Here is a 66,635-nt window from a genome sequence, read left to right on the forward strand (position 1 = left end):
CTTCAATTAAAAGCTGCGATGTAAATTTAATCAAAATAAATTATTGAGGATTTTCAAAATGTATAACAAAATGATGTTAAGAATTATTATTTTATTTCTCTTTTTGGATAAGGAACCTATTTATTTAATTCTTTTGACACGTAATATTCCTCTTTCTTGACAATAATCCGGAGAAGGAACCTATTTATTTAATTTTTTTGACACGTGACATTTCTCTTTCTTGATGACAATAATTCTCTCTATTCAATTCAATTCTTTTCTAGTGTGAGAGTTTATTGGTGACAAAATGATACTTTCTTACAGCGGACATAATGATTATAATATTTTCGCTTGATCAATAACAAGATATTAATTACCAAAATATTTAATTACTATTATGGCTCGTCCAAGGATTTCATCTCGTATTCTTCCTTGTGACTGATTAATGTTTTCAAAATTTATAACTGAACAATATTAGGAACAATATTTTATTTCAACTGGAATTGTCGCATCAAAGAACGATAATGATTGTATGGTGCAATGATCATTCAGAGGATTCTTTGAAAGATGAATTATTTTCCAAAGGCAATATTCGAATATATTTATGAGGTGTATTTAATTGAGATATTATTAAATATTTATCTATAATTATTAGTGTATTATATTTAATTTTGATTTTGTGCCAAGTCGGATTCAGATAAAATATTGTAAAGTTGATAAGGGGTGTATCCAATTTTAAAGGATTCAATTATAAAATCCAGGTATATTCAATACGGATATTAAAAAATGCATGTCAACCCCTCCTTTCCCGGTATAAAAAAATTCATTATACTTTTATTCGGAAGAAAAAAAGTTAAGATAATTTGATAAATTATATTTCATAAGAATATCAAAATAGGTACGGAAAAGAATATCGGTAGGGAATAATATTGTAGAATTTCTCCTCAATTTTATAAATTTAGGGAAGCTTTCCTAGTCTACCAAATTTATAAAACAAGAGTACACTGTGGACAGGGCACCATCAACAAAAATTGCACTCCCTGTCATAAAAGTAAGTGTTTATCCTGTATCTTATGAATGTTTAGTCTGTCTTGATTTACTGAACTAACATGAACAAACTAACATAACATCATCAATTTGGACGTGAAAATAATCAATTTTTTTTTTCAGGTTTTGTTCATTGAGATACCAAGTCCAGATTCCAGAATGAGAGGTCCTAAGCTGAATACATCTTTCATCTGCATAACCATCATCTGGTAAGAGGCTCCTATGACCTTGTATTTCATGTACTTCAGATACATGCCTTCAGCTAGTATGTGCAATAATGTTCTAATTATTAGATCATAAGCGATATCGTGTTCAAATGTTTTTCGCTAAAGTTTTTGATTATATGTTTGAACCATATTTCGAAAAATCCCAGTGACTGTCATATGATTTAATTCCTCCCTTTTATGATTCTATTTCTTTGCACATTTTGATCACTAATACATTGTTTCTGTTGAAGGGTATGTTTTATCAGATCAACAATGGGAAATAACAGACTGCAACCATATTCTCGGTCTACGACAACCATAAGGCTGCCTATTGAAACAAATTTCACGCTTCCAGCACCAATTCCAACATGGTCCTCAGGTAAACCAGTTTTCAAATTGACTCCACACAATGAGCTTGCTAAGTTTATTTCATCACATTTTTTATATGCAGGTACAAATTTTTCAAGTGGAATAATTGATCTTGGAGCGTTACAAGTTGCTCAAATCACATCCTTAAACAAAGTTTGGGCTGTCATTGTAGGAGGGCCGGATAACAATGGTGCAACATTTTATGAACCTACTTCAATCCCAGAAGGATTTTTTATGCTTGGTTGCTATGCTCAACCAAATAACCAGCCTTTTTATGGATGGGTTCTTGTGGCTAAGGATGTTTCATTACCTGTGGAGCCACCAGGGCTGGCGTTACCAACTGATTATACGCTTGTTTATGAGACTCCGCCTCAAGGCATTGTGCTAAGTACTGGTGTTTGCTCCATTTGGCTTCCAGTTGCACCAGATGGTTATTCAGCTATGGGTTATGTTGTCACAGCCTCGCGAGAGAAGCCTCCTCTTGATAAAGTCCGGGTGGTTCGATCAGAATTAACAGAGGATATTGAAAAGGACAATTGGATTTGGGGAAGTTCTGCGTTTCTCAATATATATGGTTCAAGACCGGTGGACAGAGGAAGTACGGCCTTGGGGATATCCATGGGAACATTTATTGTTCAAGGGAATGGGAAGCCAATGGATAAATTAGCTTGCTTGTCAAATTTGAACTTTAGTTATCCTAGCATGCCAAATTTAAATCAGGTTCAAGCCCTGATAAAAGCTTATACTCCTGTGGTTTACTTTCATCCTGATGAGCAATACTTTCCCGCGAGTGTAAGGTGGTTCTTCCGAAAAGGAGCCCTGCTTTACACGAGAGGGCAAGAAACTAGTCCAGCCCGGATTGCCCGCAATGGCTGGAACCTCCCTCAAAATGGTTCCAATGATGGTGCCTACTGGATTGATCTTCCATCCGATAAAACAGCAAGTGACAATCTCAAGAAAGGGAATTTGCAAAAAGCTGACTCTTACATTCACATTAAACCTGCTCTTGGTGGTACATTTACTGACATTCAAGTGTGGCTCTTCTACCCTTTTAATGGACCTTCAAAAGTCACGTTTGGTTCGGTGACTATTACATTAGACCACATTGGCGAGCACGTCGGTGATTGGGAACATGTCACGCTGAGAATCAGTAATTTTAATGGCGAGTTAAGAAGCGTATATTTCTCAAAACACAACAAAGGGGATTGGATAAGTTCCTCAGGCCTCGAGTTTGACAGCAATAACAAGCCTGTCGTGTATTCAGCTTTCCACTCGCATGCAGCGTACTCTTCAGCTGGATCATTCATCCATGATTTTGCACAAGAAAAGATGTTTGCCGGACCACAGAATGATACCTCAAAAAGTGGCTCCAGCATGGATACAGGCGCGCGATACTGCCTACTAGGAGCAGACTATTTGGGGGGCTTAGGCATTGTGGAACAACCATGGGTGAATTTCGCTAGAGAATGGGGTCCAAAAAAGAAATCTGATTTGGAAGATATACTGCATAAACTGGAAAAAGTGGTGCCATTTGTACTGTGGAAGAAGCTAGAGGAATTTGTGAGAAGTATTTCTCCAGAGTTATTAGGTGCAGAAGGACCTACTGGTCCAAAATGGAAGGATTTTTGGAGTGGGGATGAGAGGGTTTAGCTTATATTAAATCATGCATAATTGCATACCATTCTTTGGTTAGCTATGTTCTGTAATGTATTCATTGTCATCCAACTGGCTTTCCCTGTACTACTTTCTTGTGGTATAATGGTATCTTGAGCAATGAGTGGTTTTTACTTGTCAAACCCAAATTCTTAGTTCGTACAATTTATAAATTATAATGATGGCTACTGGCAAGTAGAATATTTTTTTTTCTATTATTTGTAACAATTATTTAATGTTACAAAGTATGAAGAAACAACAAGAGCAGGTAGGGCTGACAATTTCGGGTTTTGGGTCGGGGTCGGGTTAATAGTCGCGGGTCAAAAAATTTACCCAACCTGAACCCGACCCGAAATTTTAATGGGTCAGAAATTTTGATGTTACAAAGTATGAAGAAACAACAAGAGCAGGGTAGTATTTGATGTTAAGGTGATGTGCTTAACAACTATTTTAGAGAGGTTTGCTCTCATTTGACAGTAAGCTGAAATAAATCTGTTTTCTCTCCATTGTTTATCTCTGTCACTCTGTGTATGCTTCATTTCTTTCCTTCTGCATTCTTTTTCTTTCAAATCATTTCTGTCATCACCTTATAAGTAATCCATGTAAAGCCACCTTGAAGATGTGAAGTCTGTTGAAATAAGCTTATGAAAATGATAAAAGCTTATTTGTTCTGACAAAACTGCCATGCAATATGACATTTAAGAATCAATACCAAAAAATGTGACTGTTCTGTTCTCCTCTCTGTGATTTCTCTGTCTTACCAAATAGTCAAGCACACACATTTCTACTGTGCATATGTATATCCCTCAAGACAGCGAGCACCGGTGATAAGCATAAGCAATTTACTTAATACATCGAGTAATTACATTCATGATAAATTGAAAACAAATGTTATCGCTAGTAATTAACCTAGTTCAAATAAACGTTGAACCGCAAAAATTTAGGAGTATTCCGAATTCAAACCAATTTGTTTTCTACAAAAGACTGCTTGGGAAACCAAAACTCAGATTTGGTGTCCTAAACTTCAAGATTTAGTCGGTTCTTGACAAAGAAATCTGGACACAACGGCCGCACTGAATAGTCATGTGTGAATATGACCAATAGATCGAACTCATCAATACATATCTCAATATTGAGCAATATTAAGACTAAAAGTTCAGTAGTAAAATCAAGATATTGTAGTTTGTAGCTAGAAATGGTGATGAAGGTGAAGACAAAGACTGATGGTGATAATATAATCTCCGAAGAATCGACTCCAGTAAGTCCATTGGGACAGTACCTCAACAGCTCAGCCTTGTCTCTTTCTCTCTACGCTGTTCTTGAATTTCAGGTCCCCGTCAATGACTTGCCTATCTCTCTTGTCAGCGATAAGTTCCTACCCATCAGCCCTCGCTTCTCTTCTGTTATGGTAAACACTTCATTTTTTAGTCCCTTCCTGTCAGTAAACGGCCTTAATCAGAGGCGGATCCAGAAATTTACTAAGGGCGGGACTTCATTTGTATAAAAAAATTGTATGATCAATAATGTCTGCGTAATTTCCTATAAATATAGCTGAAAAAGACATTTTTGTAAGGTAACTAAATTTAAAAGGGGTTAAATATAAAATATTTTAAATTGTAGTAATTTTTTTTTGTGCGCTTGCAGGTTAGAGACGAGAAGAGTGGTGTAAAGAAATGGAAGCCGGTTGAAGTAAACGTAAACGATCACTACTTTGTCCCGGAGTTTCCAGAAGGATTGTCACCCGAAGAATACGAAGAGTGTCTTTATGAATATATATCCAAGATAGCAATGGAAGAGCTCCCGACAAGCTTGCCCTTATGGCAAATTCACAAGTTTAAGTATCCGACAAGTAGTGGCGTGCAGGGGAGTGTGATATTTAAGCTTCACCATTCACTTGGTGATGGCTATTCTCTTATGGGAGCTCTTCTTTCTTGTTTACAGAGAGCGGATAATCCTTGCCTTCCTTTAACTTTTCCCTCTCGTCAATCTAGCTCAAAAACTAATGCTGAAAACACAAATGTTTCTTTCTTTCGAGCTGCTGCTCAGCTTTCATCCAACCTCGTGACCAGTCTTTTGGATTTTGGTCACGGTATGTTGAAGAGCAGTGTCATGGAAGATGATCTGACCCCGATAAGATCGAATCATGTTAGTGGAGTAGAGTTCAGGCCATTGGCTATAATAAATATGGCCTTTTCTCTTAATCAGATCAAAAAAGTCACTACAAACCTGAAAGTGGTATTTTCCATTAATTGCATATATTCTTCTTATTACTAATCAGTATGTACATTTTCATAAATTTATTTTTACAAGCGCAGACAGTAAATGATGTGATGACCGGTGCAATATTACTCGGAGTTCGGATGTACATGGAAGCCGAGGAGAAAAATTCAGGCAATGCTAACTCAACAGCATTGGCGGTTCTTAACACCAGGGACATAGATGGGTACAAGTCAGTTAGCGAGATGCTTAAACCCAAGGCTAAGATGCCATGGGGCAACCAATGTACATTTCTGCATCTTCCGATGCCCAAATTGAATGATTCACACGATCCTCTTGATTTCATCTTCCAAACGCAAAGAACTGTCAAACGACTCAAGAACAACTATGCTGTTTTTCTGAATTCTCAATTTTTAAATATCTCCCGCAAACTCATAGGTCCTGAGGTATTTAACTATTTAGGCATGCATTATTGTTCTAGCTACTGTTTTGATTCTTGGCTTTCTGTACATCATACAAGCATGTACTGATTTAATTTAATTGTCTAGAGGCTTGTATATTGAATCAATTTGGTGTGGACAGTGGCGGATGCATAGTGGTTAATGGGAGGTCACGTGACCTACCATTGTTTTTAATTTTTTTTTTTTCAAATTTTTTTTATTCATATATATCAGTTGGATACAGCGTACAGAGCATCTTTTATTTATAAATAACAGTGACACACCACACAGGCACACCCTTTTCCTCCATTTCCTCCCTGCTTCAAATACCAAGCCTCTCGGACTGATTTCTTCATTCTAAAATCTTCAAATTCATGATATGATTCATCTCCAAGATTCCCCTCTATTATACTCATGGTTTCAGATTTTTTAAAACTTGCAATTAGAAGAAGAAAAAACAGAGACCTCAAGATGTTCGATAAAATGTCACAGTGAATATTTGTAGGATATAGTTTGATTTTATCAGTTTTTGTTGCGTTATTGATTCCTACTTGGGTTTGATTTGTTGTTGACGGAATGAAAAGGTTAAGTACTCGTGATATCTCAAGCTTCTTTACCAAAAAACCAACTGCAGTGAATGCTTCTCAAGGTCAAGAAAGTGAAGAAAAAGAAATTCCAGAGACAGAAATCAATGTCGGACAGGCAACTCAACCAAGCCACCAGGATTCTTCTCCGTCAGTCACTATACCTCAAGGTCCTCAACTTGATTTTGATATTGTTAGTCTTCCACAAGATCCCGGCAAAAGAAAAAAATTGAGTGATTTTCATCCCAATGAGAGAGATTTAGTGAGGAGAACGTACATACAAAGAGGCCCTTGTCAACCAGAAGATTATGAATTTCCTCAAACACTATTCGGGACTAAGGAGCGTCGGTTTAATGTGAAATGGTTTAATATTTGTGACACACCATTGTCTATATCCTGCATCCGCCACTGGGTGTGGATAAATATGCAGGCAACTTCTAAATTCTTTCACGGCACCATGAAGAACTCGAGCATGTGTATTAGCAATATGATCGGACCGGTAGAGCAGATGGCATTGGCTAAACATCCTGTTCAAGGTCTCTACTTTACAGCTTCGGGACTTCCACAGGTTCATACACATACTTGTTCACTATCTTACTTCGAGCCTTTTTTAATTGGAGTACTAAGAGCAAGTCCAAGAGTGTCTTAGTTGATGCCGTAAATATAATATAAAATATCATGTACTAGTATTTTAGGACATACTTTACCAACTTGAACTCCAACAATGTGCCTTATTTTTACAAGATGTTTAATATTTTATTATTAAAGACTCTCTTTCATCATTAAAGCATAATAAATAGAGAGAATAAGTGAGTGTTGATGAGATTTTATAATAAAATATGTGATAGGGCATGGAGAGAGGTGCCTCAAAAATAGGGCTTGAGGATGTTGTCCTAGTGATATAAGGCATCACTAGGACATTGTTGGAGCAACTTTTTCCATCAAATGCCCTGAATAATAACTTAGGAAATGAGATAGGGCATCTCTTGGACTTCTCTAACGTACTTATAATTACTAATTGTGGTGGGATTGCAGAGTCTGGTGGTGACTCTACTAAGTTATGTGGGAACGTTAAGAGCAACCATTGCAGTGGAAAAAGGGTTCATCGATCCGGACAAGTTGAAGGTTTTTATCCAGAAAGCTTACGACATCATTTTCAAAGCTTCTGTTCCCCCTGACTGTTGAATCTTCCATTTATGTTTCTTAATAGTTATTAGTTTTGATCAGCTGGATTGGCTAAGGTTTTATCATGTGAATTAATTGCGTTTCGATATGTTGATATATCCAGTTATCTAAGAGACATATCAGATGCAAAATCACAAATGTCGTTTATCAATGTCGAATTCTCGTTTATTACTTAATGCCATCAATCTTTGTTATGACGAAAAGTAAATAAGTTCCCGATGGTCTACTGGCCAAAATCGTTGGATTTGAGTTGAGTCTGCTTGTATCTATGAATTTTCATGCTGGGCAGATTGCACAATGAATGAGCAAACACTTTTATACTTTACATAAGTAGTCAACTGCAACTGAAAACAAATTCCTTACCTCCTCTCTAAATCTATACTATGATTCATGAAGGACAGAAGGAGTATTAGATATGAGGTATATTTTTTGTGCTGAGAAGAAGAAACCATGGGTAGGCTCGGCATTTAGTCGATTTGGTTAATAATCCAAAACAAATTAAATCGAACTACGAACCTAACTAGTTTACAAACCGAACCTAACTAGTTATTTACAAATCAAATCGAACCGAAATAATTTCAATTATGTGATTTCTTTAAATAAAAACTGAAATATATTATTAAAAACTGAATCAAATTAAACCTAAAAACTGAGTTAATTAAACAAATTTTTGAAAAAATTAGAACCGAACCAAACTGAGCCGTAATGATAGATTTTCGTTATTAATTCAATATTTCAATTATGGTTAAACCCTAGCTCCAATAATTTACATGCATACTTGGTATCAATATTAACATTGAGGCTTCTTCCTGGCTCATTGCTGGTCAATTAGACTGATGACGCTAACAATTATTTGCAAAAATTTAGGAGTATTCCGAATTCAGCCATTTTGTTTTCTACAAAAGACTGCTTGGGAAACCAAAACTCATATTTGGTGTCCTCAACTTTAAAGTTTAGTCGGTTCTTGACCAAGAAATCAATCATTGAATTATATAAACCTCCTTCTTCCATTCATATTACAAATATAGACAAATGTTTAAGAAATTTGAATATATAGATCGTGTATTAGGTGTACTGCTTTTTTTAATAAGTGAACATGCAGATTAACCATATAATAACACAAGAAAGAACTATCGGATATGCTAAGAAAAATAGAGATGATGATTTGATATATTATATTATAATTCGTCGCAGCATATTATTGATTATCACATTATTATTTATAAATTTAATTTTTGCAAATATGATTACAATTATATGATAATTAGCCATCAACATTAACGAAAATTATTATTTATATTATAGTAGAAGCTTGAATTATTATACATTATACATAAATAAATTATTAAATAACTATAATCAAATAAATACACTATAAAATATTAGAGCAAATTTGTGTATCCCACTAATTGTAAGTTGCCATATACACATAATAAGTGTAATATTTCTCAATATAAAAATTTAACATCTATGTCTGTATTTAAAAATAAAAATTTGAAAAATAAATTATAAAAATATATCTTTTTCCACCCAAAATTATGTAAAAAAGTCTCAGCCACACTTATTCCGGGAATGAAGGAGTTATAATTATTATATAGAAGTATCAATTTTTGAAAATTTATATTTTCTTATATTCCTCTTTTTTGTCTTCTTTTAGAAGAAAGGTCACCTACTCCATGTGGCTCATACCCTCTTTTATATGTTTTACATGTTTCTCACTTGCTTATCTTCTTGCTAAACTGGACATTCTTAATATGTTCTACACGTTTTTCATTTCTGATCTTCTCATCATGAAATTGACCCTCTTTATCTTTATTTTATAGTTGTTTTAACAGAATTTATCCATCATCAAGCCTAGAATAATCACTATGTATGTATGTACAAGCACATAAAGTCTTGCTAAGCTGGTGCTTATATGACCTGCAAAGCACAACTGACCTGCTTCAATAGTTCTTTAATGGAGTTCTTTAATATAGTAGATTTATACTAAGAAAGATCAAGGCCACATGAACGCAACTAGCCATTTACCAGTGTCATTCCTTCCTTATTCCATTCTCTCAAGTGAAGACATTGTCACAAGACTTCAGAACGCTCTGTCACATGAGTATTAAATTTACTTGAGGTGCTTCTGAAGATTTCTTCTTGGTTACTCTCATAACTAATTGTGTCATTAATAGACATTATACATATACGGATACTGGCATAGCGACATACGTATAACGGTATAAGTGCGTACTAGACATGTTTTAATCTTGAGCCGTACCTCTCAGCTACAATCCTCTCTGGCTTTTCATGAGTATTAGCTAGTGAGAATTATTTGTTGCTACATTTTGCAATTAATTCATTCCTCCTTAGTTTCCTTGTCCATTAAAAGGTTTTTCCTATGTAGGAGGCTGTGAAGGACAGTAACTTAAGAGATTAATGCAGGCCTTGTTGCTACTCTGATTCTTACATTCTGTCCTGCACTTCAGATCCCAAGAGTCTCAGAGTACCATTGCTATATTATACTGCAAATTGGGATCAACTCGGAAAGTTCCATAATGTCCATCATCATCAAGTACTACTACTACTACATCTTGTTAGTGATCTCCATACTCGAAAATCATACCATAATGATCTCTTCAGAAACACCATCCACATTCACAACCCTCCCTAAACCATTACTACCGCCAAACAAGTCCACATCGCCTTCCCCGTCTCCTTCTCCTTCTCCTCATCATCACCACCCAAGAAGACACAATAGACATAAGCATTCCTCATCACAAGCCCCTCAGCCCGCCAAACAAGGCCGTCTCTTCTTCCCCCCAGGCCCTTCTCCTTCCCCAGACGCCCTCGAGTTCCCAGCCAACGCCTCCTCCTTCCCACCCCCCGAAAATTCTTCCTCCAAATCCTCAACTAAACTCATTGTCATAATCATCTCCATAGCTCTTTTCTCTGTCGCTGTAATTGCCTATGCCTTGGTCCTGCTAATCCAACACAGACGACGACACCTCCAGCAAAGCCCCAAGATAAAAATGGACAAGTCAGATAGTGTTCGCCTCTATCCCCCTAATGCCCCTGCCTCAGACACCACGTCCCTATCCTATAATTCACCGGAGCTCCGCCCTCTCCCTCCTCTGCCTAAACAAAATCTCTACGACCAACAAACCTACTACAATAGCACTTACGAAGGTAACCACCACGACGAAGAATTCTACTCACCCCTCGGCGTCTCTGGTAGTCCAAATCTTGAAGTTTCAAGCTCCTGCAGTGTCACTGGAGCTGAAAATTTTAGAAGCCATAGCTTAAACTCAGAAATCACATCTTCCAGTCCTGGTTCCATCTCTCAAACAATCTCCCGGTGTCCGTCTATAGCATCCACGTCAGCCTCAAGAACACTTACACAAGAGTCTTGTGTAAATATATCAATTCCTCGAAATGCAAGACAGACCCTCAACTCAGATGAGGTTGAAAGTGTAGAATTTCCGCAAAATCCACCTTCATTGCCAACTCCAAGATTACAGAACCTATGGTTTAAAAGTGAAGGAAAAGGCAATGTGTCGCCACCAGAGCTTGGGATTCCTGCGAAAACCTCGCCCCCTCTAATGCCACCACCAAGATTACGGAAACTGTGGTCTGAAAATGAAGGTATAAGTAATGTGTTGCCAGAGCTTGGGATTCCTGCAAGGCCATTGCCACCAAACCCGCCTTTATTGCCACCACCAAGATTACGAAAGACGTGGTTTGGAAGTGAAGGTACAGGCAATGTGTCGCCAGAGCTTGAGAGAGCTGCAAGCCCCCTCAGTCAATGGAAGATAAATGAAGGTGGAGAGACAAGTGAAAGAAATTTTCAACCCAAGTGGAAGCTTTAGCCCTGGGATGGCTAAAGTAAATTTAAGATTGCAATGCCGTGGGATGAATTAATTCCGGTTATTGTATGGTGATCATGTAATTACAACATGTTCTGAATTTAATGTAAAGAGAATGGAGATCTGAATTGATGATTCTTATAGAGATTGTGATATCTTTATTGTTCAATTGCCAGTGAGTTTATTACTATCAGCATTTGCTTTAGACTGCAAATTTGCACTTGTTTTTACGACCATTCTTTTTGTCGATCTGTTACGGATCAATTAACATATACTACCTTCGTCCTCTGAATTGTATACGCAAGGAGAGGCACGCACTTTAATATTTTTTTAAAGTATAGTTTTATAACTTATTTTTAAATCATGTTTTATAAAAACATTAACTTATTTTTAAATCATGTTTTATAAAAACATTAAAGTGAGTGTCAAACAGTGAACATATAGAATTTACGTACACATAGGGAGTAGTATTTATAGCTTCTTAGAGCATCTCCAATGGGGGGTGCTAAGTAGAGTTGCTTAAAATGCCAAATCATCAAAAGTACTACTATTTTATTTTCTCTCTCTTCATTTGTACTTTTGGCAACTTCTACCTATATATTTGCTCCAATGGTTGGCACCCAAAGTTGCCACACATTTATATAAAAAAATTAAATTAAACATAAGTATAATAAGATAGGGAAGTATATGACTTTAGGATGATATATCAACTTTTATCTATTTTAAGAGGGTGCCAAAAGTTGGCAACTTTACTTGACACTCCTTGTACTCCAATGGAGAGCCAACAAGAGTGCCATGCCATGTCATGCCACATGGCACTTAAGCACTCTTCTTGGCACCCCCATTGGAGATGCTCTTATTATTTGGGCTATAATATTGTTTGGGAGCCCAGTTTTGAGGAGCTAGCTAGCGGGCCTTAATATAGAAGACACTCATCAAATACTCAACCGATTCTAGAAATGATTTAAGTGTCCATTTCGTTGCCTTTGAGTGGATAGGAATGAACAACTTGCTATACACTTATTAACTACAGTCGTTATGTTATCTTGGTTGGACTAATAAATCACAACTCTACAATTTGAGCAGAGAATTATTTAAGTGCGTGTGTGTATATTTTCACGTTCTAGAAGACTAGAACCCAGATAAAAATATTCTCCATCAAGTACATGAAAGTTCCTGGTAGGACAGAAAAAGTGGAGGCTTCAAGCAGAAATGAAGGAGATGAACAGATAACATAGATATATATCCGAATAAATAAGCTTTTAAAATAAGACACAGTCGTGCGGGTTGGTGGCTACTGTAACCACTCCCGGCCAGCTAGTAATTTATCAGTTGTCCAAACTTATATCAGATCCTAGGTATTTTGTCAGTTATAAAACTTAAGCTTTTCAATTTATACTGACTTCATATTATTTAATTTTGTTGACTAGTTATATATTGATGATCTATACGGACCCCGTCCTTCTCATAATATACCAAACGTTTGTATATTATCTTAGCTTAAACACATATATAAGAAACTTCAGCTGGGTGTTCTCTACTTAAACTATTGAAAAAATGGATATTATGTGTATCAATTTATTATTCCCTCTGTCCCATTATACATGTTCTTTCTAAGAAAAAATGTTTGTCCTAAATTACATGGCTCCCTCTTTTTTTTTTTTATAAAAAAGCATCAATTCATTAATTAAAAGCCATACGGCATCTACAAATACAATTGAAATTGGACAGACGCTGAAAAATATCGCTGTTGAATCCTTTCTTCTTGGAGAGGCAATTAAGCGATTTGAATATTTGAATATACACACTTGTTTCCATCTGATTGGCTTTCACCTGAATGACCATAGATGCGATCTCATAATAACCTTCAAAACCTGAATCAAACCCATGAAAATCATACCGATCTATAACTTCGGTCATATATGAAGAACATCAAAACACACCAAATTAAAACAAAACAAACCAACTCTCACAAGAAGGAGAGATTAACAAAATCCAAATAAATTGAGAACTTATTGAATTGATAAATAAGATTTCAAAACAAGAAAATAAAAAAAAGGAATTGGGCTTCCCACCGGTGAAAACTGATGGAAGCCCCCTCAAAAATCTTTGATGGAACCTAGGGTTTTGAGAGAGAGGGAGAGAGGGCGCTGAGGAGACGAAGTGATACATGTCTCCCTCTTATTTCAGCATAAATTTATCTCTATATTTATTGTTACATTTTTGAAACTCGATTTCATTCTCATTTCTCAATACGCTAAATCTCTATATTTATTCTGATTTTTTTAAAACTCAACTTTGTTCTCACTTCTTAACGCGCTAATTAATGATACATGACATAAAATTATATCTAATCATCCTTTTTCTTAATATGAGTAATTTTTTTAAATGAAACATGTATGATGGGACGGAGTATATGCATGATCCTCGAAGCGGCAGGCACTTTCAGAAATGTTAAGATTTTAGCAGACTTGTTGCATGGTTACATGCATACGTGTTACATGTAAATATAAAGTTGTATGATCCCACAGATCTTATATGTGCAATGACTGTTACTCCCTCCGTCCCGGTCAATAGTATACATTGGGGGACGGGGGCGCGGCACGGACTTTAATGCTTCAATATAGTATAGTTCTGTAAATTATTTTTAAAATTTTCTTTTTCTGTATAAAAGTATAACATTTATACTTTTATACAAAAAAAGAAAATCTTAAAAATAAGTTGTAGAACTATGTTTTATAAGTGCCTTAAAAAGCGTGTCGAGCAGTGAAAAAGAAACGTATACAATTGACTGGACAGAGGGAGTACTCCACATATCTGTTGGACCTGCAACCTGATTAGTACGTGCAACTAACAAGTGTCACAACGGGACTTTCGGTTTATATTTTTACAAAGGAGCTTAGTATGCACACATCTAATTTAATTAGGGATATAAAACAAGTGTCGATAGGTAGCTAGGTGGAATATATATTATGTAGTTCATATTTGTATTATTGGTGGTATGATGAGTTGATAATGATAGTTGATTGAGTCTATGTTCTCATTGGAGAGGAATGAGGTTAACCAATCGATTTGGTGGGTAAAATTGGTTGAAGGTGGTTGGACAAGCTAGCTAAAGATTTTACTTTGCATGTTTAGTACGGCTGCACCTTGCTCGATCTTCTGTATTATTATTTGTAGTAATACCCATATTTGTTACATTTTTTATAGGAAAACAGGATATAACTGACCACTTAAAACCGACCGCACCAAAAGCGTAGCCATAAAACCGACCGACGGACACGTGGTCAGTTATACATCGTCAAAGTAACAAAACGACACGTTCTGTGTGACGTGGCAACAAGTAAAACCGGCCGTGAACGCTGGTCGGTTATGAGTATGACATGGCACAGGCATAATCGACCGTCCTTTGTGGTATTCATGGTCGGTTATGTGTTCTATGAAAAAATAATAATAAGTTAATTTAAATAAAACTGATCGTCGTAATTATATACAAATCCAGAAAATCGACTGTCTTCTTGAAGCAACGGTCAGTTATGAGTCGGTCGGTTACACAAACCTGGAAACCGTACTGGGCTAAACCCAACCATGTCATAACCGACCGTGTATGAAGGTTTGACCACGATCGGTTTTAGATCTGGTGAACAGAAAATAAAAAGGACATAACCGACCATTGTCTATGATTGGTTATCCAGTTCAGTTCTGACGTGGGTTGACATCTGTTGCCACGTGGTCACAGGTGTCAAAAAATAGGACCACATTTCTGAGAATCCAAATTCGCATAACCGACCACCTATACGGTCGATTATAACTGTTAAACACGACCAATTTGCATAACCGACCATGATTAGCGGTCGGTTTTAGCTTTATAACCGACCGATTTCTGTTATAACCGACCATATATTGTGGTCGGTTTTGACCTATTTTCCTATAGTGTTACATACTGTTTACTGACTAGCATCTTTTTTTTTTATATAATTACTGACTAGCATCTTGTTTGCGTTGATTAAAGCATTTTCGATATGAACTGAAAAATATCGGTGTATATAATAAATTAGAAGTTGATTTAAAGTTAGAAATAAGTTATAAGCTTACCTATTTTTCGACAATATTTTCAATAATTGGTTAATAAAACTAAATTTATTCATTCAAATAAATAATCTATCAATTTATATCTTTAATAATTCATAACTTATCTATAATATAAAATTAGTGGTAATTTAAATGGCTAACTTTATCACTACAAAGGTTCAGGGGCCGCTCTGCGGTTGAATATATACCCTCTCCATCTCAGCAGGGTTTTTAGGTTACTTTTTGACATGCATTTCGAGACTCTTATAAAATATAGTTTTATAATATTTTTTTTTTAAAATTTTATTATCCTAAATAAAAGTTTGACATTTAAGTTTAAACTTTTATTCACAAACAAAAAAATTAAAAAACGTAAATTATATTTTATAGGAGTTTCAAAATAACTGCAAAGAGTGCACGTAAATAACCTGCCGTCAAGCAGGGAGTAAAGTATTTAATATTTTTATTCGAGTAGGCATTTGCTTAATTTTGCATTTTGTTTGTAGAAATCAATTAGCCACCTGGCGACTGAACTTTACATCTACTCGACAAACTCTCGGCAGACATTCTGAAATCCTAAAACATAACAAATATGTGATGAAGGCGGCAAAAAGAAAGTCCTATCAACCATCTTTGTCAAAGTGTTAGCTGTAATAATCAAGATAAAAACAAAGACTAATTAATTACTAGTAATCTATGTCTGCTTCTTCTTCAAGTTAGATGTTTAGATATACCAGCAAACACAACCATTTTGGTATATACATTGCTTCATTCCTTCCGTACTTACACCGGATCGACCCTCATTTCTTCTCTTGGTTTCTTAGCTCATCCACAGAGAAGGATTAAATGGAGGAGAATCTTCCTCCGGGGTTCAGGTTTCATCCAACAGATGAAGAACTGATCACTTATTATCTAGGTCAGAAGGTGTCTGATTTTGGTTTTACTTCGAGAGCAATTACAGATGTCGACCTCAATAAATCTGAACCATGGGATCTTCCAGGTATAGCTAGCTTAGTTTTCTCCACACTCATACACACACATACATGGTATGTTTTACCATCAATAATACTAGCTCCAACCATTTAATTCATCTTTTGCCAACACTTATATTATTAATTCAGGTGTACTTCATGCAAATTCTTGTGTCATACTTGGTCGAGATGAATGTAAATGAAGGGAATGAAATGAAATTAATTTAAACTATATTACGGCTCGAATCTTCCCGCTTTGTCAAAGAATGCTACAATCTCAATTATTCTTATTTTCTATCCAAATCTCATTTCATAGAAACTGCTTCCAATTTTGAAGTCTTCCCTCGCCTCCTAAAAATTTATTATCCACATTTATCAATACCGACACAATTGGTTGGGATTGTAGTGTCGTCGACATTATATAAACCCGACACTGTTAGGAAATCTACAACAACATTCCTTTTTACGTGTGTTTTTGAATCGACGCATTTAATATTTTGTATCGCTGTGTTAATAGACGCAGTAGGCTCTACAAGGAAATTTACGTAAGTCAAATAGGTTAGAAGATCAGAATTGATCTAATTAACGATGCCGTGGATTTCAATAAACCTGTGCGAAAATATTAAGTTCTTCGATTAATCGATTTGGTTCGGCTATAAAAATTGTAGACAAAGCTTCAATGGGAGAGAAGGAATGGTATTTCTTCAGCTTGAGGGACAGAAAGTACCCGACAGGGCTGCGAACAAATCGCGCTACAGAAGCTGGATACTGGAAGACGACAGGGAAAGACAAGGAGATATATCATGGCAGTTCATCGGTGTTGATTGGGATGAAGAAAACTCTGGTGTTTTACATGGGAAGAGCTCCCAAGGGCGAGAAAACCAACTGGGTGATGCATGAATATCGACTTGAGAACAAGCAGGCTTTTAAACCCGCGAAGGTAACTATTCACAATTATCTATTCTCTCCGCCCCGCAGGTTTTTATGTTAACTATTAGTACGCATTTTGAGGTTCCCATAAAGTATAGTTTCATAATATTTTTTTAATCTTTTATTCCTGAATAAAAGTTTGATGTTCAAAATTATATTCAAATTAAAATTATAATTAAAAAACGTTATTGAACTATAAGATGCTCAAAATGCGGTGCAAACAGTGAACATAAACAACGTTCCGGCACAAAATACGTGCAAACATTGAACATAAACGACGTGCTGGCATGGAGAGAGGGAGTAATAAATAATTCTAACATATATATTGATTATTGAGACTACTTGGAACTAATTATATTTGAATTTTTAATCTATCTTTCAGGAAGAATGGGTGGTGTGTAGGATCTTCCAAAAGACCTCAGCAATGAAGAAACCACAGCAAACAGCATCGTCACCACAATCTTTGGATTCACCAAACTGTGACACTAACGCCATCATAAACGAATTCGGAGACTTTGAGCACTTACCTAACCTAAACAATGTTGCGAATTCGTCGACTCAACATATTAACACCGGCGCCAATAACAACAACGTTCTCTACAACACTGACCTTAACAACATGGCCACTATCACCTCATGGAATGCCGCTTGTGAAGCAGCTAATAGCTTGCTTCCATCACTCTCCTGGCCTTCGAGCCTGTTAAACTCGAACCTATCAGTGAACTCATTGCTTCTCAAGGCATTACAATTGAGGAGTTACCAGCCAAGGGAAATTAGTAGTACAAGTAATAGCATGGACTATGCAGCACTGATGCCACAAGGATTGATGCCTGCTTTCGGAAATGATCATCTTTTCTCTTCCAACTTGGCAGCTTCTACTTCTACTAGTAGGGTAGATAATTCTGTGCAGCAGCAAGAGCCGAATCAGCAGCAGGAGCAACCATTTAATTTGGACTCCATTTGGTGAGCAATTAAGTACTCATGATTATTCGAATTTAGGGTCCTGACTTAACTCTCCTTCCATCCATTGTAATTTAAATGTTGAGTGTAGGCTCATACCACAAAAGTAAGTGTTTTTGTGGTAAAATAACTGTTTGAGCTGCTCAGTTTCCATGTTTATATTAACCATCTATAAATCAATAATTGCTATATTAATTAGTAGAGCTTTTGTTTATTTCTTTCATTTCAATCCATAAACTATGTCTATCGTTAAAACCGGTTCACAAAACATTCTTCTGGTTTATGAACCAGAACTAAAACAAAATCATCTCAGCAACTATATAATATTTCTTAAATTTGGAACATCATCGGAACTTCGGGTTTACTTTTTTATTCGATTCAAGCGGAGTTTATCGGATACGAGAGTTAATCGTTCTTCTTGTGGTTTCGACTGTTAACATAGTTTTTTTATTTTCGTTTGTTTCAGTTTGCTTTTATTTCGATTTGTGATCATTTGTATTTTTTAGGAATTGTTTTCTCTCCTTGGTCGGAGTTTTATTTTTCGCTTCTTAATTGTAAGTGTAAGCGGGGTCTTGATTTGTTGATGAAAGTTTGTATGAAATCACAGTTCTGGTTGATAAGTCAAACGATAGCTCTATCAGGGTATGATGAAGTGGGTACCAGTAATTCACTGAGAATGTATAAAGCGGATACTTGTATTTGTATATACATATTCTTCAAAATATCATTTAACTGTCTTTTTATGAAAATGCAATTTACTGTTTGTTCAACTCGATCATTGATGTAGATGCCGTATGACTTTTTATTATTATTATTAGATTAACATCTTTGTTTCAAAAAAATCATCTAACAAATAAAACTTTGTAATTGTTAATTCATTCAATAAAATTCTACAAATACAATAATTTATTCCTTTTATAAGAATTGAAATATTTTTTAACTCAAAAAATATATATTTATTGTTTATGAATTAATATTATTAATTAGTTTAATTAAATTATGATAAATCACATGAAATTTAATTAGCACGAATAACTAGTTAATTTGCACAATATCCTTAATCTTCAAAAAAATTAGTTTGTATCTATATATAATTATATATATAATAATTAATTTGCATAGATTTTATGTTATTGTTGTGTATATCGTGTTTAAAATGTAGAACTCCCAACTCCTCTACGAAGCTAGACCCCATGTTTCCAACAATTACTCTGTAGTTCGCACATGTAAATCTCCATCAACTAATCATCCGTAAAACTCTCTTCTTCAAACACCCTTTTTATTTTCTCAACAGTTTTGCTCATCTTATCACCATTTCTATAGGCTCGTAAATATAAAAATACCATACCTTCCGCATTAAATAAAAAATTATCAGTATCCACCCATATATATAAATGCATTTCTACCACTCCTAGTTTCATCATTATATATAGTCATTTCATGTCATCAAATCTGATGCTCCAGTACCAAAAGGAAGATACAAAACACAAACTCTAACCCTAGCTCTCCTGCTCTTCACTCATATGCATCTATCTGTGTTAGATTCATATAAGTTTTTAGGCCCGACTGTTTCGAAATCATGAGTCCTGCGGCATTTAGTAACAATCATGCAAAAAAAGAGACTTATGCAAACATGTGCCCATTATCTCCCCTTAAAATCAACAAAGATTCCCATTTCATCAAAAAATCACCTTCTACATCATCAACCTCATCATCAACAATAGCAAACTGCACTCCTGCAGCTCCAAAGCCGCAGCAACGACATCCGGTAATCATTTACACACATTCACCAAAGGTCATCCACACACATCCGCGTGATTTCATGGCATTGGTTCAGAAGCTGACAGGTCTTTCACAGTCCAAGGAGGATCAAGCAGCTGCAAAAAACCCGAAAAGTGAGCCAGGCAACGAAAACAAGGGGGATCACCCTAATAAAGGTATGATGATTAATGATGACAATGAATCAACATCAGTGATTACAGATGAGAATGGGAGCAATTCAATGGGAGATGGACAGGTTAATTCATGTTTTGTGCCTCCAATTTTTGATCCTCCGAATCCTGGTTTTAACAATATCCCGATTTTTACGCCAACGTCTTATGATTTGTTGTGCTCATCTCAGCCTTATTATAACTTTCATCATGATCCCATGTTTCTTATGCCAACAATGAGGAACTCTATCTCATCTTCAACATTGGACGGATTTAAGGACTTTCCAGATTTTCAATAATCGGGTCCATTTACAAAGCATTTTATTCATTTAAAGACTAATAATTTTTTGTATCGACATTCAAATTGTTTGTTTCGAGGGATTTCAGTTCTTTAGGTAAGAGTTTGGAATAATTATGCAAGTTATAGATTATATTTTGAATATAACACTATAAAATACTTTTTGTTTCTTTTGTTGTGCGTGTTTGTGAGTTCCTAACCAGCTCGATGCCTTCACTACTCAAAATTAGCAATATCGGTGATTTATTTAAAAGATAACTTGAAACTGCCAATTTACCTGCATGGTTGCTAATAAATTTTTTTGAAATCTGATTTCTAACAATTCTAGTTTAAGTTTTTCTGCTTTAATTAACTTTTAAGCACTTTTTTTTAAAACAAACTTTTAAGTACTTGGTTTATTGTTAAGTTAATTAGTATACATTTATTTATTTCAAATTGCTTTCGGGCGGAGATGTGAAAGGCTTAAAAATATTTATGTTCCACTTATATATCATCAAGAAAGTAAATTATTACCTAGTTCCTGAACATTTAGACCGTGTTTCCACTACTACAAAAAAGTGCTTAAGAGACGCTGCTTAGATAACGTTTTTATGATGAGTTATGTAAGTTATTTACTTACATAACGTTTTTCTGAACAAACGCTATGTAAGCATTCTGAAAAATACAAATAAAAGAAAAGAAATAAACAAGTATAGCGCTTAATAAATGAACGCTATGTAAGTATCAACTTAGATAGCGTTTACTTAAACGTTATGAAAGATAATGTTTTTTAAGTAACTTTAAAATATTTATAAAAAATTTATTGACACTTCAATAACGTTTTTAGAAGCGCTGTCTAGAATAGTGTATCGTAAGTATCAACCTAGATAGCGTTTATTGAAATGCTATGAAAGATAATGTTTTTTAAGTAATTTTCAAATATTTATTTAAAATTATTGACACTTCAATAACGTTTTTAGAAATGCTGTTTAAGATAGTGGATTATAAGTAATTAAGATTATTTATATTTTTTTACTTAAACTTAAACAACCCATATCAAAATATTATTTTAGTGCATAGAATCAAAATAACTTAATTTAGGATTTATTATTATATAAATTATATTGTACATTTTAGTTAATCTAGTATGTTATGTCGTGATTTACCTCTGTAACTCACAAAACTAACTTAAATTAATACACTCTTATCTTTATTCAAAATATCTTTATTCAAAAGAGAATTAAATATTATATTTTTATTTAAAAAAATTATAAAACTAAAACAATTTAAAACTAACTCTAATATGGAGGTTGGGGTATAGTGTGGGTGTGATCATGAGTCTAACCAAAAGTTAAAAAAATAAATAATATTATTTCTTTTAAATAGAATAATCAAAAAATATATGTCCTATGAATTATATTTTATAATATATAATACCTAAAATTGGATTCAAAAATAAAAATAATATAAATAATATTTGAAACTAAAATAAATTAATAATTTCAATTTTATATATAATATATCCAGCTAAAATTATATTTAGAAACTAAAATAATCATATTTCAAGTAAAACTAATCATAAAAATAAATTCTATTTAATAAAATTTAAAATATCAAAAACTTATATACAACTAAAATATAAATATAAATATTTATATTTATGATATAAATTAATTAATAAATCTATATGTGTATTGGGTCTTAAACTAATTAATAATTATATTTCAACTAATTAAAAGTGTAAGTGTTTTTTTTGAAGGCTGAACATGTACTTCAGCGACACAACAGAGCGCACAACAAAACAGAGCATGCTCATACAGTTTCTTTCGACGTTTCTCTGCATTACTCTCTACTGCCAGCATCATAATTAGGGTTTCTTGGTCTCTCTTATCAAACTAAAGGCACTAAACAGGTATTACTTCTTAAATTAGGTATCCCAATTAGGTATTAAACTACTTTCTCTTTCATAATATTCATTGATATGTGCTCTTATTGTTGTGTCCACTATAATACACTTGCAAAAATATGACTAGAATGTTGGATTGGTAGACGACAATGTGATAAAGTAACTTATTATATCATCCAGGCACATCGGCTGCATATATAGGTTTTGTATTCTATATGTTTTGTATTTATATTGTCGATTTGTGTATGTATTTTATCATGTTGTATAGTCATCTGTTTCTCATTCTACCTCACTGCCTTAGTGTCTGAGTAACATCTCCTTAAGATTTTCTCAACTTTTTACAGTAATTCTCTTAGTCTGCTTCATTTTTATAACTTCAATTAAAGTATTTAGCAAGATGTTTAGTTTGATGACTAGCCCTTCAGAGGTGTTTGGTAATTTTGGAGGCCCTGAAACAATATATATATATATATATATATATATATATATATATATATATATATATATATATATATATATATATATGTTGTTAATACATTGAAAAGATTGTAATCTCTATTTTTGTATATACTATTGTTGTTTACTGGTACAAGAAGGATTCTATTTTTTTTTTATTCTCTTCCCTGCCTTATTTTTGTTTTTCAGGTTATATTTTATTACTATTTTAATGGATCGAAATTGGGTAAAAGCACCTCGGTTGTCACAAGAATATAGGAATGGGGTGAAGGAGTTTTGTAATCATGTAGCTCAGTATGCAAAGGATAGCAGATTCATTTTATGCCCATGTCAGAAATTCTTAAATATTGTAGAAGTTGATGGTGTCGACAAGTTGAATGAACACTTAATGTGCCACGGTATTGAAAGAACTTATACGTGTTGGACATATCATGGTGAAAGGAAAGGAAGAAGTGACCAAAGTAATATGAATTTAAATTATCAATTTATAAATAGAGGGGATGCCAGGGGGGAGGCCGATGAGACTACAAACACTGGTGGCAGTGACTCTAATTCTAGTGATAAAAAAATAACCCTGGAGTATTCAATGAAGAGTTACGTGATCATCCTGATATGCATGACAAACTGAAGGATGATGCTGCGCTACCATTATGGCCTGGGTGTAAGAAGGCTTCTAAATTATCAGTTGTGTTGACTTTGTACAACTTAAAAGTTGGACATCAAGTTTCTGATGCTTTCTTTACGGAGATGCTCACAGCTGTTAGTGAACTCTTGCCAGATGACAACGTCCTCCCGCGTAGAACTTATGAGGCTAAACAGATGCTCAAATCCATTGGATTAGTACATGAACGGATTCATGCTTGTCCTAATGATTGTATTCTATATCGAAAAGAGTATGCAACGTTTGATGAATGTCCAAAATGTGGATTAAAACGTTATAAGACTAACAATTCTCCCGCAAAGGTCATGTGGTACTTTCCTATATTACCCAGACTCAGAAGATTGTATGCTAGTGTTGAAGATGCTAAAAATTTAACGTGGCATCAGGATGGTAGAACTAAAGATGGGATGTTGAGACACCCCGCTGATTCACCTCAATGGAAGACATTCGATGATACATATAAGGATTTTGGGAATGAACCAAGGAATCTTCGTCTAGCACTTTCAACTGATGGAATGAACCCTTATCGTCTTCAAAGTAGTTCTCACAGTACATGGCCTGTGATTTTAATGATCTATAACTTAGCACCGTGGCTTTGTATGAAGCGCAAATATATGATGATGTCTATTTTGATATCAGGTCCTATACAACCTGGTAACGACATTGATGTATACTTGGCACCATTAGTCGAGGACTTGAAGCTATTGTGGGAAGAGGGAATTGAAGTATATGATGCACACAGAAAAGACCAATTTAGATTAAAGGCCATGTTATTCAGAACAATAAGTGATTTTCCCGCTTATGGCAATCTTTCCCGGTATAGTGTGAAATGCTATTATGCATGTCCTTTGTGTGGTGAGGAGACTGATCATATCCGATTGAAACATTGTAAAAAGTGTGTTTATATGGGGCACAGGCGATGGTTGCCCTCAGACCATCCGTATAGAACTATGCCATTAGCATTTAATGGTGAAGTTGAAGAACGAGGTGCTCCTCCTATATTATCAGGTGATGAAGTTTGGAAAGAGCTTGAAAACCTAGACATCCCATTTGGTAAAGAATTTGCGAAGGATATTCCTACTAGGGGCTGGAAGAAGCGTTCAATTTTCTTTGAATTGAGTTATTGGAAGGACCTCTATGTAAGACATTTTATCGATCTCATGCATGTGCAGAGAAATGTTTTTGACAGCCTAATTGGCACCATGCTTGGTGTCCCGGGTAAAACTAAAGATGGTCTTAATGCAAGGATGGATATGATGGAGATGGGAATAAGACCAGAGCTAGCCCCTCAGGAAAAACCTGTCAAAAAACCTTATTTACCTCCTGCAGCTCATACTCTGTCTAAGGATGAGAAGAGAGTATTACTGCAAACACTCCATTCCGTTAAGGTGCCAGAAGGATACTCATCAAATATCAAAAGTCTTGTATCTTTGAGTGACATGAAATTAAAGGGTTTGAAATCACATGATTGTCATGTCATCATGGAGAACTTGCTTCCAATTGCTATACGTTCCATTTTGCCAGAAAAAGTACGGAAAACAATCACAAAGTTGTGTTGGTTCTTTAAATCAATGAGTAGCAAAGTCATTGATCCAAGAAGGTTGTCATATCTCCAACGACAAATTGTTGAGACACTTTGTGAGGTTGAAATGTATTTTTCCCCATCTTTTTTCGACATCATGATTCATTTGACCGTGCACCTCATTTATGAAACAAGAATGTGTGGTCCGGCTCGTATGAGATGGATGTATCCAGTCGAGCGATATTTGAAAATCTTGAAAGAATATGTAATGAACATGTCTCGACCAGAGGGTTGCATTGCAGAACGCTATCTAATTGAAGAAGCAATAGAATTTTGGTCAGAATTTATCCCAAATATGGAAGCAATTGGTTTGCCAAGTGACCGTCATAGTGGTAGGATTGATGGTGAAGGTGTTACTGGAGGTCAACAAATTGAGATCAACAATGCACAATGGCGTTAGGTGCACCTTTGTGTTCTACATAACATTGTTGATGTTGTTCCCTATGCAGAATTGCATAGGAAATCTATTAGTGATGAACATCCGGAGAAAGGGGCTAACTGGATAGAAGTTGAGCACAATCATACATTTATTGATTGGTTCAACAATTATGTCACTAATGAGTTAATGCAAAATAATGAAACGATATCAGATAGAGTAAAATGGTTGTCAAGAGGTCCTGATTCATTTGTGTATTCTTATAAGTGTTATCTCATAAATGGATACATTTTTTACACTAGAGAACACGATGAGACGAGCACAATGCAAAATAGTGGGGTTGCAATCACTGCAACATCGATACACCAATCATCTAGCGATGATAAAGATCCTGTTTTAGCCGATACCACATACTTTGGCAGGATTCAGAATATTTTGGAACTTGATTATGTTGGATTTAGGGTCCCCGTATTTGATGGTAATTGGGTTAATAATACTGGTGGTGTCCATGTTGAAGAGTCCGGGTTCATACGGGTTGATCTTTCCAAGGTTGGGTACAAAGATGATTCTTTCATAATGGCTACACAAGCCCAACAAGTGTTTTATGTAACTGATCCAGTTGATAAGAAGTGGTCCATTGTTGTCTTGTCAAACAAGTTGAACAACAGTTATCAAGTTAGGGATGGTGTTGATGAAGAACATGATAATATAGATGATCCTTTCGGGGAATTGAATATTTCCACGAGCATGGATGGCGGTGATGATTATGAATGTTTTTACTTTAGGAATGATCATGATGATGGTGAATATGTCAATCCAGATTTTCATAATATACATGGCCATGAAAGATCAAAGTCTATTAAAACACGCAAAAGGAAAAGTAAATCTAAGAAATGTATGTATGTTTTCTTATGTTAATTATATTGTGTCCAGTGTTGTCTTTAATTTTGTTTATAAACTTGTATGCATCTTGTGGTATTATATTAGGTTTGTCCTTATGTGATATATGATTATGCTAATACTGATGTCTTGTTTATGTTTTGTGTTGTATTGTATAGGATATGACTTCATCTCAGTGCACAGAAGGCACCGGTGACTCTAATGACAGTGGTGTCATAGAGAGAACTCGTAGGCGAGGTATCGTAAATATGCTAAAAGTAAAAAAAGCCAGGACTAAAGGCATTGTGCAAAAGGTAATAAAATATGATCAAACATGATTGTTATATAGAATTACTAATTTTGATGCTATATATCTGCTATATAAATATATATATATATATATATATATATATATATATATATATATATATATATATATATATATATATGTTTATTTTTCTAGGTGGACTAGAATCAGCTGGGACAACCGATTGGGCAAGGTTCAGTTACCTTGTCATATTTTGTTGGAAATTATGCAAGAAGGAATATCCCAATTACTTGTGTTGATTGGCGCAGAAAAGAATGGCAGAGTGTGAAAGAAAGTTTATGGGATCAAATTAAGGTAGGTTTATATGTTTGTTGGTGTATATCATTCAGTATTACATAATCATTGTGACAATGATTATATGCTTTTCCTGTGCTAAACAATGAGAAACTATCACCTAATTATTTAATTCAGGTCTTAGTGAGTGTGTCTGTGTCATTTTTATGCGCCTCTTAGATCAGTACTATTTCTTTGCTTTTAAATCAAATTAGTGGTATAGTGTTTATGGTTTCTGTGTGCATGTGTGAATTCTGTTTGTTTATTAAATTAGTAGTAAAGTAGCCTGGTTGATTTTATACCAACTAAACAGATAAAAATTTGTTGTACAGTGCCTTGTAATGCAAATGTGTGAAATTTGTTAGGTTTAGACTTAGCTATACTCCTTAAAGAAATCTACTGAGAAAAGGCAAACCTACACATTCAAATCTTGCTTAGTGCTCCAGTCATAAAGTGCATGTGACTCCACTGGCTGTTTGTATATATTAGTATACATCTTTAGAAGTGGAGAGAGGTCATCTCAAAGCTAAAGAAAAACAGAGAGATTTACTGGAGGTCTCAAATCATTTCTAATTTTAGAAGTGAAGCAATACTTAAGAAACAATCTTCTACACATAATCTTATTGCAGATAATAGAAACCAATTAATGTACAGTTGCTGCCAATTTAAAAACAAAAGAATGATTACTATTGGCAACAAGTGTACTCCCCAGGGAGACACATTCTTTGCCAACAAGTGTTCTAAATAGTTATTAAGTTGATCATTTTAAGTATCGACATGTGTGCAGGAAACTTTTCTTGGTGTTGAAAATGAACATAAGGAGAAGATTATTTTTCGTGCTGGTAGCCTTCATCGGCAGTTTAGAACGAGATTGAGGAAAATTGCTAGAGATGATAATGGTAACTACCTTGTAGACCCACCACCAGAATATGAAAATTTTTCTAGTGTGACACCTTATTGGAAGGACTTTGTGGAAAACTCAACCAAAGAAGATTTCTTGGTATGTTTATTCTTTATCTTCTAGTGATTATCAACATCATTAATATTTAAATGACTAATATAATACAATTTATAGGAAAAAAGTGAAAAAAATAAAGCACGAGCAGAAGGAGTAGAGGCCAGATACAAGAAGGCGTGTCTCGGATATGCTCGTCTTAGAGAAATAATTTATTCAATTATTTTGAATAGTGTCCCAAGCAGCGTGATGGTGTCAGTTGTGGATATTATGTTGGATCTTTCATAGAGGATATATTAGGTACAGGTGAAACAAAAATCAATGTTAATGTAAGTAAATTTTATTATTTCTTGCACTTCTACTATCTATTAGTTTAATATTTACTATTTCATACAATATTAATGTATTTCATTTCTTTTTGCAGTTCACTTACACACCAAGACTCAAGCCCTATCCTTCTGACAAAATGCTTAGCTTCAGAAAAAATTGGACCGGCTTCTTGTACAACCGCTATCTCAAGGACGAGTTGTTAAAGTAGTTTTAGATTTAAGTGAAGTATGTAATTGCTGGATATTAAGAATATTCTGAAGATTTGACTTGTAAACTATGACATATTTAAGGTTTAGGAAATTTGTTAATTTTTGAAAGTAATGGCATTTTTTATTAAGTTAATTGCCTATATAGTCTATTTTCTAGACACATTTTATGGGTCATTTTCAATTTTATATATATTCTGTTCATGGATTAGTTTTGAGCAATTGCATATAATTAAATGATATATATATATATATATATATATATAATAGGATTTATTTAAAAAAATACAACTACAATAGCGCTTTTGAAAATGATATTTAAGTAATATTTTCTTCAATAGTGCTTAATAAAGTGTTATGTAAGTGTTGTACATAATTAGAAAAAAATTACTTTCTTAACACTTGCAAAAACGCTATTGAAGTATATACTAACATAGCACTTATAGAAGCGCTATAAAAGTAGATTGCACTTGCATAACGCTTAGTACCATAGCACTTCTGAAACCACTGTTGAAGTACTCTACCACCATAGCACTCATACAAGCGCTGTGTAAGTACATTGAACTTACATAACGCTGGCTTAGAGAGCGCTTAAAAGCGCTATCTAATCTAAAAATTGAATGTTATGTAAGATAAAATATGTAGTAGTGTTCATTCTTTACGTACACATGTATATGAAGATGTATGTTATTATATTTTTTATTTAGAAAAATATTAACCTAAATTTACTGTTCTTATTCTTAATTTAACGGGTGATTGATATGAATGCTGTTATTATATTTTTTTCATTAATATATATATTAAGTTAAACTAATTATTCTCATCTATACTATTAAAGTCGAAACATTAAAAGTTTGGTCGGTCGGTACTTGATCCGAAACATTAAAAGTTTGGTCGGTCGGTACTTGGGCCGGATGATGGGCCTACTTATATTATCAATTATCATTTTTAACTTAAACTATTATCTTTTTTATATATATATTCAAAGTAAAAAAATTTAATTTTCTAAAAATAATATTGGACAACATAGCAACTATCCTTTTTAACTAAAACACATTATTTTTTCAGATTCCTAACTAAAAACCTGAATTTCTAAAACTAACACATGCAACATACATATAAAAAAGATAATATTATTATATATAATTATTAATATACAACCGGTGATTTGTTTCAACTAAATACATTGATGTTGTTTTTAATTTTTTCATATTATCACTTTAAAAGTAATATAATAGATTTATACTATCTATTTATACTATACTATACTACATATAATTATTATTATATTAAAACTCAATTATATTGGTCGGTGGAGTTTTATCAGCCGGTCGACATTATTCTACGGGGCTTCTTCCTATGTAACGTATTCTAATAAACTTTTTCATTATCAATGAAGCCAAAACATATAAATTTTCGGTCAGTATGATCGAAGCCAAAACATTGAAATTTGATCGGTCGGTCGGTATTTTGGCCAAAATACGATCCTATTTATATAACCAATTATTATGTTTAACTAAAATATATTATCTTTTTTATATTTTAAAATAGAAAAATCAATCTTCTAAAATAACATCATGTAACATAGTAATTACCTTTTTAACTAAAATACATTATCTTTTTTAGATTTTCTAACTAAAAGTCTGTTTGGGAGTGCTGTTAAAAATTGTTGTGCGGTCAGAAAAAGTGCTGGTAAAAAAGTGATATTGTAGAATTCAGATAACTGTTTGGTAATTTTTTTGATATTTGCTTATTTTAAGTTATAATATAATAAAATATTTTTTGTTATGAGGTTTGATAGTGAAATTTGTAACAGCTTTCTGCAAAAGATGAAAGCAGCTTTTTCCAAAAGCATGGGAGGACTGCTTTTTCTAAAAGCAGCTTTTCAGCCAAAAGGTGCTGTTCAGAAAAGCTGCTTTGAGATTTACCAAACAATTTTTCACCTGCTTTTTAGCAAAAAGCTGTTGTTGCTGTTTGCAACAGCAACCCCAAACAGTACCTAAAAAATCGATATTTCACAATTAACACGGGCGACATATATATAAAAATATAATATTATTCTATCTAAATATTAATAAATAACTGGTGATATTTTTAAATCAAGATATGTAAACATTATTTTTAAAAACTCTAACGGTCTCACATTAAAAGTAATATTATTATTTTTTTTTGCTAAATAATTATTAATTTATATTATAATATATATTATTATAATATTAAAGCCAAAACATAAAAAAGAGCAATTGGTCAGTGATTGGTCGGTCAGTTGAGTTTGACGAGTCAGTTGGTATTCGACCCACGGAACTCCTTAATTTGTAATATGTTATAATATATATATACTTTTTATTATCTACTGAACAAAATATTAAAAATTGGGATCTTTTTAAAAATACTCATCTGTAAAATTAGTTTTTTAAAAATACTACCATCTTTTTCATTGTTTTTAAAAATACCTTTTCATAAATTTTTTTTTTCAAAAATACGATTTGCAACTTTTGCAACCTCATTTGCAACCTTGGGCGGCGCAGCCGTAAAAGTTGCAAATGAGGTTGCAAAAGTTGCAAATGAGGTTGCAAAAGTTGCAAATAAAAATGGAAAGTTGCAACTGTTGCAACTGTTGCAACTGCAATTGCAACTAGTTCAACTGAAAACTGTAAGTTGCAAATGAGGTTGCAAAAGTTGCAAATGAGGTTGCAAATGAAGTTGCAACTGCAGTTGCAACTTTTGCAACTGCAGTTGCAACTTCATTTGCAACCTCAGTTGCAACTAAATGCAACTGAAAACTATATATAGTTGCAAATGAGGTTGCAAAAGTTGCAAATGAGGTTGCAACTGCAGTTGCAACTTTTGCAACCTCAGTTGCAACTAAATGCAACTGAAAACTGTAAGTAACAACAGATGTATGGTGTGCCCCTGGCGGGGCCATTAGATTACAATGGAATCAACTGAATGCAACCATATGCAACTGAATACAACCATATGCAACCATATATGCAATTACAAATCCTGATTTCAATATATATATATCGATTCCGAAAATGAGGTCGAAAATGACATTTGAAGACTGGAACTTGAAATCAGGTTGCAACACGGCTGGCGCCGCCTGTAGTTGCAAATGAGGTTGCAAAAGTTGCAAACAGTATTTTTGAAATTTTTATTTTATGAAAAGGTATTTTTAAAAATAATTCTGGAAGGTAGTATTTTTGAAAACAATAAAAGAAAAGGTAGGTAGTTTTGTAGATTTCCCATTAAAAATTAGGTTAGTATGATAGGCCAGTATTTAGATTTACTCATCTCTTTAATTTATAATATGTTCTATACTATTTTATTAATTATTAATAACTAAATATTAAAAGGTTGATTACTTAGTTTATATCTGGATTTATAGGTCTCCTTAAATTATAACATGTAAATTTTATTTTATTTTTGACATTCTCATTAGAATATATATGTTCGACCTAATTTGTAATTGGCCATTTGACTAAATTATTCTATCATAATTTTATTTTTACAATAAAATTAATTAAATTTAATATATACAGCGGTCCACTCATGAATATAAATTATTTAGCAAAAAAAAGCATATAAATCATTTTTATAAAACTAATCAAAATTTGTATTAGCTGATGAAAAATAAATACAAACTTGATCTTATTTGCAAACATGAAAATCTTATGTAATATTCTTAAATAACTACAAATTTGGTCATTTTACTATATATGTTTAAACATCCAAAATGAGTTTCTTATATTTAAATTATTGTTTGACTGGTTGAAAAATATAAATATTGAAATTGTTAGTATAGATTGAGAGTGATGTATGATTTTATAAATTAACTAAATATATTTATAAAATTACGTATGAATTTTTGTGAAACGGGAGATAAAATAAGTTGGCAGGGTTTTTTTCCACCTGCGAGCTAAAAATGATACTTCTGATATTAAAATAAATTATTTATAAAGCATTTAAGTCTGAATTATAAAAAAATAATTTATTTTTGGGTTCTGCCAAGATATTTCGAACTATAACTTCAAAAGAAGTTGACCACAGGGAGGAGTCCGTAGTGTGTTCGGGAAAGTGCGCGAATGGACTCAATTAATACAATAAATAAAAGAGTTAATTACATTTTATAACCGTTTTATGACCCTTAGATTTGCTCCAAATGTATTTTAGTACCTGAACTTTAAAACATGATAATATGCATCCTACACTTAACATTTTTGTGCAAATTGTAACCCCTATTCACTATTCACTCCAAATCTGCCATAAATTTTAACTGTTTGAAAGATAACAATGTGTATATTAGTTTCTAACAGCTAGTTTACCCCCTGTGACCCCTAAAAAATTATGTATTATATTTTGAAATTATTTCTGAACACACACAACGATGTAAATAAATTTAAAATAATTTTTAAAATATGTATCTAGATTTAGAATCTGATTTTTTTGTACATAAACGATGTAACTTATTTTATAATTTTAAAATAAATACATATTTTAAAAATTATTTTAAGCATTTTTACATCGTGGTGTGTGTTCAAAAATAATTTCTAAATATAATACATAAACTTTGAGGGGTCACAGGGGGTAAAGTAGTTGTTAGAAACTAGCTAGTATACACACTGTTATCTCTCAAACAGTTAAAGTTAACAGCAGATTTGGACGGAATAGTGACTAAAGGTTACAACTTGCACGATAATGTTAAGTGTAGGGTGCATATTGCTACTTTTTAGAGTTTAGATATTAAACTGCGTATGGAACAAATTTAGAGGTTACAAAGTGTAATTAACTTTAAATACAACGAATAGAAAGAAAGGCAAGTTTCGAAAGCAAAAACACACGATTGTAATCGAAGCAAGGGCTAATCAATACAATTACATCAATGATATAATTCTTATGCTTTTTTAAGCTTAAGAATTATCATCCCTCTCCTTTTTCTTTTTTTCCCTCCTTGGAAAGCTATTATCATCCCTCTCCTCTCATTGCAAATTATGTTCGCACTCGGTTTTCCCTTTATTCCGTTTGACGCTTCCTTCTCCTTTTTCCACATGAAACTAATTCCATCATTTCGGTTTGGACTAGCAAATGAAATTTAAAATCACACCTAAGTCTAAAGTTTAGTTGCCAAAGATACAATAATTATTAGAAACTAATATAATTTCCCCATAAAAACATAAATTTATTTGCATGGCGACCATATATCGGTGGGATAGAATAGAACACAAGAGGACGAATATTATTGTTACTGAGAGAAACAGGTGGCATTTTATTTTATTTTTAATTATCGCAATCACATCTTTTTCTCGTTCAATTGAGTTGGTACTTTTCATCAGTGGTGTCAAATGTCTAACAGGTTTGTCTTGACACAAAAGCAAACACATATATCACAAAAAATTAGTATATATATATGTAGAGTCGTCTGATTATAATCAGGACTAGCTAGTTTAATCTTCTCGTTGATCAGTAAATATTGTTTGGTACATGCATGTTTGTGTTATTGAACTTCTTATATGCAATAAATTATTATGTTTTATAAGATATATATTTTTATATAAAATAAAAAAATTAAAAATAACTTTCATATATAAATACATCTTTAAAATATATTAAAATTCGCATAAAAAGAAACGACTGTTTTTTGGCCAGATATAGGGGCCGTTTAGGTGAGTTTAAAATAAGTGCTTCTTACTTAAAATAAAAACGTGGAGCAGAAGTTAGAAACAAGTTAAGACTAATAAGTCATTAAAGTGTTTGGGAAATAAGCAGAAGTCATTAAAGTGTTTGGGAAATAAGCAGAAGCCTGAAACAAAAGCTAGCATTTCTAGCTTTTTTAAGTGCTTCTTGACTTTTTATACAAACGGTACAAATAAGTACTTCTAACCTATAAACCTGAAACAAAAGCTAGCATTCCTAGTTTTTTTAAGTGCTTCTTGACTTTTTATACAAACGGTACAAATAAGTATTTCTAACCTATAAACCAGAACTGGCTTTTAAGCCGGAAACAAACAACCCCATAGTATCCCATTGTTGCGGTCCTGCGGAGCATCTTCTGTCGCAAAGGGAATTCCGATAGATATATATCTCAACTTCAGTCTTTAGTTTCGGCAACAATTTCCATTTTTTCTTGTAGCTAGTGAAAGACATATTTATTTCTCTCACAGTGAGCACTGATAAAGGACCATGGCCTTGGAAGTTGGAAGCTTTTAAAAAAGTATAATGCTTTTATCTTCCCGTTTTCAACAAGTAAATACTGTAATGAAAATATGTAACCGAATACAGAGACAAGTCACTGATAGCTAAACATCAACAAAAACTCTTTACTGAAAAATATTTTTAAAGTGTATTCAAACCATTTTTCCACAAACGACTGCTTGCAAAGAAAAATTCAAATCTGGTGTCCTAAACTTTAAACTTTCGTCAGTTGTTGAGACAGCCCATATGACCAACAAGTCAATCATTGAACTGAATGATGTAACACTTCCTTATTTCCTTGTTATAACCGGTACCCAACCACCCCTAACATTGTTTCATAAATCCAAATCAATCGTACTTATGACACAAATTTAAGAAATTTTGACCGTTGACAAATTCGTACGAATTTGTTTTTTCTTCTCTCAAAAAGTCTTATACTAATGAAATTGTTAGGCTGTTTATAACAAAGACGGATCTTCTCTATTTTCTGATGTTAGATCTAGATTGACACTTACTCAATAATCTCCTCGCAATCAAAAAACCACCAATCTTGCCACCTTCATACCACCGCTACTTATTTATGGTTTCTTATCTTACGGGACACACCGCCCGATCTTTTTCATAGAAAGACCTGAAAACACACAGAAAAAGAAAACCTGGCGACTTTGATGTATTCATTATATCTACTCTATTGTTGGCTTGATTTATAAAATCTATTCGATAATTTAGTTTTATGACTGAATATAGATTAGTTTGTATATATATAAAATATTATTTTACACCCCCTTTGATGAAAAAATGGACATAAGTAGTGTTGGAAATTGGTATTTTCTTATATTATTGTTTTTTGCCTTTATATAGAAGAAGGTCACCAACTCCTTGGGGAGCTTTTTCAGCAGGCAATAGGCATATGCTCTATACCCCTCTTTGCATGTTCTGTATATTTGTTTTTCATCTTCTTATCTTCTGCTTAACTCAACAGTACTCTTTATCTTTATTCTATAGTTGTTGTGGGGGATGTGTGAAGAACCCTTAAAAAATCAATTAAGTCCCCTTGCAGATTTATCACAAGTAAATATGTGTTCAGAGAGTTTACCCTTGATCACAAGTCCTCGAGTATCGTTTTCTCGTGATCTTGATGAAGAAGAAACTGTAGTGGCGGAGATGGAAGAGGATCAAGAAGATTCTTCATCTATGGAGGTCTCGGATATGTTTGATGATGATCATGGCCAACAATTTGATTTTTCTTTCAGTGATAGTTTCACATTTGAGCCCTCTTCTTCGTCTGCTGATGAGCTTTTCTCCGATGGCCTAATTCGGCCCCTTCAACTTGAAGAAAAATTTGTAACTTCTTCCAACCATACTTCACTACTTCCTCCACTAACTCGTATCGCTTCAACAGATGATGACAAAGGTTCAGATCAATCATCATCCAAGGAGCCTAATACCCCGATGACCGCGGAGTCTAGTTCTGCTACTACAAAACCAGATGATGTTGAATCTGATCAAAAGAATCAGTCCAGGAGCAAACCCTTTTGGAATATCAAGAGAAGTAGCAGTGTTCACATTGATAACTCCCACAAAAAGAGCTCATTTTGGTCCTTGCCACATATGTTAAGAAGCAACTCTACAGGATCTGCTCCAAGTACAAGACAAGTCTCTAAGGAAAACAAGAAGCAGAGTCTGCAAAAACAGTTAAAGGGTTCAGCAGGATCATCTAGTTTTTATATGTATCAGTTATCTCAGAAGCCTCCTTTGAAGAGGAATCATGGAGGGTCTCATGGTAATGGGGTTTGGACTAATCCTGTGCTTAATGTTCCTCCTCCTTATATTGCCAAAGGAACTGCTAATCTCTTTGGTATTACTTCTTTGTTCAAGGAAAAGAAAGGAATTAAGCAGACTAAGAAATAATGTAGCATTCGATTTTAATATTATTTTCTTAGTCTTCACTTCTCTTATAAGTTGGTTTAACATATCATGAGTATTAATTTCTAAGGAACTGCTAATCTCTTTGGTATTAATTTTTTTGTTTTGGTTTAGTTATATATCACAGGCTAAGATTAAACTATGTGACTATTTAGTAGTGGTGAGGTGATAATAAATGGATATAGTTATTTAGATAAAGGGGCCAGATTGGAGTGCATTTCATATAAACCATAGATAAAATGCTTACACTTTCAAGAAGGGGGTGGTTTTGTTTGTGAAGATATTGACAAATTAGTTGTTCTAAGAAGTGGGACTGGACCATATAATGGAGGAGACCTTTTACCATATAGATTTTGTTCGTATTAGAGCAGAAAATTATTCAAATAATCTTTAATTGGACCACCTGCTTTTTCCTTCTGTTAGTGGTCTTATCCGCCTGTGTCCTCCATGCTTTGTTACATAGCTGATGCCAATTGAGCAGTAAAAAGAGGTTGCAGGATTCTTGTATAAATATTTTGTGGGTTCACGAATCGAGTTGTTTCTTAATAAGTTGCAGGATGGTATTAATTTTTCTGGTTCCGTCCCTGGTTATAGCTATTGCTGACACTTTAGCCGTCGCTCTGCTAAAATCTATAGACAGACTTGCGAGGTTCATGGTGCTTTTCCATTATTTTTGCTTGCGTCTTTTTGTTCAGAAAATGATCGTAAGCTTTGTTTGCGTCGTAAGTGGCCAGTACTGTCGTAGTGCTGCTAGGAATCTTGCTATGTACTGGAGCTTCATTTTGAGATCTCCTTAAGCTCATAGAATGCAAGTGCAGTTTGAATAACATGTAAAATCTAATTGAGAAAATCACCGTTCTATGTTTTCTCAAACTATTTGGCCAAAACAGAGCCGAGAGAGGCCATAAATACTATACATTGTTCTAATAGAGAAAATTGAGGAGAAAACAACTACTATATACAATCACAGATTTTACTTAACAGTTACAGATATTCACATGAAAAATTCAGCTTTATTAATATATTCTCATCATCAAACCTCTCGAAATTGGATGATACAAATGGAAAACCAGAAGATGCTAATTGTTATCATGCTCACTAAGGATACTCATGAAGAAAAAACATCTCAAAAAAAAAATCAATGAAAACAAAATGCAACTCGGTAATAGAAATTGTAACTCTTGCTTGTGACTTGAAATTAGCATTTTGGTAGATCTGCTGGAGGTGGTTGGAGCTTTTGATTGGGAAGCTTTCCATTCAAAACAAGCCATGCCATCTTCAAACCCCAGCTGGTATGGACCTCCAAATGACAATGCATAAACCATACCCCTATTATTAAAGAAAACATCAATATTGAATGTCATCAAAAATTATAAGAAAAGAAAATAAAGTGTATAAATTATTAAATTTGTGAGAAAATTTATTGGCATTATTGATCAACTGACCAGGGTTATCTGCTTGGAACCGAATAGCAACCCATCCACCTGAGGGCACCCCAATAGTGTTCCGTTCAACTGGATCAACAAGGTTGAAGTTTTTAGGGTCTGTGCTAGAATTGTAGTTCCCAAACCCTTGTCCAACAACAAAGAAATTAAATCCGTGGAGATGAAGAGGATGGCTTTCAGCACCTAGAATGCTCGTATCTTGCATTACCAGCTCTACACTTGTGTTGAATGGCAAAACCATAAGTTGAGTACCATTGCTCACGAATGTATTGTTTGGAGGGTTCCCCGTATAATTAAACCAATGCAGGGGATTGGCAGGGAAAAATGATTGATAGACACCTTTCGATTGACCAAAAAAGTGGGACTGCAGAAGAGAAGTTGTTGGTTGAATGAATGATATATTATTAATGGAAGCTGCAAATCTAGTTCCGTTTGGTCCTTGGCAGGTCTGGTTCTTTAGCCCACAGGGGCTTGTTCCAAGTCCTACCGTGAAGAAAAAATGTTTGTCGACCTTTTGAGGAACATTAGCTGGAAATTGAGCACTGGCTAGACTTCGAAGTTGCTTGGAAAATTTAGTAGCAAAAGATGTGTCATTGAGAGAGGGTAATGTTGGTTTGAAAAGTGGAAGTTTTTTCATTGAGATGACTGAATGAAGAAATGGTGATTCATACTCAAGAATACCAGCAACAGTCGAGTTGTCGAATGTGCCAGCGCCTGTTTCATATGGCCTCGCTGTCATTAGGAAGGAAGCTTTTGGAAATTCAGGTTTGGTCGTGAGAAGAACATTAGTTGTTTGCCCCGGTGTAAGCAGAATTATCTCAGTCTCAAATGGTTTAACATAGATTGCATCAGCTTCAACAACTGTGAGGCTATGATTTGCAATGCCAAAAAAGAGATCATCATTGAGTGCAGCATTGATAAACCTCAGAAGGTATGTTTTTCCTGGCTTGACTCTTAGCTTGAATGTGTCTGCAAGTAAAACGCGATCTTATTAAACAAATTGCATGCATGGCAGATGGCTCTTAGTTATTATCTAGCTAAATTCAAAAGCAATATCTAGAACAAATGAATTAGTGAATATACATAGTTGTGATTCAGTAAGATTATATTACCCTTTGCTGAGCAGTTATACAGAGGACCTGGAAGTCCATTAAATGTGTAGGCATCGGATACATTTGGACCGCCCCCAGTTTGCATAGCTTGGGTGATGATAGCTTCAGGGTCAGCATTGAACCACTCACCTGGAAAAGAAAAAAGTTAGAGCATTCATATAAATTTATGGACCACACATTGCAGATTAAACAGAGTATAAAATTTTTCATTTTGATAATTTGACTAAGATTAAACCCCTTCAAATTTGGTAGTTAGCTGCTTACCAAAGATGATAGGAACTTCCTTATAAGGTTTGGCAAATGGGTAAGGCACGTTTTTCTTGGGGAGAATAACAATAGGACCGTAAAGAGATGATCTCAGCCAAGAAATATGTGCATGCCAGAAGAGAGTTCCTCTTTGACCAACAATGGTGTAATTGTACATATAACTCTGGCCAGTTTGTATGGGGCATTGTGTTATATATGCCGGTCCATCTGCCCAACCACTTCGAATCTGTCTAATTCCATGCCTGTTTCATAAAAAACTTCGTCAAGAAAGACGTACCAGAGTTGATCCTATTGTCATACAATATATCTGTAGCTCTGTAATTAGGTATGTACCAATGTATTGATATGTTGTTGGGAACATGATTGATGACTTTGATGAGGAGACGATCACCCTCCCTAGCTACAATTCGAGGACCGGGAAATTTCCCATTCACAGTGACGACGCTTCTGGTATGGCACAGTCTTGTCACATTTTGTAGTCGAACCTGTTTGGAAAACCAATGACAATATGTAAAGAACAAGAAGGCCAGGGGAAATGAAATAATAAAAACACGTGTCATTCCGCAATGAAAACTAATTACATTAAACTCATAATGCCTTGTTATTGCACCGTCGTCGCTTGCACTTGCCAAGTGAGGAAGGAGGCACAATAATAACACTGAAAACAAAAAAACTTTCTTCGAAGCTGCAGAAGCAAGAAGCTGCAGAGAACCCGACATTTCGCTAAGTTGTTTCTTACTTATGAAATGGCAAGCTAATTGTGAGTCCTGTTTGAGCAAAGCATTTGAGCTCAATTATATATAGAGAAAATGTGCATGGATTGATCCAGGTAATGGCTTGAAACAAGGCCTTGCTTGGACCAATTATTGTTGGAGAGCAGCTTTAGAGTAATGTCAAAGACAATCAAGCTTCTAAAATGGCTAGCCTTGCTGGATACCGTTTAAACTATATGTTAATTTCTACTGTTGTTGTCAATAAAGTTCATGTTTCGCCTTCAAATTGCATGTTAAGTTGTGATTGCTTGTGAAGCTTTGACTAAATGACACTCTATATCTGTGTTTATGTGTTCCAAGGGACACCACAGGCTTGGAATGGATAACTGAAGAAGCTGCTTGATGAGGTTGGTGATCAAGGTATTTTCACTTGTTAATACAAGAAATGCAATTTAAGCAATTTATTCCCAAGCAAACATGGGGCTTGCCAAGATTTTGTAGATGCTGCAATCAAACAATATATATAACTTTATAGATATAGTTGTTTGAAATGTGACTAAGTAAACTGCAGAACATGCATAAACGAACTAATTTTATTTGATACTGCAAAGCCAAATATATAGTGACTTACCAAAATATCAGATGACTACAATTAATAACCAAAATATCAGATGACCGCAGAAAAATTAACTGATGGCTACAAATAAGGTAACCAACTAAACTCTACTGTTCTATTACTTATTCAACTACTTATTCAACTAGCTCCTAAAAGCACTAACGACTAAACCTCAGAACTAGCTAACAGGTAAATACATAACCAACTAAACTAATTTAAGATTAATATATATCCAACAGCTTTTTCTTATTTGCTGTCCAAAATATGTATTTTTTTTTCCTTTTTACTTGTATTAACAAGGTTGATTATATATTTATATATATTTATAACGAGTCTTACTATTCAAACTATTTAATATAAATTAAAATACAAAATTTAAGAGAACTGGAATTTGTGAGTCCCGGAGATGGACCTCGAACTGCATCATGACAAGGTCTAGATAGAGCTAGTGGACCGAGGTGAAGTTTATTGAAACAGAGTGAGGTCAAGTAGTATTGGCTCTTGAATTTGTTTGATGCCCTCCTTAAATCTCACGCCTGTCCAAAATCTTAACGAGTTTCTGGTGGATCCAAAACAGATTGAGCAGGGTCGTGATGGATTCCAGATAGGTGAAGTCATGTGGAGATGAGTGATGTACGAGGTGAGTGATGTCGTACATGATTAATTTCTCTCGATTTATATTTAAGATTTTATTTTAATTTTTTTGCTAATAATTTGTATTTGTACACTAACCGGTGTAATAAAGTATAGAGGGAATGTTTTTGGTTTATTCACACTGTTGCCTTAGAATCGAAGAGAATTCTGCAGAGTTTGTATGTACATATTTTCAGGAGTTGCATGTCAGTATTTCTTGAATCCTACACCTTGTTATAGTTGTAAGAGCTGGTACCGTCCAACGCCCGAAATGAAAATGAAGTTTTCTGGAGGTTATATACTTTTCCTCCCTCCGTTTCTTTATATTAGTCGCTTTTTATTCAGAAACAGAAAATTTAAAAATAATATGTGGAAGTACGTTTTTGTACATCTCAAATTACATGCACAAAATCAAAGCGACTAACATAAACGAACGGAGGGAGTATATACGATGTTTCCATATTAAATTCGTTGACGCAATGTTTAAGATAAACCAATTACATTTAATAAAATCCCTATAAATTAATTATATCTGTAATACGATGATCACTTTGCACTAACAACTTCGATGAAATCGACCGTTAAATGTCAAATTTTCTCTATACATTAGAAATTGTGTACTAAGAAGGTAAATATTATAGTGACTGGCGTGCATTCAAGGCATCTGTTTTACTCCAAACGAATGAGGTCAAATTTAGAAGGTTAATATAAACAAATAAAGACGTGATTAAAGTGGTGTTTCCAGGAAACTATCAAGGTTTTGTCATGGAAAGCCGTCTTAGAAAATAGAAAAGAATGAGTAATTTCAGTTTCTTGTACTCTGCAACTCCTGAGATACTTCCTAGAAAAGCAGCTGCTTCTGCTGATACTCGGTTCTTGAATTTGGCGACATTATGTTGCAAATTACTTCTTGTGTCTCAGTCAATTGGATATGTTTCGTTTTTACTACTCAACACGTTTTTTAAGCCTCTTATAAAAACATAGCTCTACAGCTTATTTTTAAAATTTATTTTTTTTGTATAAAATATAAATGTTATACTTTTATAAAAATAATCTTAAAAATAATTTACAGAACTATATGATATTTAAGTATTAAAATCTGTGGCGCTCCGTCTCCCAATATATACTATTGACCGGGACGGAGAGAGTACCTATATATTGACATGGCATGTCGTCATCATGCGGGGCTTGTGGAGTATAAGTTCAGAGATTTTAGTTGGAATTTTTTTTATGGAAACCTGCATGAAAAGAAATATTCTTGCGATAACAAATAGTTTAGACGATTGAGACTTGAGAGCAGTCGACACCAGAGTCTATAAAAAAAAAAGATGACTAAAAAATGCAGCGAGTATTTTTAAATTTTATTATTTGCACTACTCAGTCAAAGACTGTTTAGCAGGGTTTTGTTACTCGTGTTTTTAACTGTGTTGTGTGAGATTTTTTACTATAAGAAAATATTTGTGTAGAAAATGCTTATCATACAAAATTATCAGAATGTCTTACATGGTACTACCATAGATCCCGATTAATCGACGGAAAAAATTTTATAGTTTTCATTTGAATTTGGAATTTATCGAAATATGATCCAAATTAAATTCAATTGCGATCCTATGCTACATATGATAAGTTATACAGTAAGTAAATATATAATATTATCTATACTAAATTTTAATAAGGCTACTTTATATTTTGGTTAGGTAAATTATTCATGAATTTTTCTTTTCAATTCTTTATTTTGAAAAATAGATAAAAAATAATCATCTAAACCGTGAAAGACATATAAATGTAACTATTAAATTCTTACGTGTTCTACTTCAAAACAAATACAAAACCATCATGTAATTGATATAAAATAAATAATATTATTTTTCTTACAACTAATAATTAAATAAAAATATAAAAAATGTCATTTAAAATAAGTTAAAAATAAATAAAAAGTAATACTGCCAAACATAAATTCATAATGAAAAAAATATTTATTCATTTACAATATAATAAAAAAAATGTGGATATCAAACAAAAATAAATCACTAATAAAATTATGTAAAAAAAATTAAATTATAATAATAAATTTTGAATTATACACTTATTTGAATTTTTCGTAAAAGTCGCCAAATGTATATATAATGTTTCATAAAAGTCGTCAACTATATATATATATATATATATATATATATATATATATATATATATATATATATATATATATATATATATATATATATAATTTTATTCGGAATTCTTATGTATGTTTCCATACAAGATTCTATAATATTTGATTTTAATAATTTGGATGTGATTCTATTTTGGATTCGATACGTAAAATTTAGTTTTTGTTAAATTTTGTGATTCTAATCTTGACAAATTGTTTTTGATGACTACTGAAGTATAATGATAGTGTTTTTATTGTTCTTTATATTTATTTTTTGAAAGATATTATTTCAAAATCTTAAATCCACTTCCTTCAACCACACACATAAAAACTGATCGATAATATAAAATGATGACTTTAATGGATTAGAAGCGGTCCGGGAAGAGCAACCGGTAAAAGTAAGAGACCCATGTACATATACATATTATAATTCAACAAAAAAAATGAGCTATTTGTATATATGTGAAAATTCATCAATTTTAATAATATGAACTCAGTAAATATAAATCAAGAATCAAGTAATCTCCATTGATGAACAAAAACTTGTTTTACATAAACAAATTAATTACAAAGAAGTATTAACTACACAAAAGCTCTAGATCAGAGAGACATCTAAACGAAGAAGGAAAAACTATAAAATTTTCTAACTAACTAAAATGATTGGGGAAGTTTGAATGCCTCACTTTCATATACAGTCAGATGATAGCTGACTTGACACTGTAAACCGGTTATCTTCAACAATACATAACAAAAATATTGTTGATGATTTTTTCAAAAAATATGCAAGAAAGCCACATCTTTTTAAGTGAATTTTATAATTGTGAGTATATTGGGGTGCGAGCAAGTTTTTGTTAGTGTGGGCGAATTTGCAAGGGTGTGGGAGGGTGGAGGAGATTTGACGAGTACTTTGGATATATTGATTTGGACGCATGACCAATCATTTTGTAAAAATAAAATAAAAAATTGTTGTGGGCCGGGTTCGGTTCATCCTACAAATTTTTAATATTTGTATTTAACTCCCCAAAATCTATTAACATTTTTGTGTTATAGCACATATCCTTATCTTCGTCGCCAACATTTGCATTACTCATTTCAGCATATGATTGCGGTATTTTCTCCCGTGTGCAACCCATACCATTCATTTATACCATATCAATATAAATCATGTTTAACGACACTATGAACATTATAATATTTATTTTGTAATTTCCATACGAACATCCAATAATAAGCCCACCATTTAATCCATAAAGATGCTCACAAACAAATTTAATGAAATCATCTACACAACTTATTAAATTGTTTACGATCAATCCAATTACGATCGGATGTCATCAACAAAATTACGTAACTTAATTTCATTTAGTTATAATTTTACATAAGTATAATAATTGATAAATAAGTTCCACACTTATATACAAATACAATCAAATCATAAATACATACAGAATTGTTGCAATTACAAGAATATGTAGACTACCAATGATTAAAAAGCATTACTTGCTCGATATTTTATAAAATATTAATGTGAAAAATATGAAATTGAGGAACAAATATGGAGGGGGAAAAAGGAGAGGATACGAGGTTGCCGGAAAGGAAACTACGGCCATTGGAACGGACAATGTGATGTGGTTGAATTTTAGGCGTCTAATTTCAACCGATGTTGGTCGGAATTAGATTTTCGACTAAAACAATATATATATTTTCGAACCGATACAATCGAATGTGTGTGTGTCTATATATATATATAATCAAAAGCATTCACCACTATTCTTTGTCGAAATTACTTATTCGACCAGACACTATCAATTTTAGTAGCATATAAAAAGAAACAAAGGCGCCAAAATTTCTTTTAAAGATTTTTCATCAAAAAAAATTGGAGACAAAATTCCCGCTCAAAACATTTTTTGATCGGGGTTGAATATGACCAAAATCATTGGTAGGAAATGAACTCAAATTTTTTTGGAGAAAATATGTTTGACCATAAATGGAACAGTCGATCGCTTATATATTTAATTTCGACCAGCTCGAAAGTGAATTTATTTTTGACCATTCGCCAATTATAATTCGACCTTCTATTTTTGACAAGTTTTATATCCAATCGTTATATCGATCGAAAATAATTGAGATCGAAAAAATAGTTCAAAAGTTACGAAGTTTATAATATTTTCATTACGACATAAATATAGTCTAATACTTAAATTTTGTCCCTGAAAATATGTACTCTTATGAATATTTTAAGAAAAAAATAATGTAGTTTTAAAAATATTCTAAACTTAATTACAAAAAATCAAATTATATCTTTCCTCAAGATTTTCAAGTTTTTGAACTAGTAAATTTAATTATATAAAAACATTTAAATATTTCATATATTGTTATGTAAGTCTTCGGAAAATTTGCTCATGGTTGCTCGATACCCCATCCCATGTTAACACTAGCTAGCTAGATTCGGGGTGGGGGTGCGAGCGGGTGTGTGTCTCGATACCCCATCCCCATGTTAACACTAGCTAGCTAGCTAGATTGGGGGGTGCGAGCGGGTGTGTGTTAGTGTGTGCGAGTTTGAGAGGGTGTGGGAGGGTGGAGGAGCTTTGGCGAGTAGAGGGGTTGACTTTACTTGTAGCAGTTGCTTCATCCTCTTAGGGTCACTCCTTAACTCCTCCCCTAGTTACTTCCACCAACATTCCTTGAACCTTCTTAATTATGTCTCCCTTTTTGTATTAGTTAACTACTTTACCATAATTTCCAAACTATATATTATGCCTAGAGACACGGCCTTCTGGGGCTATAAATAAATACCTATTAACCTTTTTCATCGAGACCTCTCTTAAACTCTCTCTATACTTCCATCAGAATAGCATAACAACGACTACACAAATAGAAAACCTAGTTGTGCTATTTCTTTGACACACAAAAAATGGCAGCCAAAAGATGTTTTGATGAACACGATTCGAGCTCCGATAAACACAACGAAAAGAAAAGGAAACCTGGATCACTTTTTGCTTCGTATGTCATATATATAAACTGATATCTTGTTCGAGATTTTGTTTGTATTCTGATGGAAATCTATGTGTGCATGTTTGATTAGCTAATCCACTTTTTGTTTTACTTTTACAGTTTGGTAAGAGAGGTGATGACTCGAAATTTCTTGCAGAACTTTAGCTCAACCTTGGAACCAATGTTCCGGAGAGTGGTATGTTGCTCTTGATCATGTGTTTTATCTATGCTAACCAGACTCAGCTAAGAAATGTCCAAAATGAATTAGTGCCTGTGTGTTAGACTTAGTAATATTTCGAATTTTAAAAAATTTGGCCTAAAATAAATGTCCAAATGTCCATACTCATATCTGAGTGTGTCCAGTATCCTACACAGATACTTGAGGCAGAATGAAATCGGGGTAACATAGTCTTTTACCATAAATGTTGCGACAGAGAAATATATAGGCTAGTGGGGGCTAAAAATTTACTTAAAACACTCCATATTAGTGATGATTTTATGTGGATATTAATCTTAAACCATTACATTTTGAATCAGGTTCAGGAAGAGGTTGAACATGGTTTAGGCCTTGCCACAAGAACCGTAGGTAGCTCGAGTTCACTAAGTACAATCCAAGGATCTGAATCATCATGTCTCAAACTTAGCTTGAGCGCCAGACTTTCACTTCCTATGTACACAGCTAGCAAAATTGTAGACCTTGAAGGTAACCCTCTTCAAATTATTCTGTTAGAGACGAGAGGCGATCGTACGATACAAACCTCTCTTCCTTATCCGGTGAAAGTGGAGATTGTTGTGCTCGACGGAGACTTTCCTCAGGGAGATGGAGAAACATGGACTAGTGAAGAATTCGAGGTGAATATTGTGAGGGCGCGAACTGGAAAGAGGCCATTGCTTACCGGAGAATCACATGTCACCATGAGGAACGGTACTGTTCCTCTTGGGGAAGTTGAATTTACCGATAACTCAAGCTGGGTCCGGAGCAGGAAGTTCAGGCTGGGTGCTAGAGTTGTGCAAAGGAGTGGCGGAGAAATGAAAATACAAGAAGCCATCAGTGAAGCCTTTACTGTGAGGGATCACCGTGGAGAATGTAAGTTTATTTTTTTTTTAAATTATTCTTTAAAAAATAACATGTGTTTCGTATTTTATCTGAATTATGTTTTATATGTTATCTGCAAAAGTACAAATTGCGAGCATGCTTTTCCAATGTTTTTGATGTTATTTTTCGCAAGTGTTTGATAACATTATATATGTGACACTGGTGAGTTGGTTACCTTGTCAAACTCAATCATTGACATGTATTGTAAGACTTGTCAAAGCATAAGTTTCTCATGCATAATTGGATGCTATGCCTATATATGTAGTTTAATGAATGCTCCAATCAAACCTACTGGAGACAAAACTCAAAGGTACGATGATTAGGATCTTAATTAAACTGCCTGAAATCATTCTGTTATGAACCACATATGAGAAACTAAACTGGGATATAGTATATACAAATGGTCCCTGTCCGTTTAAAGTATATCATTTTTATTGAAAGGATCCCAGATGAGTGACTCTTCCAAAAATGTAAAGCCACAAGCCAGTCCCAGGTATAGATTCTGGGGGGAGATAATGGGTAGATAAAAGATTTAAGTTAGTGACCGTTTGACTGAGTTTAAAGTAAGTACTTCTTTCTTAAAATAAAGAAGTGGAGTAGAAGTTAAAATCAAGTTAAAAACTTATAAGTGATTGAAGTGTTTGAGAAAAAAGTAGAAATCATGAAACAAAAGCTAGCTAGTATTCTTAACTTCTTATAAGTACTTATTGACTTTTTATAAAAATGGTACAAATAAGTGATCTTAACTTATAAATCCAGAAGCATGGCTTTTAAGCCCGGCCAAACACCCACTTAGAAAGTTCAAATATGTTTGTTTCATCGTTAATGAGTCCGGTTAACAAACAGGATTCGCAATCTCAGATCCATGTGTTATATTTGAACTTTGAATTTGTAATTTGGCTGTATGATATAAATACTACACTTGGTTAGTACACCTGCCATTCAAAAGTGTATTGTATAATCGGTGGTACTGGTTACAGGAACTGTAGGGCATTTAAATATGTACATTGAATATAGGGTCTTTCTAGTGTGTGCCCAAGGGCACACATTAAGCACTAAATTTGATGAGTTTAGTGGATTTTGATTGGTGGAGTTGGTGTAAATGCAAGGGGGTCATCCATATTTATGATTACATGACCAATAAGAATGCACCAAACTCATAAAAATTAGTGCTTAGTTTGTGTGCCCTTGGGCACACCATAGAAAAACCGTTGAATATAAGACAACCCTAAAAGATGTAGTAACCTCAGGCGTTGGATCACGCTTCTCAACGCGTTGATAAGCAAAGAACTAGTACTACTAGTCCAAAGACACGTTCATTTGGTCCCAATTATTACTCTTACAAAAGTACTGAAAATACAAACCAGGTAGGGTAATTGTGGTTCTACGTAGTACATTATATTTATAACCTTGTGGTCTTCGTCTCAGATACAGTAGTTATCATTCATGTCAATATGTTCATGATAAATTTTGTGTGTGTGAGACTGCGTGTATCACTGTATCCTATGGACCACCTCTTTTTAAATTGTTGTGTGTGTTTAATTAGTGAGGTGTTAGTTGAAATTGATTAGAATATTATAGTTATCTTCTAACGAGATTAGCTGCTAATATAATGGTACTATCGAATTAATAATCATTATATATAATTAATTAATCTGTAGTTTAAGTAATAAGTGGTTGATTAGTCCTCGTTATTATGTGTTTGTGAAAATATGCAGTGTACAAGAAACATCACCCTCCTATGCTGGAAGATGAAGTGTGGCGCCTAGAGAAGATTGGGAAAGGCGGATCATACCACCAGAAGTTAGCATCCGAGGGCATCCTCACCGTTCAAGATTTCTTGAAGCTCTACACTGTCGAACCATCTAAGCTTCGAGCCGTGAGTACTCTTTTTTGAATTTAATCAATAATGATGCATATTCATTGTCTCATCAAATTGATTAGATCTCTGATTATTCAATTAATGATCTGATTAATTTTCAATTAATTCTTGTTTTGTATCTTTATCGATTAAGTTTGATTCTCACTTTTTATAATACTGTGTATATAATATAATTTGTCTACAATGTAGTTGATATGAATTTTTTATTATCTTATCGAGTTTGCAGATTTTAGGCGGCATGTCTGAGAAAATGTGGGAAGTGACTATAAAACATGCAAGAAACTGTGATTTGGGAAGAAAGCTATATGTATATGGTGGGCCTAATTACACCATGATCTTGAATCCTATATGTGAAGTTGTAAAGCTTGTGGTTGATGGACAAACCTTCACTACTCACCAATACCTTTCAAGCTTGAATAGGGTAAGAAAATTGTTAACTAAATAATTGGGACTTCTTTATCCGTTTAATATTTTAAACTCACCTTTCAAATAATAAGATGGGTTTGATTCATTTTGTAAACATTGCAGGGTTATGTAGAGGACATGGTTAAAAGAGCATATGCAAATTGGAACTCCTTGCAAGAAGTTGATGGACAACTGAGTGAGACAGCTCTTCTGACCCGAGGTAATTAATATTCCCTCCGTCTCAAAAAGAATGACCCTCTGATTTTTTCACGCATTTTAATGTACTCTGGAAGATGTATTTGTAAATATTATTTTTCAATTTTTTTTTTGTCTAAAAATATGGATCTGATACTGATGAATAAATCTGTTTGTGTAGGTGACTTGGTGGATCAATTCCCAAACAATGACCAGATTATTGCAACATCCTTCCAGCACCATGCTTTGTTTCCTGATCAGCTGGCAACTTCTTCGGTGCAGCAAAATGCACAAGCTCAAGGCAGTGGCTGGCTTGAAACTACTACTGGATTTGTGTGTACTCCGGTGGAATGCGGTCTCCCTTACACCTTTGACGACGCTCCGTCCGACGGTGAATTGTCACCGGCCATACCATTTGCCCGTGGAACTTGATACAACTTGCATTGTGCACCATAATAATGTAGATAGGCCTAATGTAACAAACTTTGTAATTTTAGGCCGCCGCCCTGTAATCCGTAGTGGCTTGGCACAGAAGTGGTGTATTTTGTTTGATTCAATATGTAGGAGAACAAGTGTGTAAAAGGATGTGGAACAGGATAAAGTTACTAGGTTTTTTTTGCTATTTCGAGGGAAGTATGTTGCAGGACTCGCGCAAATGCGTGGTGTTTTGTTTTTTGTTGTCGTCTTCCATGTTGTGATGTCCATCCTCTTTCTCGAAATACTTATATATAGTGCTTCATAAATAGTTTAACTTTTTAGAATTCTAATTTTTTGCACAGATCTAGGAAAACAATGTGCCTCTCATGAAATATTTAGTATAATGGGCTAAAATGCGGTCCTAAATATTATGACCAATAAAAAATTCAAAAGTGAAGAAAATAATTTATTAAGATTCAGATTAATGTATTATTGATTATTTTTGTGATTAATTAATCAGATTTAATAAAAATGGAGTGGATGTTCATTGTTGAGGTATTTATGATATTAAACCTCGCTGAGTTAGAAGTTCCAGCTTTGAATTTTGACAAAACCCGCAGCTGAAACTTCTAACTCAATTACGAGACTTCAAGAAGACTTTGAACTCTATTTCAAAGAGTTTTAAATAACCACCAATAATCACAGATAATTGATCAAAACATATTTTTATTTTATCTCAAACGTAATATATCTCGAAGACTTGGGAATCGTTATATAACGAGCTCTATCCCTCAAAACTAAAACTACGTTTTTTGGTTGAAGCTTTTACAAGCGTAAATGTACTGAGGGATCCCATAAGGAGGACCTAATTCAGTCCGGAAACACGAGAGTGGTTGTTAAATTACGAAACTCACCTTTTATTTTTTATTTATAACATTTAGCGGGAAGACGACAACCATGACGAGAAGGAGAATATGGAGAGCCACACGATCTGTAGTCCACAGTTCGTCATCTACTCACAAGACCTCAAGAACAAAACCACCACCCATCATGCTGGCCGCCTCGCAACACCTATTAACTCTGCATTAGTATGATATTGTCCGTCTAGGTCGTGACAAACCTGCACGGATTTGTTCTTGGACTCCTCTCAAAAGGCATCTTCTTTATCTTTATGATGTGGGATTTGAATTGACACCCACTCAACAATCTTCCCTCAATCCAAGAACCACCAATCTTGTGACACTTATACCGCTGCAACTCACAATAATTCCTCATCTTGCGGGACACGCCGCCCAACCCTCTTAATTGGGAAGACTTTTGACACAAGTCGTACAAGACCTCCAAATGTAATTTTCATGAGCCTCCATCACACAATTGCAGCTCGCAACCATAGGACCAACTTCTTAACCATCGGCTCTAATGCCACTTGTTGGACTGTGTAACACCCGTTAACTCCACATTAATTTAATATTTTCCACTCTAGTTCGTGACCAAGCCCGCACGGATTTATTCCTGGACTCCTTCGAAAAGATCTCATACTAATAGAGTTCTTTGGGTACTTATTTTCAAGACAAATCTTCTTTATTTTGTGAGACTTAGGTTGACACATACTCAACACATCACTCAGAATCTGCTAACCAAGATGTAATATTGAAGTTTATAAGGCCTCAACATCAATAAACCAAGTATGTGAATATTAAAATCGAGTTTAAAATTTGTTGATCTGAGTGTTAGTTGCGAGGTTTATTCGACCTCAATTTGTCTCGAAGAATGAGTCGAGGTCGAGGTCAAAACCCTTCGACCACGAAGAACAAAATGAGGTTTACTCGATCTCAATGTTGAGAGTGTCGGAATGTGAATGCATAAGTGTGTCTACATATATTATTTTCAAAATGCTTGAGGGATAAGAAAAATATAAAAAATGAGAAATAATTATGAAAATTGTTTTCAAAAATTTGGAAAACATACTTAACTAGCTCTGTCGGAGCCAAATTTGACCTCTAATCTAATGTATATTCAATTTTTATCCAAATATGACGCAGTTTAATATCAATTTAAATTCTATAAATCAAAAACTAATACGAACCAAATTACCATATCAAAATATATCATAATCACGAATTGATCTTATACTAGTTGATGACCCGTGCCAAGCACGGGTTTAAATAAATTTTTAAAATGTATTATTTATTGAAGGATAATGTTTTTTTAATTACATTATCATATTTTTATTATAATTATTATAATTATTGCTTTTAAATGATATTTAAATTAGTGTTATTTTGATATAAGATTTTTTATATATTAAAATTTGATCTTATTTTAAATTTATTTCATAACAGTACGGATCCCCGTTCTATATATGGAGTTCACAAAATAAGGAGTATTGAAGTCCAAAATTATTTAAAAATAATCTATTCGTTTTAATTTTAATTTGTTTAGTTTACAATATTTGTAAACATCCGACAATCTACGGATTATATTCTACGATATAATCGTTGTGTAAGTCTAAATGTATAGACAACCCTATCTGTTACATAGGGATGATAACTCAACAATGGAACAGGACAAGTAAATAACACTACGCCTGCACCGTAATCGGAAGATACGAAGACAAAGGTTGAAGAAGCCATCTACAGTCTTGAAGGAATAAGTTCACTGGAAGAAGTTCATTAATATGTTCATGCCTCAGTGAAGAATAAAGATTGAAGTATTCAAGATTGTGGAAGCAATGAAGATGTTGTCCAAGCGTACTCGAAAGATTTCAGTGCAACCCATGAAGCAAGATATTTCTATATATCTTGGTTGGTTATTTATAATCAACAAACTGAAGCATAAACTAACCCGGAACCGGCTGATCAATGTTTGCTAACAAAGACGGTACAATGTTTGACTTCAGTGTTAGTCGCTTGTGAACCAGACCAGTGCACTAAGCGTCAGCACGTACGGAGTTTGCAAAGTATTTATCAATCGAAGAATTGATCAAGTCATAACAAGTCATTTGTTCCAAAGCCAAGCCAAATGCCTAGCCTCTGCAAGCTGTATCAAGTCTACTGCTCAAATGTCATATGTCAAGCTTCCACAGAAAGCCATATAGGAAGTGACCTATCCTTTATATGTGCACACTTATATATTTGTATATGTACAAATATATTTATATATATGTATATATGTATATTTAATTAAATATAATATATATAATATATATGTATATATGTTTTTAAACATATGTATATGTATATTTATATGTATGTATATTTAAATAAATATATATGTATATAGTATATGTATTTATATTTTACATAAGCAATTATATAATTAAGTGTGTATATATATTATATTATGTGCATAAATATATGTATATTTAGAGAGAGTTATATATATTTATATATATATTTATATTTATATTTACACATAGTTATATGTATATTATATATATTTAAATATATGATAATATATTTAAATATATGTGTATATATGTTACTATATGTTTATATAAATATTATATATATGTATATATTTATATATACTTTTCTTTATATATATTAATGTTTATATTTATATTTATAAATAACTATATATATCTCTATATATTTATATATATATTTACATTTGTATTTACATATAATTATATATTATATATATTTAAATATATGAGAATATATTTAAATATATGTACATATATTATTATATGTTCATATAAATAAAATATATATGTGTGTATATATTTATATATACTTTTATTTATTAATATAATAACAACATAATATATTATATTATATATATTATGCATGCATGTGATGATGTCAGGTGTCAAGGGCAACCTAGGGTTTGCATGTGTCCATGGAGCTAGGGTTTCACTCTCTTTAAGCTACTGAAGCCATGCACATATATATTAACCATGGTAGGAGAGATAACAGTGAGATTCATCACTGTTGGGCGCAACTTCATGTAACTTAGAATGTTTCTAAGTACAAGTATCACTCTCCCCTGTGATGCACTGTATTGGCGCAACTTTGCTCCTAGCGCAAGGTTTGACCTGGAAGAAGAGAGAGGAGAGATAACTGTGGAGTCCTCCACTGTACAGGCGCAAGTTCATGGGCTTGAAAAATCTCTAAGTGCTCTACATTACATACAGTATACAGAGAGAGCAAAGGCGCAAGTTGGTTATATATATATATATTAACCAAGTGTGGGAAGAGAAAGAACAGGGTGAACACAGTAGTGTTTGGCGCAAGTTCACTTGCATTGAAGATTTTCTAAGTCACAAGACTTATACACTGTGAGCATCCCCTTGGCGCAACCTTTGACCCGGCGCAACCTTTGACTTATCCTTGGCGCAAGGTTTGAATATTTTCTGACTTAGAATTTATTCTAAGTCTCTACAGGGAAGCACTGTGTAGCGCAACATTTGACCAAACACAAGCGCAACAATTGACCTTCTCTTTCCAGGCGCAAGTTTAAATACTTGAATATTTTCTAAGTATTTCACATACAGTAAAGTACTCTAGTGGCGCCATTTCAAGACTTAACCAGGGTTAGTTAGTGACAAGTCTATAAATACCCATGGATTTTGTTATCATTTGTAACACTCTCCACCACCTTTTTGGTGGAATGGCTTTGTGCCTTGCACACTACTACACACAAATAAACTCTAGCTTAGTTTTGTAATATATATATATATTTAGAAGCTAGGGTTTGTGAGTGTACGTAGTAGTAGCCATTGTAGCCAACCTTCGGGTTTGGATTTATAGCACCCTTCGAGGTATTTATCAATATACAGATATATCTTGGAAAATATTGTGTGTTGGTTTAATATTTTCATATCCTCAGAAACCGACCCAATAAATATCCGGAACACGAAACCCATTACAGGACTGCAATTGTTTATCCGCAAGATTCGAAAGAATTTTAAATTGTAGTGAGTATCGTATTCAACCCCCCCTTCTACGATACTTTGGACCTAACAATTGGTATCAGAGCCAGGCTGATTGATATACAAATCAGGATCCTTATCGTACGGAAAATCAAGAACCTAGCTTTTGATATTTGATTAGGGGAAATGTTCTTCCGGTTTGTGTTGCTGAATTTGTCCGTAGGCCTAAGCAAGGATTATCTGTCAGACACTGAACTTTGGACCAGGACTTATAAATTTATGTTTTAAATTTTAATAAGTTTATTTTATAAATTTGATTTAATTTATTTTAAACTTATTGATTGAGTTTATTATGAATTTATTAAATTTATTTTATAAACTTAATTAAATTTACTTTATAAACTTTACCAAATTCATTTAATAAATTTGTTTAAATTTATTTTAGACTTGTAAAGTTTACTCTTAGACTTTATTAAGTTTATCATAAATTTTATAAATTTATTATTTAAATTTTTATAGTTTATGATTTAAATTTAAGTTAAAATATAAAATATAAATTTAAGAGGATTTTATTGATTATGGATATAAGTTCAAGTTCAAGGGTTCAATTTAGTTTGTTTTGGAAGCTATGATTTAATTGGAGACGAGACACTTGAATATTTTCAAAAATTAAATTTATCTAATAAATTTTAATATATTTACTAAATGAATTTGAAATAAATTTATTCTAAACTTATTCAGTTTATTATGAATTTATTTGAATTTATTTTTTAAATATATTTAAATTTACTTTATAGATTTAACTAAGTTTATTTTATACTTTATTTTTTTTAAAAAAAAACTTATTTTTAAATTTATTTTCTTTATAATTTAAACTTAGTTTAAATAATCAAGTGTCCCGTAACCTTTTTAATTATTCTACTCCAAGACAAATCAGATTGACATTAGTTGAGACAGATCAGGCTGACAGATTACAAGACAAACACCGGGATTTCTAATACCAGATTCTCAGAACCGGTAATGGATGTACATTGATGACCCAATCCAATTGATTTCTCAAAGGATTATTAGAAGCAGTTTTCTATGTTCGACAAAGCTGATTGTGATTCGAAGAAGATTCTATTGAAGACTAATTTGGTACTACTAAAAGTGGATTTTGAAGAAGGTACTTCAGGCCTTGATCTGAGTAATTACTCCGACTTGATTATCAGATCACCAGATCAGGATGGAAATTTGCTAAATCTACAATGAAGCATCTTTTCAGGGCTCAGAATGTCAACTTTGAATGGCACCACTAGTAGTAGGAAAAGAGAAGTTTTTGCAGAAGAATCTTCAAGGGATTTCAATCTAACTCAGTGATTCAGGAATATACAATTACTCAGTGAATTGTATCAATGCTAAATCTATCTGGAATCAGCTGAGATCAAAGACAAAGAACTGTGGAGGTTTAAGGATATAATTATCGAGTTACTACCGCACCAAATCAGTTTCGTGCATTTATGTCAGAACCTTAGGATTGAACAAAAGAGTTTGTAACTACTGAATTTGAGGAAGCTCAAGTCGACGAAAGTTAACACTTTTGAAGAATGTGAGGACATAACTTCAAGGATTAGCATAACACTATCTGAGAGGTTTAGTCATGTCAGATTCAGATGGAATCCATTGGTTTCAAGTGGAGACTCTTCGAGGTTCAGTTCGACAGGTTGTTTGAAAACTGAGTTGGTCAGCGCACACAATATTGATTGATTGGTATCTTTAGCAAAGAAGGGTTGCTATATACATTGAAGCCTCGACAAACAAGGATGATAAGGCTTGTCTGAATTTCAAGTGGATGTTTTGAAAGATGCATCACAACAAGTTCTTATGCTATTTTAGGAAAGGTGTGAGCTGGATCAGTTGCTGATGAGAAGGATGATTATGGTTATCTGGCTATCCTAGCATTTTCTGAAGATGACTCAACTCGCACATCTCAGGTACGAATTCTTTCTAACTATGCAATACATATTTCTTTATATTCAAAGCATGTTATAAATCTCTGAGTAGAATTGTTTAACACACAAACACAAGCATGATAGCATCACAATTGATAATGTTGAACTAGTATGCTAGATGACTTCTCTAGTAACTAGGTTTGGTGATAATCTTGTGCATGTGTCTTTAAGCAGATTCTTAACATGTGTATGAATATTTAGGATTTGATTATTTGCAATGGTGAGATTAGAAGCTTTCCTTTGGAACACGACTCTTAGTTTTAGGGGTTATGATCCTAGCATGTATAACTTTGTTAAAACACTTACTTTCAGATTCCCTAGTACAATTAGATTTGCTTATCTAATCTGAATTGTTTGTTAAGGATTTTATTTTGTTCTATGATGGAATGTCTACCTTGTGTCAGTAGAACTTTTAGAACTTCATGTTAGATCTAAAACTGACTTTGGTAATAGAGATAGTATAATGCCATATAACAACAGATTGGGATTAGTATGAATTGACAATGTGATTATTAATTTCTTGTGTCTAATCCATATGCTTTTCGAAGATTATTGAATATATGTAATTCTACTTGCTACCTGTTGCACTTGTGTTAATTGGTTTAAGTAGAGAGTACTGAATCTTCTGAATTGCATAACTGCCTACCTTGCTCTTGTCTTATCTTTGATTATTTGCCATGTGTATTCAACATCATGTCTGCTTATTTTCTTGTCATGAATGCATGTCCGTGTACTTGCATTGATTTTAGAAAAGCATGTTTGAGAATCACATTAGGGCAATGTCTAAATAAGAATTAGCATGTTAAGGTTGATTCTGTTGTTACCACTGTTAAAGAAAAATCTCTAATCCATCCGGACCCAGTTATGATTGGGGACCATAGAACACTTTCCATTTGTGATTGCAGGTTACATATGTTCCATATGATTTTTAGTACACTCTGTTTGCTGAGTAGCTGAAATCATATATTTACCAAAAGTACCCTGTCAGCAAATGTGATCATGTGAGCAGTTCCGTCAATAATCTTTGAAAGATGACAACAAAGATTCTCTTGCGGGACATGCCTGTTTTCCTGGAATGTCATCATGGAAGCATATCTTTCTTGGAAGAGTCAAAGCACACAAATTCCTAGTATCAGACTGTTCTCTAACAAATGACAGTATGTCAATTCATGGAATAGTGTTTTATCTCAAATCAGGAAGGATGTGAATTTTGCTCGTAGCTAATATGGAACTTCAACTGAAGATGGAGTGAGCTGTTTTGATAGTGAAGCCTCATCAGATGAGTATTAGCTATGGCACTTGAAGCTCTCGCACTTGTATGTCAAAACAAGGAGCTCTTTCTATTTGCAAGAAGAGCATTGGTGAGAGGACTACCTCATCTGGAATTCAATATGGATGAAGCTCATAAGGTATGTCAATAGGGAAGTCGAAGGAGCATCGCACAGAAGCAAAGATATGACTAACATTACTGAGCCGCTTCAGATGATACGTATGGATTTCTACGGATCAGCTAATGTCATGTCTGCAAACAAAGCTAGATATCTTTTTGCGATGATCATTGACTGCTCTAGATTCTTTCGTGTTGTTCGTATGTGTTCGAAGGACGAGACGTCACAAATGAAGGTTGATCAAGATGAACCCTGATCATTGATAAATCCAGAAAGACACCATTTTTGCCAGTGGCCAATCAGAAGCAAACACTAACTCTTGGTATGTGTTTGGAGGAAAATGCCTCTTTACAAGTCTTGCATTTGAAGATCAAAGAATATTTTCCTCGGCTACTCTATGGAGTCTAAAGTCTACAGGGTGATTGTGATTAATCAACAGAAGGTGATTGTAAGTCTGGACAAGAGATTGAACGACACTTTGCTCCAAGCTGTTAAAGGTGATATTATTGGTTTAAAAATGATTCAGATCCAAGCAGAATCTCTTTGCAAGGATAAGGATTATTAAAGAAATCCCAGCAACAGCTTAGGGGGAGCATTTGGTGGATCTACTAGTCAAACTCAACACCACACAAGATGAACAGGACATATAAAGAACGTATCTGCTTAGACAAAGGGTTTGGAGTCAATATCATTCCTGGGTTCTAGTTCTTAAATGTTCCTAACGGTGAAGTGAAGACTGGGAGAGCTATTGTGAAAGGATGTTATTTCTTTGAGTTTCAATCTGAAGTGAAACTTGAGGAAGATTCAGAAGCTCTTAAATGGATCCAGATTGAGTGATTGCACAGCAAGATGATCTTAATCAGTTTGAAAGCAGATTGTGCGGATTCTAATACCTGACCTAATGACAATTCATTACTTAGTACTTGTCGGGTATTTAGATTCCAACTGGATGTTTTTGGCTCTGTTACGAGGGACAAGCCAATTTGGTTGCTTAGAGTTACTTCAAAAGAGAATATTATGAAGATGATGGAAATAGAATCTTCAAGTTCAGGACTCTACATCTTAGAGGACTCAACGACCTTCATGATTGAACTAAAGCACCATTGACGAGACTCGGGTTCAGGATATTACAGTGAGCTAGAAGATGAAGCTTCATACAACATTTCAAGGACTTTGCAGTTGCAGATCCAACGGAATTTATATATCTCTTTCTTCATCAGCTCTCATTGAGTTGCTATCCAACACCGGATGATCGTCACAGACATGGTATGACTTCTGACTAGCATATTATTTTAAATATCTGTTTGCTAGAGTCATATTTGGTATTCAAATCATTACCTCTCATGATACATGGCACACACAATACAACAATATGTGTTGTGATACCATGATTATATTATATGTGGACTAACGTCACTTGTGCAAGATATTTGCTAAGTGAATGCAGATTAGTGATATGATGAGTTTGTTGGAAAGTTGCAAGTCTTTATGATCTACTAGTTAGCCTAAAGAATGATGGCAATAAAAGGAAATCAAGGATCTTTTGAATATGCGCATTTTGGAAGATTCTAGACCTGCCAAGACTTAAGCCAACAACCACTGAACTTGATCAGTACAAGAAAGGTACATCAACTGAAATGTCAAGTCTCAGAGGTATTCAACTTATCACTTTACTTAACTGCAAGTGGATCACATACTATACTTTCTATAAGGTATTACTTCTCTCATGAGCATGTCTATCGTATTTCTTGAATGAATTCATGAGTATTAAATTGTCCATGTATAGGACTTGTGAACTTTTCTTCAACTTTCCCTCGGGCTTGCGAATATCTTTGTATGATTGTCATGATTTTAGTTGTTATATGCTGATCTGATAATTATATGATATTGCGTAGGTAATTATTATTTTATCTTAGTTAAATTGTGATCCACAATTATATGCCTATTTGTTTCATGATTGACTTTGATAGAATAATAGAAGCATGATTAATTCATTTTTGAAATATTTAATTGGTATCTATTTCTGATGCTTTATTGATGTTTTATTTGTGAATTGATTGTGATGTATTGGCACTGGTGAAATATTGTTGCATATTTCTTAAAACCACTGGTGCTAATATATTTTAGGTGTTTAATATTCTGAGTACAAGGGAGACAACATAATCTTTATTCTGTCTCATATTTATGTTCTGGAGTGGTGAGTTTCTTCAAAGAAATTTTCTTATCAATTGATTTCAACAATTGGTATCCACTACTCTATTTCATAAATACTTCTTAGAATATTTTGCATCTATACATGTAGCGTCATAAGACGAGATATTGATTATCTTGTATTTGTGTACTTGGTGATCTTTGTCACTTGCAGCGTCTGTTTTGACGATGTGCTAGTATGAGGCCTTTTCACTAATTAGTGTGGCGAGTGCTTTATACACTGTAGCGCATAAATTTTCTTGTTTCCTTTTTAAAATTGTAGTGAGAAACAGGAGTCTGTGTCTTTTTCAAAGACAAGTTCATTTAAACCTTTTATGCATAGATTCAGACTCTCGTACTCAAACTAGTTTTTAAAGGAAAACTTTATTTCTTTCATCGGTTGTGATTGTCATTCTTTATGTAAATCATTTTATAGTCACAACTGATTCATTTTTCCTCAAAAGATTAAATGCAATTGCTCTCATTCAAAATCATAGATTTTCTAAAATGCATTTATATCTCCTTCTGTTCTTCGGAACTTAATCAGCCTCTTGGCTTTCCTAGATAGTCATAAGGTTGAAAACCAACAATCTTTATCCCAGACTATAAAACCAAATTCAGAACACATCCCAACTTTCCCCCTGGAGTAATAAGGAACTTTTCAAACAAAAAGTCAATGAGGGAGAAACTGTACTCGTTGCAGCAAATAAGGATGTGAGGGATAGTGTACCCACAGCTCTACCTCTCAAGGAGAAAAGGTGTTTTTGAACTTGAGGTAACTGTTGCTCATCTGTATTTTCTCAAAAGAATATAGAGCTGAAAAGGCAATAAAACAGTCTCTGGAATCATTCTCTCAACAGGATGAGTCCATTGAAATTCGCTCGTCAGCCAGAGCATCTTGTATTGAGTCAAGCACATCATCAGTAATCACTCTGATGAAGAGCCTAAACAGAAAATCTTATGGACACAATACAAGAGAGTGCACAGTAAGGTTAAAGGTTTTGTTCCAGAAGCAACTTCTTCATTTACCATTTTACGGTAGATAAGATGGTTGATGCCTTTACAGGTGTAAGGAGGAAACGAGGATCTCAATTGCCAAATCTTCAGGATTCTCGTCTCCCTCCCCAGATAAGAACAGATCTGGATCCAATCGGAATGGATTTCCTATTTATAGGAGATCGGCAACTCTCTGACTATGAGTCAATTTATTGATAAGTCGGTTGAGGATCGGGGATTTACGAAACCCCATTGCACCGCCAGTGACCTCTCTTGAAGGGGCTATGGTGATTTTCTCATGCAGGTACAGAAGACCATACTTTGAGTGCTGAGAGAAACACTATGAGCCAAACACTAAGAGTCAAACACTTGGTGAGATTCTGAGAAGATTCAGTGAGATATGAGAATGAGAAATATGTGAGCATGAGTGAGTGCAAACACATAGGAAATTGAGAAGAGTGAAACACTTGTGAGGTACATATTATAATATTTAGTATCGAAAACTCACATGTTGTTGAAAGAATTGACGGAAGCAACTACGGTTCATTCCATTTCACGTTGTGAACTTATGGTTGATGATTCTCTTGAATCAAGTGTCTTCACAGACATTGAGGAGGACTTAGGCCTTTGCCATAATTAAGCCTTTGTCTAACCTCCCAGAGCAAACAACTCTGGATCCTTAATTGGATAAGCCACTTAGTGGTTGGCAACTTGTGGACCATGATTCGGATTTATCTGATGAGTCTGCAGGGACTGGGAATTACGAACTCCCATTGCACCACCGGTGACCCCCTTTAAGGGTGGCTAAGGTGATTTTCTTGCAGGTACTCAGCATTCTGGAAGCTCAGTATTTATGTGGAGGGATACACTTACAGAACTCGTGAGTGACACCCTTACCAAAAAAACCGAGAGAAAATTGAGTGTTGAGTGATACACCTGCAGAACATTTTAGTGAGACACCTACTAATTACCAAATTTATACCTAAAGACAAAGTGGATGTTGTTACTGGTATGTCAGTTTCACTCATTACTTTTCCGTTTGGAACCTATTCTTTCAGCATAGGGACCAACCCAATCAAAGTAAACCCTTCTTCTGAACTCTTTCTTCGACCCCAGCTTTAGCGTTGTTTAGTTCTCTACGGGGATATTATCTTTTGGTACAGGAAGTATTGTACATGTTCCTTGACCTATTTGATACCACATATCCTTGGAGGATTCCACAACTAAGGGGGAGAATATATTTAGGGGGAGAATATATGAAAGGGGGAAGAAAAAGTAAGTGAGCTTTCTTTAGCTGTCTACAACTAAGGGGGATTAAACTACTCTTTAGCTGTGTACTACTGAGGGGGAGATTTTTCTTTCAACTAAGGAGGAGGATTGATCTTTCATCTAAGGGGAGACAACTACTTATCACCAAGGGGAACCTGATCAAGGTAACGGGAGGAGAAGTATAAGGTGATACATCTATTCTTCAGTATGTGGTAGACATGAACTTATTCATTACCACTGAAGAATTCAATGAAGCTGCTGATTGTTCTTTGCATAATGGAATGTTTTGAATTCTCTTCAAGACAGACTATGAGGATTATCTGGCAGGTAAGCAAGAACCAGAGAAATAAAGGTGATATGCACATTTGTTATTTCTATTCATGAAATCTGGAAATGTACTATATGATCCAGAAACTTTGTAGCATTATTTACTAGTCCAGGACTTTACTTTTTCTAGTGTTAGTTGAGTTATCCTCCAGAGGATTTGCTTGTTATGATTAACAAACAAATAGGGGGAGATTGTAAGTCTAAATGTATAGACAACCCTATCTGTTACATAGGGATGATAACTCAACAATGGAACAGGACAAGTAAATAACACTACGCCTGCACCGTAATCGGAAGATACGAAGACAAAGGTTGAAGAAGCCATCTACAGTCTTGAAGGAATAAGTTCACTGGAAGAAGTTCATTAATATGTTCATGCCTCAGTGAAGAATAAAGATTGAAGTATTCAAGATTGTGGAAGCAATGAAGATGTTGTCCAAGTACTCGAAAGATTTCAGTGCAACCCATGAAGCAAGATATTTCTATATATCTTGGTTGGTTATTTATAATCAACAAACTGAAGCATAAACTAACCCGGAACCGGCTGATCAATGTTTGCTAACAAAGACGGTACAATGTTTGACTTCAGTGTTAGTCGCTTGTGAACCAGACCAGTGCACTAAGCGTCAGCACGTACGGAGTTTGCAAAGTATTTATCAATCGAAGAATTGATCAAGTCATAACAAGTCATTTGTTCCAAAGCCAAGCCAAATGCCTAGCCTCTGCAAGCTGTATCAAGTCTACTGCTCAAATGTCATATGTCAAGCTTCCACAGAAAGCCATATAGGAAGTGACCTATCCTTTATATGTGCACACTTATATATTTGTATATGTACAAATATATTTATATATATGTATATATGTATATTTAATTAAATATAATATATATAATATATATGTATATGTTTTTAAACATATGTATATGTATATTTATATGTATGTATATTTAAATAAATATATATGTATATAGTATATGTATTTATATTTTACATAAGCAATTATATAATTAAGTGTGTATATATATTATATTATGTGCATAAATATATGTATATTTAGAGAGAGTTATATATATTTATATATATATATTTATATTTATATTTACACATAGTTATATGTATATTATATATATTTAAATATATGATAATATATTTAAATATATGTGTATATATATGTTACTATATGTTTATATAAATATTATATATATGTATATATTTATATATACTTTTCTTTATATATATTAATGTTTATATTTATATTTATAAATAACTATATATATCTCTATATATTTATATATATATTTACATTTGTATTTACATATAATTATATATTATATATATTTAAATATATGAGAATATATTTAAATATATGTACATATATTATTATATGTTCATATAAATAAAATATATATGTGTGTATATATTTATATATACTTTTATTTATTAATATAATAACAACATAATATATTATATTATATATATTATGCATGCATGTGATGATGTCAGGTGTCAAGGGCAACCTAGGGTTTGCATGTGTCCATGGAGCTAGGGTTTCACTCTCTTTAAGCTACTGAAGCCATGCACATATATATTAACCATGGTAGGAGAGATAACAGTGAGATTCATCACTGTTGGGCGCAACTTCATGTAACTTAGAATGTTTCTAAGTACAAGTATCACTCTCCCCTGTGATGCACTGTATTGGCGCAACTTTGCTCCTAGCGCAAGGTTTGACCTGGAAGAAGAGAGAGGAGAGATAACTGTGGAGTCCTCCACTGTACAGGCGCAAGTTCATGGGCTTGAAAAATCTCTAAGTGCTCTACATTACATACAGTATACAGAGAGAGCAAAGGCGCAAGTTGGTTATATATATATATATTAACCAAGTGTGGGAAGAGAAAGAACAGGGTGAACACAGTAGTGTTTGGCGCAAGTTCACTTGCATTGAAGATTTTCTAAGTCACAAGACTTATACACTGTGAGCATCCCCTTGGCGCAACCTTTGACCCGGCGCAACCTTTGACTTATCCTTGGCGCAAGGTTTGAATATTTTCTGACTTAGAATTTATTCTAAGTCTCTACAGGGAAGCACTGTGTAGCGCAACATTTGACCAAACACAAGCGCAACAATTGACCTTCTCTTTCCAGGCGCAAGTTTAAATACTTGAATATTTTCTAAGTATTTCACATACAGTAAAGTACTCTAGTGGCGCCATTTCAAGACTTAACCAGGGTTAGTTAGTGACAAGTCTATAAATACCCATGGATTTTGTTATCATTTGTAACACTCTCCACCACCTTTTTGGTGGAATGGCTTTGTGCCTTGCACACTACTACACACAAATAAACTCTAGCTTAGTTTTGTAATATATATATATATTTAGAAGCTAGGGTTTGTGAGTGTACGTAGTAGTAGCCATTGTAGCCAACCTTCGGGTTTGGATTTATAGCACCCTTCGAGGTATTTATCAATATACAGATATATCTTGGAAAATATTGTGTGTTGGTTTAATATTTTCATATCCTCAGAAACCGACCCAATAAATATCCGGAACACGAAACCCATTACAGGACTGCAATTGTTTATCCGCAAGATTCGAAAGAATTTTAAATTGTAGTGAGTATCGTATTCAACCCCCCTTCTACGATACTTTGGACCTAACACGTTGCAATCAAAAAATAAAACAATTATTTTATAAATTACTAAACACTATATATGTTCTAAAATATAACTCATAAGGAAAATAATGATCTTAATGATTGTTATAGTTGAAAAATGTTAATGATTAATTAGTAATTATATTCAAAACAACTTAAAAATGATAAATTATATATATATTTGAATAATTAAAAATATTATTTACGACTAAACTAAATGATTATAACCAGTACTTACTACAGCTTAAATGTGGATTTTATGGAACTTAACTCTAACAA

At 33.7% G+C, this 66,635-nt stretch overlaps 8 protein-coding genes across 8 annotated transcripts; 7 read left to right on the plus strand and 1 right to left on the minus strand.

Moving 5' to 3' along the window:
* The first annotated feature begins 1,103 nt into the window (after positions 1 to 1,103).
* On the plus strand, positions 1,104 to 3,361 carry LOC108217284 (hypothetical protein At1g04090-like). The gene is made up of 3 exons (XM_064092564.1): positions 1,104 to 1,235; positions 1,484 to 1,611; positions 1,684 to 3,361. Exons 1-3 carry the CDS (start codon positions 1,186 to 1,188, stop codon positions 3,249 to 3,251), a joined length of 1,746 nt encoding a protein of 581 aa, XP_063948634.1. The 5' UTR covers positions 1,104 to 1,185; the 3' UTR covers positions 3,252 to 3,361.
* A 915-nt stretch (positions 3,362 to 4,276) lies between these two features.
* LOC108216360 (wax ester synthase/diacylglycerol acyltransferase 4-like) lies at positions 4,277 to 7,934 on the plus strand. Its single transcript, XM_017389112.2, has 4 exons — positions 4,277 to 4,662; positions 4,899 to 5,489; positions 5,570 to 7,063; positions 7,531 to 7,934. The coding sequence occupies exons 1-3, from the start codon at positions 4,450 to 4,452 to the stop codon at positions 5,999 to 6,001; spliced, it is 1,236 nt and encodes a 411-aa protein (XP_017244601.1). The 5' UTR covers positions 4,277 to 4,449; the 3' UTR covers positions 6,002 to 7,063; positions 7,531 to 7,934.
* Positions 7,935 to 16,342: 8,408 nt separating this feature from the next.
* On the plus strand, positions 16,343 to 18,683 carry LOC108218080 (protein CUP-SHAPED COTYLEDON 1-like). Its single transcript, XM_017391003.2, has 3 exons — positions 16,343 to 16,599; positions 17,239 to 17,510; positions 17,883 to 18,683. Exons 1-3 carry the CDS (start codon positions 16,446 to 16,448, stop codon positions 18,465 to 18,467), a joined length of 1,011 nt encoding a protein of 336 aa, XP_017246492.1. The 5' UTR covers positions 16,343 to 16,445; the 3' UTR covers positions 18,468 to 18,683.
* A 1,287-nt stretch (positions 18,684 to 19,970) lies between these two features.
* LOC108217285 (VQ motif-containing protein 20-like) lies at positions 19,971 to 20,690 on the plus strand. Its single transcript, XM_017390123.2, has one exon. It carries the CDS (start codon positions 20,040 to 20,042, stop codon positions 20,688 to 20,690), a length of 651 nt encoding a protein of 216 aa, XP_017245612.1. The 5' UTR covers positions 19,971 to 20,039.
* Positions 20,691 to 23,642: 2,952 nt separating this feature from the next.
* Positions 23,643 to 26,567, plus strand: LOC135152298 (uncharacterized). Its single transcript, XM_064092179.1, has 2 exons — positions 23,643 to 25,635; positions 25,723 to 26,567. The coding sequence occupies exons 1-2, from the start codon at positions 23,643 to 23,645 to the stop codon at positions 26,565 to 26,567; spliced, it is 2,838 nt and encodes a 945-aa protein (XP_063948249.1).
* Positions 26,568 to 35,652: 9,085 nt separating this feature from the next.
* LOC108216613 (uncharacterized) lies at positions 35,653 to 36,765 on the plus strand. The gene has a single exon (XM_017389425.2). It carries the CDS (start codon positions 35,830 to 35,832, stop codon positions 36,721 to 36,723), a length of 894 nt encoding a protein of 297 aa, XP_017244914.1. The 5' UTR covers positions 35,653 to 35,829; the 3' UTR covers positions 36,724 to 36,765.
* A 966-nt stretch (positions 36,766 to 37,731) lies between these two features.
* Positions 37,732 to 40,864, minus strand: LOC108216486 (laccase-17-like). The gene is made up of 6 exons (XM_017389254.2): positions 40,144 to 40,864; positions 39,896 to 40,047; positions 39,560 to 39,804; positions 39,296 to 39,424; positions 38,184 to 39,152; positions 37,732 to 38,067 (listed from the first exon to the last, which is right to left on the minus strand). The coding sequence occupies exons 1-6, from the start codon at positions 40,279 to 40,281 to the stop codon at positions 37,937 to 37,939; spliced, it is 1,764 nt and encodes a 587-aa protein (XP_017244743.1). The 5' UTR covers positions 40,282 to 40,864; the 3' UTR covers positions 37,732 to 37,936.
* A 5,588-nt stretch (positions 40,865 to 46,452) lies between these two features.
* LOC108217860 (protein SAR DEFICIENT 1-like) lies at positions 46,453 to 50,929 on the plus strand. Its single transcript, XM_017390753.2, has 7 exons — positions 46,453 to 46,679; positions 46,791 to 46,866; positions 47,208 to 47,757; positions 49,485 to 49,645; positions 49,875 to 50,069; positions 50,177 to 50,273; positions 50,430 to 50,929. The coding sequence occupies exons 1-7, from the start codon at positions 46,591 to 46,593 to the stop codon at positions 50,678 to 50,680; spliced, it is 1,419 nt and encodes a 472-aa protein (XP_017246242.1). The 5' UTR covers positions 46,453 to 46,590; the 3' UTR covers positions 50,681 to 50,929.
* The last annotated feature ends 15,706 nt before the right edge of the window (positions 50,930 to 66,635 follow it).

This window comes from Daucus carota, chromosome 4 (genome assembly GCF_001625215.2).
Source record: "Daucus carota subsp. sativus chromosome 4, DH1 v3.0, whole genome shotgun sequence".
NCBI lineage: Eukaryota > Viridiplantae > Streptophyta > Magnoliopsida > Apiales > Apiaceae > Daucus > Daucus carota.

Coding starts and splice junctions, on each gene's coding strand:
- LOC108216486 (XM_017389254.2), bottom strand. CDS start 40,281: ATGTCGGGTTCTCTGCAGCTTCTTGCTTCTGCAGCTTCGAAGAAAGTT. Junction 40,048..40,143: donor CAAGGCATTATGAGTTTAAT/GTAATTAGTTTT, acceptor TTTTCCAAACAG/GTTCGACTACAAAATGTGAC. Junction 39,425..39,559: donor GGAAGTTCCTATCATCTTTG/GTAAGCAGCTAA, acceptor TTTCTTTTCCAG/GTGAGTGGTTCAATGCTGAC.
- LOC108217285 (XM_017390123.2), top strand. CDS start 20,040: ATGAGTCCTGCGGCATTTAGTAACAATCATGCAAAAAAAGAGACTTAT.
- LOC108216360 (XM_017389112.2), top strand. CDS start 4,450: ATGGTGATGAAGGTGAAGACAAAGACTGATGGTGATAATATAATCTCC. Junction 4,663..4,898: donor CTCGCTTCTCTTCTGTTATG/GTAAACACTTCA, acceptor GTGCGCTTGCAG/GTTAGAGACGAGAAGAGTGG. Junction 5,490..5,569: donor TCACTACAAACCTGAAAGTG/GTATTTTCCATT, acceptor TTACAAGCGCAG/ACAGTAAATGATGTGATGAC.
- LOC135152298 (XM_064092179.1), top strand. CDS start 23,643: ATGCATGACAAACTGAAGGATGATGCTGCGCTACCATTATGGCCTGGG. Junction 25,636..25,722: donor TGGTGAAGGTGTTACTGGAG/GTCAACAAATTG, acceptor TTCCCTATGCAG/AATTGCATAGGAAATCTATT.
- LOC108217284 (XM_064092564.1), top strand. CDS start 1,186: ATGAGAGGTCCTAAGCTGAATACATCTTTCATCTGCATAACCATCATC. Junction 1,236..1,483: donor ATCTGCATAACCATCATCTG/GTAAGAGGCTCC, acceptor TTTCTGTTGAAG/GGTATGTTTTATCAGATCAA. Junction 1,612..1,683: donor AATTCCAACATGGTCCTCAG/GTAAACCAGTTT, acceptor TTTTATATGCAG/GTACAAATTTTTCAAGTGGA.
- LOC108218080 (XM_017391003.2), top strand. CDS start 16,446: ATGGAGGAGAATCTTCCTCCGGGGTTCAGGTTTCATCCAACAGATGAA. Junction 16,600..17,238: donor TGAACCATGGGATCTTCCAG/GTATAGCTAGCT, acceptor TAAAAATTGTAG/ACAAAGCTTCAATGGGAGAG. Junction 17,511..17,882: donor AGGCTTTTAAACCCGCGAAG/GTAACTATTCAC, acceptor TCTATCTTTCAG/GAAGAATGGGTGGTGTGTAG.
- LOC108217860 (XM_017390753.2), top strand. CDS start 46,591: ATGGCAGCCAAAAGATGTTTTGATGAACACGATTCGAGCTCCGATAAA. Junction 47,758..49,484: donor GAGGGATCACCGTGGAGAAT/GTAAGTTTATTT, acceptor GAAAATATGCAG/TGTACAAGAAACATCACCCT. Junction 50,070..50,176: donor ACCTTTCAAGCTTGAATAGG/GTAAGAAAATTG, acceptor TAAACATTGCAG/GGTTATGTAGAGGACATGGT.
- LOC108216613 (XM_017389425.2), top strand. CDS start 35,830: ATGTGTGAAGAACCCTTAAAAAATCAATTAAGTCCCCTTGCAGATTTA.